This window comes from Pleurodeles waltl, chromosome 4_1 (assembly GCF_031143425.1).
Source record: "Pleurodeles waltl isolate 20211129_DDA chromosome 4_1, aPleWal1.hap1.20221129, whole genome shotgun sequence".
Classification (NCBI taxonomy): domain Eukaryota; kingdom Metazoa; phylum Chordata; class Amphibia; order Caudata; family Salamandridae; genus Pleurodeles; species Pleurodeles waltl.
In genome coordinates, this window is record NC_090442.1 from 833188165 (window position 1) to 833260253 (window position 72089).

Sequence of the window (72089 nt, forward strand, 5' to 3'; positions counted from 1 at the left end):
TTTGTGGATGGTAAGGTGTAGTGAATTTATAAGTCACTCCACACTCATTCCACATGTGTTTCAGGTATGCTGACATGAAGTTGGTACCTCTGTCAGACACCACCTCCTTAGGGAAACCCACTCTGGTAAAGATACCAATGAGGGCCTTGGCTACTGCAGGGGCAGTAGTCGACCTAAGGGGAATAGCTTCAGGATACCTGGTAGCATGATCCACTACTACCAGGATATACATATTTCCTGAGGCTGTGGGAGGTTCTAGTGGACCAACTATGTCCACACCCACTCTTTCAAAGGGAACCCCCACCACTGGAAGTGGAATGAGGGGGGCCTTTGGATGCCCACCTGTCTTACCACTGGCTTGACAGGTGGGGCAGGAGAGGCAAAACTCCTTAACCATGTTGGACATATTGGGCCAGTAGAAGTGGTTGACTAACCTCTCCCACGTCTTGGTTTGTCCCAAATGTCCAGCAAGGGGAATGTCATGGGCCAATGTTAGGATGAACTTCCTGAACAGCTGAGGCACTACCACTCTCCTAGTGGCACCAGGTTTGGGGTCTCTGGCCTCAGTGTACAGGAGTCCATCTTCCCAATAGACACTATGTGTTCCATTTTTCTTGCCTTTGGACTCTTCAGCAGCTTGCTGCCTAAGGCCTTCAAGAGAGGGACAGGTTTCTTGTCCCTTACACAGCTCCTCCCTTGAGGGTCCCCCTGGGCCTAAGAGCTCAACCTGGTAAGGTTCAAGCTCCAAAGGCTCAGTTCCCTCAGAGGGCAGAACTTCTTCCTGAGAAGAGAGGTTCCCTTTCTTTTGCTGTGTTGCAGTTGGTTTCCCAACTGACTTTCCTGTTCTCTTGGTAGGCTGGGCCATTCTTCCAGACTCCAGCTCTACTTGTTCACCCTGTGCCTTGCATTGTGCTCTTGTTTTCACACACACCAGTTCAGGGATACCCAGCATTGCTGCATGGGTTTTTAGTTCTACCTCAGCCCATGCTGAGGACTCCAGGTCATTTCCAAGCAGACAGTCCACTGGGATATTTGAGGAGACCACCACCTGTTTCAGGCCATTGACCCCTCCCCATTCTAAAGTAACCATTGCCATGGGATGTACTTTTCTCTGATTGTCACCGTTGGTGACTGTGTAAGTTTTTCCAGTCAGGTATTGGCCAGGGGAAACCAGTTTCTCTGTCACCATGGTGACACTGGCACCTGTATCCCTCAGGCCCTCTATTCTAGTCCCATTAATTAAGAGTTGCTGTCTGTATTTTTGCATGTTAGGCGGCCAGACAGCTAGTGTGGCTAAATCCACCCCACCCTCAGAAACTAGAGTAGCTTCAGTGTGGACCCTGATTTGCTCTGGGCACACTGTTGATCCCACTTGGAGACTAGCCATACCAGTGTTACCTGGATGGGAGTTTGGAGTGGAACCTTTCTTGGGACAGGCCTTGTCTCCAGTTTGGTGTCCATGCTGTTTACAGCTATGACACCAGGCCTTTTTGGGATCAAAGTTTTTACCCTTGTACCCATTGTTTTGTGAAGAGGCTCTGGGCCCACCCTCCTGTGCAGGTTTTTGGGGGCCTGTAGAAGACTCTTTACTATTTTTAGTTTTGGTTGTCTCATCACCCTTCCCCTGGGGAGTCTTTGTGACCCCTTTCTTTTGGTCACCCCCTGTTGAAGTCTTGGACACCCTTGTCTTGACCCAATGGTCCGCCTTCTTTCCCAATTCTTGGGGAGAAATTGGTCCTAGGTCTACCAGATGCTGATGCAGTTTATCATTGAAACAATTACTTAACAGGTGTTCTTTCACAAATAAATTGTACAGCCCATCATAATTACTTACACCACTGCCTTGAATCCAACCATCTAGTGTTTTCACTGAGTAGTCTACAAAGTCAACCCAGGTCTGGCTCGAGGATTTTTGAGCCCCCCTGAATCTAATCCTATACTCCTCAGTGGAGAATCCAAAGCCCTCAATCAGGGTACCCTTCATGAGGTCATAAGATTCTGCATCTTGTCCAGAGAGTGTGAGGAGTCTATCCCTACACTTTCCTGTGAACATTTCCCAAAGGAGAGCACCCCAGTGAGATCTGTTCACTTTTCTGGTTACACAAGCCCTCTCAAAAGCTGTGAACCATTTGGTGATGTCATCACCATCTTCATATTTAGTTATAATCCCTTTAGGGATTTTCAACATGTCAGGAGAATCTCTGACCCTATTTATGTTGCTGCCACCATTGATGGGTCCTAGGCCCATCTCTTGTCTTTCCCTCTCTATGGCTAGGATCTGTCTTTCCAAAGCCAATCTTTTGGCCATCCTGGCTAACTGGATGTCCTCTTCACTGGGGTTATCCTCAGTGATTTCAGAGGTGTTGGTCTCTCCTGTGAGGGAACCAGCATCTCTGACTATTATTTTTGGAGTCAGGGTTTGAGGGACCCTGTTCTCCCTAGATAGGACTGGTAGGGGGGAATTTTCCTCCAAGTCACTATCCTCTTCCTCTGAGTTGCCACCCTCAGAGGGGTTGGCCTTTTCAAACTCTGCCAAAAGCTCCTGGAGCTGTATTTTGGTAGGTTTGGGGCCCATTGTTATTTTCTTTATTTTACAGAGTGACCTTAGCTCCCTCATCTTAAGATGGAGGTAAGGTGTGGTGTCGAGTTCCACCACAGTCACATCTGTGCTAGACATTTTGCTTCTAAAAGTTGGAATACTTTTTAAGAATCTACAACTAGTTCTAGGTTCTAATTCAAACTTTTACAAACTTTTAAACTCTAAAAGAAATGCTAAACAGGATCTAACACAAGGCCCTAGCAGGTCTTTTAAGAATTTAGAAAACTTTTCAAATTGCAAAAATCAATTTCTAATGACAATTTTGGAATTTGTCGTGTGATCAGGTATTGGCTGAGTAGTCCAGCAAATGCAAAGTCTTGTACCCCACCGCTGATCCACCAATGTAGGAAGTTGGCTCTGTATGTGCTATTTCAAAGTAAGGAATAGCATGCACAGAGTCCAAGGGTTCCCCTTAGAGGTAAAATAGTGGTAAAAATAGATAATACTAATGCTCTATTTTGTGGTAGTGTGGTCGAGCAGTAGGCTTATCCAAGGAGTAGTGTTAAGCATTTGTTGTACATACACATAGGCAATAAATGAGGTACACACACTCAGAGACAAATCCAGCCAATAGGTTTTTGTATAGAAAAATATCTTTTCTTAGTTTATTTTAAGAACCACAGGTTCAAATTCTACATGTAATATCTCATTCGAAAGGTATTGCAGGTAAGTACTTTAGGAACTTTAAAGCATAAAAATTGCATGTATACTTTACAAGTTATTGACAAATAGCTGTTTTAAAAGTGGACACTTAGTGCAATTTTCACAGTTCCTAGGGGAGGTAAGTTTTTGTTAGTTTTACCAGGTAAGTAAGACACTTACAGGGTTCAGTTCTTGGTCCAAGGTAGCCCACCGTTGGGGGTTCAGAGCAACCCCAAAGTCACCACACCAGCAGCTCAGGGCCGGTCAGGTGCAGAGTTCAAAGTGGTGCCCAAAACACATAGGCTAGAATGGAGAGAAGGGGGTGCCCCGATTCCGGTCTGCTTGCAGGTAAGTACCCGCGTCTTCGGAGGGCAGACCAGAGGGGTTTTGTAGGGCACCGGGGGGGACACAAGCCCACACAGAAATTTCACCCTCAGCGGCGCGGGGGCGGCCGGGTGCAGTGTAGAAACAGGCGTCGGGTTCGCAATGTTAGTCTATGAGAGATCTCGGGATCTCTTCAGCGCTGCAGGCAGGCAAGGGGGGGGTTCCTCGGGGAAACCTCCACTTGGGCAAGGGAGAGGGACTCCTGGGGGTCACTTCTCCAGTGAAAGTCCGGTCCTTCAGGTCCTGGGGGCTGCGGGTGCAGGGTCTCTCCCAGGCGTCAGGACTTTGGATTCAAAGAGTCGCGGTCAGGGGAAGCCTCGGGATTCCCTCTGCAGGCGGCGCTGTGGGGGCTCAGGGGGGACAGGTTTTGGTACTCACAGTATCAGAGTAGTCCTGGGGTCCCTCCTGAGGTGTTGGATCTCCACCAGCCGAGTCGGGGTCGCCGGGTGCAGTGTTGCAAGTCTCACGCTTCTTGCGGGGAGCTTGCAGGGTTCTTTCAAGGCTGCTGGAAACAAAGTTGCAGCCTTTCTTGGAGCAGGTCCGCTGTCCTCGGGAGTTTCTTGTCTTTTCGAAGCAGGGGCAGTCCTCAGAGGATGTCGAGGTCGCTGGTCCCTTTGGAAGGCGTCGCTGGAGCAGGATCTTTGGAAGGCAGGAGACAGGCCGGTGAGTTTCTGGAGCCAAGGCAGTTGTCGTCTTCTGGTCTTCCGCTGCAGGGGTTTTCAGCTAGGCAGTCCTTCTTCTTGTAGTTGCAGGAATCTAATTTTCTAGGGTTCAGGGTAGCCCTTAAATACTAAATTTAAGGGCGTGTTTAGGTCTGGGGGGTTAGTAGCCAATGGCTACTAGCCCTGAGGGTGGGTACACCCTCTTTGTGCCTCCTCCCAAGGGGAGGGGGTCACAATCCTAACCCTATTGGGGGAATCCTCCATCTGCAAGATGGAGGATTTCTAAAAGTTAGAGTCACTTCAGCTCAGGACACCTTAGGGGCTGTCCTGACTGGCCAGTGACTCCTCCTTGTTTTTCTCATTATTTTCTCCGGCCTTGCCGCCGAAAGTGGGGCCTGGCCGGAGGGGGCGGGCAACTCCACTAGCTGGAGTGTCCTGCTGGGTTGGCACAAAGGAGGTGAGCCTTTGAGGCTCACCGCCAGGTGTGACAATTCCTGCCTGGGGGAGGTGTTAGCATCTCCACCCAGTGCAGGCTTTGTTACTGGCCTCAGAGTGACAAAGGCACTCTCCCCATGGGGCCAGCAACATGTCTCGGTTTGTGGCAGGCTGCTAAAACTAGTCAGCCTACACAGATAGTCGGTTAAGTTTCAGGGGGCACCTCTAAGGTGCCCTCTGGGGTGTATTTTACAATAAAATGTACACTGGCATCAGTGTGCATTTATTGTGCTGAGAAGTTTGGTACCAAACTTCCCAGTTTTCAGTGTAGCCATTATGGTGCTGTGGAGTTCGTGTTTGACAAACTCCCAGACCATATACTCTTATGGCTACCCTGCACTTACAATGTCTAAGGTTTTGTTTAGACACTGTAGGGGTACCATGCTCATGCACTGGTACCCTCACCTATGGTATAGTGCACCCTGCCTTAGGGCTGTAAGGCCTGCTAGAGGGGTGTCTTACCTATACTGCATAGGCAGTGAGAGGCTGGCATGGCACCCTGAGGGGAGTGCCATGTCGACTTACTCGTTTTGTCCTCACTAGCACACACAAGCTGGCAAGCAGGGTGTCTGTGCTGAGTGAGAGGTCTCCAGGGTGGCATAAGACATGCTGCAGCCCTTAGAGACCTTCCTTGGCATCAGGGCCCTTGGTACTAGAAGTACCAGTTACAAGGGACTTATCTGGATGCCAGGGTCTGCCAATTGTGGATACAAAAGTACAGGTTAGGGAAAGAACACTGGTGCTGGGGCCTGGTTAGCAGGCCTCAGCACACTTTCAATTGTAAACATAGCATCAGCAAAGGCAAAAAGTCAGGGGGCAACCATGCCAAGGAGGCATTTCCTTACAATCAACCTATATTGAGGAGTGCTGGTGAACACTGATTCTTTGAGAGGAATTAGATTTAACCGAGTTACCCTCTTTAAGACATGAGAAAGAAGGGCTTTGCCGAAAATCTTGTCAGTGTTGTCTATCAGGGCCAAAAGCCTATAGTTTCCTGAGTCTACTGCAGAATTCTTATAACTATGTAAAATAAGACTGCCATGCCAGGATATAGAAATTATTGGTGAGGAAAAACATTTATTGAAGAGATCCAGAATTACATCTAGCGCTGAAGAGTTATTCTGGAACACTTCAAACCACATGCCACCCTTCCTTGTGACTGGGATGATTTGCACATACAATTAGATTCCCTATTTTATTGACACTGGAAATCGTGGTCAAATCATATTTAAACTTGAAGTAAGCCTCACCTGTGGGGAAGTATGACACTTGAGCGTCAATGTTGACCTCATATAAAAATAAAAAAACACTTCCGTGTGGACTTGCCTCACAAATACAGATCATCTTTTTCTGTATTTTTCTCTCTATTGACTTGGCAAAAGGTACCCAGAAATCTATTAAATTGCCCCTACCTAGGGCTTCATGTATTTTACACCACTGCTGGATTTGGAAAGGACTGATAGTCGCACTCCCCACCACTCCTCCAAACCCCTGTGTATCCTGTATCTGTAGGGCTTTGTTATTAGCGTTTCTAGTGCTAAGGACGTTGAAGTCTCGTCATTGCAGAGCTATTTATGACTCTTTGGGGGCACCTCAGTAGGAAACGTGTGAGAAGTGAGAGCGGGGCGGGAGGGTACTCAAGCCTCGCCACTTCACTGTTGGAGCAGCATTCGGGACAGAGACTACGACACCCTTCTTTAGTGTAAAAGTGCCATTTATTAGGACAGGCTAGCTCAAATCTCGTAACATTTAGAATACAAACAACTTTCTAATAATTTGTATACCTTTACTTTAACATTGTAATTCCTTTTCGTCCATTCGCGTTTCAAACCTCCCACCTATCCTTCGCATCTCACCCAATCCACTCCTATTTCCACGCATCTCCCTTTCCCCTTTTACCCCTTGCCTGACTCTGACCCCCCCTCCGACTGTCATCCTTCCTCTGCTTCTTTCTCCCCCCCCGGAAGGGTGGACAAGCCCGCATCTGACTCTCCACCCTCCCCCATCCACTGCCCGTACCGAGCAAATCCTGCCCTCATCTGGCAAAAGAAATTGCCCCCTTACACCACCCCCCTCCTAATTCCCCTCCTTGTAAACTGTCAGTCAACCTTTCTTTCCTGCAGGGCGGGTGGGTGGCCAACCTCTGTGCAGCGTGCCGGATGCTGGCATCGAGAGAGGCCTGCCCCTCCCCACCTTCCCCTTTTAAACCTACCCTACGTCCATCCCCCGCCCAGCAAGCCCACTTATCCTCTCCCAGGCCGTCTACATCTGGCCCGAGAGCTCCCGTAGGGAGACTGGACTGCGTCCAGCTATCAACGGGGCCCTATCGGGACAGAGACTACGACACCCTTCTTTAGTGTAAAAGTGCCATTTATTAGGACAGGCTTGCTCAAATCTCGTAACAAGTAGAATACAAACAACTTTATAATAACTTTTATACCTTTACTTTAACATTGTAATTCCTTTTCGTCCATTCGCGTTTCAAACCTCCCACTTATCCTTCGCATCTCACCCAATCCACTCCTATTTCCACGCATCTCCCTTTCCCCTTCTACCCCTTGGCTGACTCTGACCTCCCCACCGACGGTCATCCTTCCTCTGCTTCTTTCTCCCCCCCTGGAAGGGTGGACAAGCCCGCATCTGACTCTCCACCCTCCCCCATCCACTGCCACCCAGCAAAACCCACTTGGCGTTTTGCTGCCCCACCAGCGAAACCCACTGCAACTCATGCCTCTCCCATTATGATTGCTTCCAAAAACTTTCACCCCACAAGTTTGTGAGTAGGAAGCCTAATTCCATCACATAGGGGGTCATTCTGACCCTGGCGGTAAATACCGCCATGGCGGAGGTTGGCGGTAGCACCGCCAACAGGCTGGCGGTGCTCCGCCGGGCATTCTGACGCGGCCAGAAGCGGAAAGCCGGCGGTGTACCGCCGACTTTCCGCTGCCCATGGGAATCCGCCATGGCGGCGCAGCTTGCTGCGCCGCCATGGGGATTCTGACACCCCATACCGCCATCCTGTTCCTGGCGGTTCGCCCGCCAGGAACAGGATGGCGGTATGGGGTGTCGTGGGGCCCCCGTAAGAGGGCCCCACAAAGAATTTCAGTGTCTGCTTTGCAGACACTGAAATTCGCGACGGGTGCAACTGCACCCGTCGCACCTTCCCACTCCGCCGGCTCCATTCTGAGCCGGCTTCCTCGTGGGAAGGGTGTTTCCCGCTGGGCTGGCGAGCGGACTTTCGGCGGTCGCCCGCCAGCCCAGTGGTAAACCCAGAATGACCGCTGCGGTCTTTTGACCGCGGTACGGTCTTCTGGCGGTTCCCGCTTGGCGGGCGGCTACCGCCGCCCGCCAAGCTTAGAATCAGGGCCATAGTGTGCGTTCCCCATCTCAGAAAGGTGCACACTGTCGTTCCTGAAAAGTACCTGCTCTTCTTCCTTCAAGCCTTCATGTCTCAGGACCTTAATGTCATGTTCTCCGCAAAAAACTTGCATTGCCCTATTTAGCTTCCTCCTAGCCCTTTCAATTGCCCCGTGCTTCTGTGCCCCTCGCCATATCCTTCTCGGAACAAATTCTGTCCACACTAAACAGGTTCCGTGCATGTTGTGCTTCATCATGCCCAAATCTCGCTGCATGTATTGCAGTAGGGTGAGCCCTGAAAGACGTACCAAATCATTTTCCCCAAGGTGCATGACCATCATATCCGGGAATCCCCAAGTCGGCAACAAAGAAGTGATAAATGGAAGCAGATTACCCCACCTCATGCCGCTGTTCCCCCACCACAGCACTTCATGCCGGCTACTTGGTAGTCCCAATGACCGTCCATAGATCTGTCTTTCCGCATATTTGGCCGCCCAGTGTAAGAAAGAATGTCCCACTAGCCACATGATTGACTTCATGAGTTCCGGACCCCTCACACAACCTGAAACGAGAAAAAGGATTAGCCTCTTGTACACAAATCCCTACTACCCATTTCCCTCCCCTTCCATTAGCTCCAAAATGCAAAAGAACACTCATCTCTGACAAACTATGTTCTGACATAGCGCTCGCAACACCTTGATCGCCATCGCCCAATGCACCTGATCTTATCCCAGTCCCAGCCCAACCTGGCTGCTTCCGTCGCCGCCCCTATTCTAAAAGAGTGTGTGCCAAAATTCCCCTCCAGCCTTCCCAGTCGCCTCAACGCCATCCTCAAGACACACAGCAACTGAAAAGCTGTAACTTTATTGCCGTTCTGGTGCCGAAAAACCCACTCACCTTGTAGCTCGCAGCCTGCAACAAACTTGTCCCATTCTCGCACCGGGCAGGCTTCCACCATTCCCCCTGATTCCAGCCAAATCCACTTACTCCTGCCCAGCTGGTCCGTTTTTGAGCGCCTCGGCCATATTCCCAATCTGTCTCCCGTGCGCCGCACCTCACTTTTCATCACTCCACACTTTGTGCCTACCCCCAACAATTCAGACACTCGGAAAGCCCCAAAAAACATCCAAATCATACATAACCTAAATAGAGACACTTCATGTGTATTGGAACAACATACCGGCAAAACGTGCAAAATGTCTGTCAGCAATTCGAAAGTAATAGCTTCCCGAACCGTAACTGAACTAGCTCGAACTCTCCCCCAACCTTTTAGCATTTTTCCCAAAATATCATTCTTAGCTGGATCTCAACCAAAAAACAACCTCCCATAGAAAGACACTCCTGCCAACTTGCCCCCAATCGTAGTGGGCGACAAATCTTTGTGAATCAAAAACAATACAAAACGCATGACTCGCGCCTCCAGTGCTCCCCGACCCTGGCTCCAAAATTGTCCCTTATACACTTTAAGGTCCTGAAACTCCAACCACGCCAGGCGGTAACTCCTAAGGGTGGATTATGCCAGTGACCTCTCCATCAGTCTCCTGATCATCACGCCCCCACTCCCAAATGTCCTTCGGGACCGCTGTCTTGAATTCGTCCGCGCCGGGTGCCAACTGTCGGAAAAGTTGCCACTGCAAACGAGACAAAGAATCTGCGATGGAGTTGTTTGCCCCAGGGATGTGTGCTGCCTTAAATATTATGTTCAAAGTCAAACAACGCAACATAAATATTCTCAATAACTTCAGTACCCTGACATCCCTAGCTTTCTGGTTGTTGACTAAGTCCACCACTGTCAAGTTATCCACATGAAAGATCACTGTCCTGTTTGCCAATTCCTTTCCCCAGACTGCCAACGTTACTAGCAACGGAAAGAATTCCAAGAAAGCAATGCTCCTACCCTGACCGAGCCATTGTGTGGGCCATAGCTCGCACACCAGCGCCCATCCCAAAAAATGCCAAGCCAACAGCCCCAGCAGCGTCTGAAAAGATCTGCACCTGCCACACTGTCTCTTCATTTCGGAAAGCCATGGAAACCCCATTGAACTGTGTCAAGAAGATGTCCCAATTTGTGATGTCCTCCTGTAGGCCAATTGTCAACCTTATCCTGTGATGCGGGAGCGATGCCCCTGACATTGCTAAACCCATGCGCCTGCAAAAGGTCCTTCCGCCACGCACCACGTGGCATGCAAAATTCAAGTATCCTAGTAGTTGTTGTGCCACTTTGAGTTCAATTTTGCGCCTCAACCTAACCTCCCTAAATAAGACAGCAGCTCCCCCACCTTTTCCACCGGTAACAGAGCCATGAAGGCTGTCGTGTCTAATTCAATCCCCAAGAATGTCAACACACAACTGGGTCCCTCCGTTTTCTCTGGTGCCAGAGGTACTCCGAAATCCTGGGCCAACTGTTCAAACATCCTAAGAGCACTGCCACACGAGCCTGACTGTGTTGTTCCCACAAAAAGAAAGTCATCCAGGTAGTGTGACACCGTCCGGTGACCACTCCGTTGCACAAAAACCCACTGCAAAAAAGTGATGAAAGCTTCAAAAAGGGCACACGAGATCGCACACCCCATAGGAAGGACTCTATCTACATATATCGCCCTCCCATTTGCATTCCTAACAAAGCGAAATCCTCCGGGTGGATCGGGAGTAAACAAAAAGCTGCTTTGATATCACACTTTGGTGTCCTCTGGTGCGATGAAATCATTCACTGATTCCCCTTCGGGCCAAGACAAATGGTGTATAAGCCTAAACTCTCCTTTGTTCTTTTTTGGCACAACTCCCAATGGTGAAATTATTAAGTTCTCCAATGGCCACCCGTGAAAGGGGCCCGCAATCCTCCCTTCCCCTACCTCCTTCCGCACTTTCTCCAACACTACCTCTGGCATGACTTTAGCTGACTGCAGGTTCTCCGCCCATCTCCTTCGCCTCGGACCCTGGTAACCTACTCGAAACCCTTCTCTAAACCCCCACTCCAATTTTAGCGATGTGTCCGTGTCAGGGTACACGTGCAGCCAGTGCAATAATGCCTCAAGTCTAATTGGAGTAGGTGCCCTTTGGTGTAGTAGCGCCTTGGCACCCTCTACCCCTTGCCGCTCTCCACTGTTCTGCAGGACTATTGAGCGCGAAACACTGCGTGACAGGATGTTTTCCACCACATTTGTAACACTCATGCTTGAACCTGCAAGGGTGCCGTAAGCAAAATCCCTTATTGAAATTCCAGCAAGCTCCCGATATGACTCCCTGTGTTTTCTGAGGTACGCCCGCCCCTCCCTGAGCGGGACGCTGCTGAAAAGGCTTGAACACTACAGGGAGACCACTTGCAGTATGTGTTGATGCCGCCGAGTGTGACGATGCCATCCATTGCATCCACAACTCGGAGTCCACATCTCCCCATGGTTTCTCTGGATTGATGCTAACTCTGACTCGGAACTCCTCGTCGTAATTTAACCAGGCAAACCCCCCAAAATGTAGCTGAGCTTTCCTAATCATATCCATGTATTTAAACATGGCAATTGCCTGTCAAGGAATCTCTCACAATATATGCTGGCATATATGAGAAAAGCCGAAGTCCAGTTATCCATCGTAATCGGAACTCTGGGCCTCCGTACCAGTTCCCATTCTTCCTCCTTGGAGCCCTCTTTAGCCTGTATATCCCTATGCAAAAGCTTGAACACATCGACATACTCGTGTCTCCAAATTCTCGCCTTTGTCTTTTCGGCCACGTGAGACCCTAACGGCATCGCGAGCCCCATGTAAGGCAACCTCTTCTTGTGTCCCGCCAAAGCTTTGTCCTCATCCGCCTTGCTACCTTCCCCCCGCTACCCTCCCCCTTCCTTTATTGCCTCCACTGTATCATTCCCTTTACCTGCTCCGCTCGCCACGTTGTTACCTGTTTCCAAACGAGTGTGCACTGAATCTTCCCCAACCCCAACTGACTTATACCTTCTTGGACTCCCATCATTCTCCTTTACCTTGGATCGCCCGAGCCGTCGCTCCAACGTCCGTTGCGGTCCTGCCTCTGCTGCCTCCTTTACGTGACTCCGCATGTCCTTGCCCCGCCGTAGGCACCTGTAATACAGAAACGGCAGAGGGGGTTGCGACGCTCTTGCGCCCTTTTCCCCTCCCTTGTACTCCGCTCACCTCTTTTTCCTGAATCTCGCCTTCCTCCCACTCATCCAGTTTGTCTTCATAATCCAGCTCAAGCTCAACTTCTTCATCCATTCCCATACCTTCATTTATTCCACACACTTCCTCCATGCCGTATTCGGCCCCCGCATTAGGCCTCCTCTGGCGCAAACCAGCCGTATCCTTCTTGCGTTCCCACTGGGTAGAGAAAGCAGCCGGGGACCCCTCTATCGCTTCTGACCAACGTCCAGGGGCCGTTGTGCGCCCCACTGGCTTCGCCACCTTTCTGCCCGCCTCTGCTGCAGGCATCGCCTCTCTCCGCCACGACTGGCCGTGTGTGCCAGGCGCCACCCGCTTGCTGCCAGACCCCCCGGCCGCACTGGCCTCCTGCTCTAATTCCTGTCCCTCCTGTGGTATCCATACCCAGCTGCCTTTCTCTGGCCAAGGGCCTTCATCTGGGCAACCTCCTGCCTCGCCAGCCTTTCTCTTCCCCTTCTTGGACCTGCCTTCCGCCTCACCTCTTGCCATACATAACTGTTCCCACCTACGCTCTGTCTCTTCCACTAACTGTCTTTGTTCCAATATGCGTGCCTCAATGTCTACCGTCGCCCAATCCGCAAATGTTTGGCGGCCTGGCCCCTTCTTGTGTTGTGATGGGCCCATGCTCCCATCATGGCCCTCTGGTCTCAACTTGCTTGAGGGGCCCGCTGTGCCAACTGCACTTCCTGTGGCTGCCCCTGCATTGTCTGTCTTCTGTGCCTGGGCTGCCCTGTCCCCCACACTATCTGGCGTGTCCTGGGTGGCCCCTGCCGTTACTTGCCTACACTTGCCTGCCTTCCCTGATTTCGCTAACCTCTGCACAGCGTGACGGATGCTGGCGCCGAGAGAGGCCTGCCCCTCCCCACCCTCCCCTTTTAAACCTACCATACGTCCCTCCCCGGCCCAGCAAGCCCACCCATCCTCTCCCAGGCCGTCTACATCCGGCCCGAGAGCTCCCGTAGATAGATTGGACTGCGTCCAGCTATCAACTGGGCCCTATTGTCACAATAATATACTGTGAGGAGAGGACATTGAGAGGGTTAAATCCCCAATTGATGGTTTTCTTGGCTGTTATCGTATAACTAACTGTAGGCAGGATTTGCTGCCAGTCAAGCAGTAAACATTCGAAGTTTTCAGAGAAAGCTGCTCTTTTCTCTGCACGCTCTCTTGAAAGCTAACAAAAATGTCTAATTGCGGTGTTAATCGCCGGGGTGCAGCAGTGTTGGGGCTGACAAACGCCTCAGCTGCGCATCCGCTTTGACTCCAGCCCGCCCGTCATCCACTTCACGTGCAGAGAGCTACCGCACACCCGCGTTTAACCCTTAATTATCTACACTCATGTCGGGCAATTATTCCGAATTAACCCCGCTTTCGTGCACTCGACATGGAGCAACATGCGCTTGAGTTTTAGTGCACTGCTGTGTACATATGTTCAAGCTCAGAGGAAGGCTGCGCGGTTCCAAAATACTATAACACGTTGGCATCCTGCCAGGGTTGCTGGATCTGCAATGTGTTTGCCCTCGACAGACGACTTTATGGTTGACAGATTTCGTTCTTGGCAATTGCCCCAGGGGAAACACGGTGTGCTTTGTTAGTGCTGAGACTGCTCAGCAGGCCTGTATGTTCCCTTTGTGCGAGGGAACATTGGTGAAGGGGTGGGCGAAGAGGGCACCTCTCCGTTTCTAAGTGCGCACGTTATTTATGAGTTCACATATTTGGGGCAAACTGGAGTTTGATAGCACGATACTCAATTTCAAACGAAATGGGTCAATGAGACTGGTCAAGGGTGAAACTGGTGCCCTCGGGTGAGAGAACCGCCCCACGTGAGGTGTGCAGTTGCAAGTAGGTGTCCTACAGCTGAAGAGAGAGAAGCACGGGTGGGAGCATGCGTGTGTATAGCATACACTCAATAGTGACATAACGGGGTGTGGATGTATGCAAGAGTGAGGCTTGCACGCATTGAGGCTTCGAGGAGATGTGCGGTTGGCGCAATATGTGAGTAAGACACCCAAAGGCAGTAGAATATGCGCTGTGTGGCGGCATGCAGGTGTGCAGCGCACCCCCAATGAGGCTGGCACGAGGTGTGCCTGCACGGAGGTGCGAAACCCATACTTGTGAGAGTGACACGTGATGTAGGTGGTTATATGTGGGTGTGAGACCCGCTCCCAAAGAGGGTGACACGAGGTGTGAGGTTTTTTTTTGCCGTTTTTTAATAGCGCAAACTCGACCCGAAGGTGTTGGAGGCTGTACACGAGCACATTTTACATTACCCAATGTCACATTCGTTTTTTAAGGGGGAGAGGGGTGTTAAATGATGTCCCAGACGCCATTTCGAATGAAATGGATCATTGAGACTGGTCGAAGATGAGAAGATGGTGCCCTCGGGTGAGAGACGCACACGAGGTGAGGTGTGTAGTTGCAAGTAGGTGTGCGTCATACACCTGCCGAGGGAGACGTACGGGGTGTGGGCGCATGCATGTGTATAGCACCCACAAAGTTGACGTAAGAGCGTGTTGGTGCATGCTAGTGTAAGACACACGCCCAATAAGGGTGGCACGAGGTTTGCTGTTGAAGTAATGTGTGACAAACACATCACAGGCAAGCGGTGTATGAGCTGTGCGATAGCACCCGGGTGTGAAACTCACACCCATAGAGGGTGGCACGGCAGGTGTGTGCTTGCATAGAGGTGTGGCATCCCCACTTGGAAGAGTCACACGTGAAGTGGGTGGTTCTATGTTGGTGCGAGATCCACCACTGTGAGGGTGGCACATGAGGTGCACGCAGGTGTGAGACTTGTGAAGGTGATACTGAAGGTGCGTAATGTAGGCAGCTCCAAAGAGAGCATATTCGTTCCAGGCGAAAGGAACGAGCAGAAAAAAAAGAGAAAAACCACCAGCTGCGCCCGACCCCACACCTTCCCCGTGCCCCCAGCACCTGCCCCGGAGTGGCGGGGAGCGAGCCCCGCACTCAGAAGCGAACTGCGGTTAATTGGGCACGTGGAGTGAATGGGCGCCTTATCCGGCTGGCCCCCGCCTCTGCCCGCACCGCCTCTCTCTGAGGTTGACATTTGCCACGTGTGTTGGCGTGGGCTCCGGGGCTGCAGCTGGCGGGGCCGCCTCCTTCCGCCGGGTGTCACTGCGGGGTGGGTGAGGGAGGGGTTTATAAAGCGAGAAGGAGGTGATGCGAGGCGATCCTGTCAGTGACTGGGCAGAGGGCTAGCCTGAGAGGAGGCGGCTGGAACTCCCCCGGGAGAGGCGAGGAGCAGGCTGTGCGGTGGCACAGGGCGGGCACCAGACGGTGGCACACAGCTGTGCGCTCTGCATCTTCTGCCCGACTCGGGGTGCTTGAGGGTGGTTTTCCCTCTGCTCTGGGCAGTGTGTCTGGTGGTCTCCGCCCAGGATTTATCATTGGCTCTCTGCTCTGGACAGTGTGTCTCCGGTGGTCTCTGCTCAGGGTTTGAGCCACCACTGTTCCGGGCAGTGCGCTTTGCTGGTCTCTGGTCAGTATTTGAGCCGCCACTCTCTGCTCCGGCAGGGTGTCTCTTGTGGTCTCTGCTCAGGGTTTGGGCCACCACTCTCTGCTCCGGGCAGGGTGTCTCTGCTCAGGGTTTGGGCCACCACTCTCAGCTCCGGGCAGGGCGCGTCTGGCTGGACCCGGGCACGGTTTCACCGCCGATGAAAGGATGCTGGAGGGGGGCTGCAAGGTAGTGAAGGAGGGACTGCTGGAGAAGCGCAGCGACGGCCTGCTGCAGCTGTGGAAGAAGAAGCGCTGCCTGCTGACCGAGGAAGGGCTGCTGCTGGTGCCACCCAAGCTGCCCGAGCCCCCGCCTCAAGGCGCCGAGCAGGCGCCGCCCCGCGTCAAACAGCTACACTTCTCGCACATGAAGACGGTGGACTGCGTGGAGCGCAAGGGCAAGTACGTGTACTTCACGGTGGTGATGTCCGGCGGCCGCGAGGTGGACTTCCGCGGGCCCCAGGACCAGGGCTGGAACGCCGAGATCACGCTGCAGATGGTGCAGTACAAGAACCGGCAGGCCATCCTGGCCGTCAGGTCCACCCGCCACAAGCAGCAGCACCTGGCCCAGCAGCAGCCGCCGGCGCCTGCGGGTCCGCCTCAGCAGCAGCCTCAGCAGCTCCCGCCGCCGCAGAGACCACTGCACCGCGCCCGCAGCGCCTCCAGCTCCGCGTAGCCCCCAGGGGGCGCCCGCCGAGCGCAGGTAAGAGGCTCACTCCAGACCGTGGCGCGCAGAGAGCAGCGGCATATAGCGCTAAAGAGCGTCTGGAGCGCTGTGCATGGAGAGAGAGAGGGTGGCAGGCGCACATAGTGCCAGCGTAGACAACCAAGCTGTCAGCTGTTCGCCAGTAGCGCTGTTCAGGAAGGGTGAGATGACACACACCGCCAGAAGGCACCTATAGCGCCGCAAGGGAGAGGGAAGGAGCATAGGCATTCCACGCCAGGGACCGTTCGCCTACTAATAGGGGAAGCTCACTACTGCGGTCACCAGTAATATTGTACAGGAAGAGGGGCACAGACACCCAACACTATACAGAGAAAGAAATAGGCGCATAGCGCTGGGGCGTGTCTGCTGGGGCCAGGACAGGGCCACGCTGCTACCTGCTTAGCGCTTAGAGGACCAATGACAAATAGGGCGCCTTAAGCGCTGGACACAGTTAGTGCCGCACAGGCACTTTGTGTCAACGGGTGAAAAGCGAGCTCACGACTGCTCGACTGTAACGCTGTGGAGAAAGGGTGCAATGTCATATACTGCTAGAAGCCCCCATAGCGCAGCCCGGGGATGGGGGGAGGGCAGAGACCTTTTGATGCCAGGGAATGCCCGCCCAGCTGCACAGGAAGAGGAGGCATAGAAACCAAGCACTGTACAGAGAGACAGGAGGTGCCCGCTGAGCACAGGACCGCGCAGCCGAGGGTTACGTAGGAGAATGTCACAAACTAACACGGTGGGCCGAGTCTGCTCTCACTATGAGCCCTGCACGAGTCCAATTTGAAAATATTTGGCATGTAAATCGTGCAACAGGCATAATGTTAGAAGATGACAGTGTGTTTACAAAATTAAGAAAAGTGCATTGCTTCAATACGAGGAGAGGAATCCCGTCACCTTAGTACAGCAGATTGATTGAGGAGGGAGAGTTTTTAAACATGAACCTAGAAACATTCATAACCCCTGACCTCTGGCCTGTGTTTCTGAGATTCTTATTATACTTGGAGGAACATTTGAATCTGTTAAATCAACCACACTAGAGGTTTTTGTACAGCGCGCGTCCTATAGTCGCATATCTGAAGCTGCTGCCATATGTGACAATGAACAAAAATTGAGGCCAGGCCATGTACAGTATTTGCCTAGAATTACACAATTTGGTCAAGAAGAGAAGCCTGGCTTGAGCCTAGATTTTCCATTTTCAAGCTGTGCAATTTGGTCACTAGATGGGTGTTTAATTTTGATATTAAAGGTTGATTAATGCTTCTCCCTTAACTCTTGGATAAAATTAAAGCGCAATGGTAGGCACATCTTGCCATTCAGAACAGACACAGACTATGTTACACTTTTTTCAGCATTCGAAGATTTGCTGGGAATCACAGGATACCGAACCAGGCCGAGACTGGAGTCTTGTTCCCTATGTTGCATGGGCAGCAGCTGCGGCCACCAGGCCACATGGCCTCCATTACATTTTGGCTCGTTTTCGGCTCGAGGTCGCAAGAGGACATCGAACTAGCAGTGCCAGGCATCTGTCTCAAAACTGGCGTGAGGTTTCCATGGCTCGCCCACCTATAATCTTACCGTAGCTTTCACCGAGCGCAGACGAGAGGCCGCCAGCCTGTAGCGCCGGGCACAGAGGGGCGAAGACCCATAGCCGCACAGGGCGTCTTTAGCGCCCTACGGAGAGATATGGGGTAAGATGCTCTTAGCACCAAGCTGGTTGGGAGCCGGGGGTCACGATACAAGTGCTATGAAGCGCTTTTATGTTGACACGAAGAGGGTCGAAGAAACATAGCGCCAGTGGGCAACTATACAAGTGTAGAGAGACAGGCACACACATTAAGCGCTTTGGCGCCCCGGCGAGGTCAGGAAAAGAGCCCTTTTCAAAGGGCATCACAAAGAGCAGACAGCGGGTAATGGCGGGGGCCTCACGTCCCCGGATGGCACACCGTGGTGCTCGTTAGAGCAGGGTATTGCAGAGCTGTCTCCTGGATGCTCACTTTGCCGTCTCAGCTTCTGCCGGTCCCCCGAGACCACCGTTGTCACGTGACTTGGGGTCTGACAGTTAAACCAGAAACGGACGTTATATCAGACGATGGCGATCCCAGAGGTGAGGGGCCCAGTGGAGCTTTTGAGGCTGGTGCAGCGGAACTGCTCCGAGCTGGGACCCTCGCAATAGCGAGACCAGACGTCCCGGATTTCCCCACACAGTCCCGGTTTTTAGAGGACTGTCCCGGTGTCCCGACGCTTCTCTTACTTTTTAACAAATGTCGGGGTTTTGGGGACAAAGGTTAAATTATTACATATATGTCGGGGTTTTGGGGACAAAGGTCAGATTATCTTGGGAAGCATACATTGAAGGTATGCTCTACTTTAACAGACGCCTACAGAGTATGCAATAATTAAAGTAATTTATCTGTCACTGTCAGGCAACACAGTCCCCTGTCTGCTCCAAGCAGAGAGAGGGGGGGGGGGCAGAGAGAAGTGGGTGGGGGTGGGTTGGGGGTGGAGGGTGGGAGGTCAAGCCATAGCTAATTTTATATGTATAGTCTTGTAAATGTATGTGTGTGTGTGTGTATATATATATATATACACACATGTATAGGCACACATTCACAATATATATATATATATATATATATATATATATAAAACACACATGTATAGGCACACATTCACAAAGCTACGCAAAAAAGGGACATGCCAGATATAAAAGTGTGTAAAGTCGTTAGTCCTTTTATGTCTCATCTATCCTGGCTTTTACTCCTCAAAATCTGGTCACCTTACCTCGCAACCAGGAGTGAGACTCGCATTCGGTAAAGGGGCCTATGCCCCCGTGTGTGAGAGACACTGCCAGTGAAGAAGTCTGATACACAGTGTGTGAAATTCATTTCCAGTGAAGAAGTCTGTGCCCCATTGTGAGACTCACTCACATTGAAGCAGTCTGTTCCCCAGAATGACCCTCGCAAACAGTGAAGGAGTGCATGTCCCAGTGTGGGAAACTGACTCCCAATGAAGGAGTTTGTGCCCCAATGTGTAAGACTCACTCCCAGTGAAGGAGTTTAGGGCCATGTGTACCAACACATTTTCCCATAGACATGGAACGGGTAAATCCCTTTGATACACCTGGCCCTTAGTCCCCAGCGTGAGACTCACTCCTAGTGAAGGAGTCTGGGAGCCAGCGTGAGACTCATTCTTCGTAGTGGAGCCTGATCCCCAGTGCCTGACTCTCACTGACAGTGAAGGGGTCTGAGGCACAGTGTTGTGACACTCGCTCCCTGTGAAGGAGTCTGTGCCCCAGTGTATGAGACTCACTGCCAGTGAAGGACTCTGAGACACAGTGTGTGTGACTCACTCCCAGTGAAGGACCTTGGGCCCCAGTGTGTGAGGCGCAGCCACAGTGAAGGGCTCCATGCCACAATGGGGGAGATTCGCTTCTGGTGAAGGGCCTTGGGCCTCAATGTGTAGGTCACACTCCAAAGAGTGGTCTGAATTGTGAAAACCTGGGGTGTGTGATTTTTTTCTTAGGATGAGCGTTGGCTATACTCTATACATGGACCCACTTGCGATGTTGCTGTGTTTACTTCTCTGGTGCGAAAACCAAACGGGGGCTTCTGTTCTCGTTGGCGTGTTTTCCGGTCCACTGGTGTTACCCCGCTTGCAAGGAGTGCGCTCCAGGCGGCCGAGGCTCGTTCTTAGGACATTTAAATGTTGTTATTGCCAGGTACACCCGACGACCATCCAGTGCTTAGAAAACCGGATAGTGCTACTGTCCATGTGCATACCCGGTCACTTACATGGTAAACATCATTATCCCTTCTTTCAGCCCCCATTTGTTACCTACACTAGAATAAATAAATAGAATGTGTCTCCCATAGATAAACTATTCACATTTCTACCATGGATGTGTTTATATCGAAGGAAGGTGCTCTTGAAGGGTGGTCTCATTACACTCACCGAACATGCACGTCTTCTTGGGAGGAGAACTGAAGGCTTGCTTGGGAGCGGAGTACCACCGAAGCGCAGGCGGTGAAGTGTGACTTGTTGGGAGGGTGCGAAGTAGTCCAGTGACGGTGACATTCTCCAAATGAGGTGAGTCCAGAGCTGTCGGGCGTTTTTTCCCCTCAGCTTGTGGATAAACATGAAAATAAATATGAAGCATGCCCCTCTTCTCGAAAACCAAAGAACAGCTAAAACGGTGCGCTTGAAAGTCTTTGACTTCGGCATTCACTTCCTCGGGCAAGAAATGGACCACATGGAGTCTGAGTTATTGAGCCTGTTGTCATGAACTGTGACCCCGGCCTAGGGCCGCGGTCCTTCCGGGACCCAGCCTCACTCGGTTTTTCCGGGGCCCAGCCTTCACGGTTTTCCCTAGACCCAGCCTCACACGGTTCTCCCAGGGCCCAGCCTTCGCGGTTCTCCCTAGGTCCAACGTCACACGGTTCTCCCGGGGTCCAACCTTCGTGGTTCTCCCGAGGGCCAGCCTCACACAGTAATCCTGGGGCTCAGCCTCACACGGTTCTCCCTAGGCCCAGCCCCACTCGGTTCTTCCGGGGCCCAGCCTCACACAGTTCTCCCTAGGCCCAGCCTAACTCGGTTCTTCTGGGGCCAAACCTCACACGGTTCTCCCTAGGCCCAGCCTAACTCGGTTCTTCCGGGGCCCAGCCTCACACGGTTCTTCCGGGGCCCAGCCTCCCTCTGTTCTTCCAGGGCCCATCCTCACACGGTTTTCCCTAGACCCATCCTCACACGGTTCTTTCAGGGCCCAGCCTTCGCGGTTCTCCCGAGGCCTAGCCTCAGACGGTTCTGCTGGAGCCCAGCCTTCATGGTTCTCCCTAGGTCCAATGTCACACGGTTCTCCCTAGACCCAGCCTCACACGGATCTCGCAGGGCCCAGCCTTCACTGTTCTCCCTAGGTCCAACGTCACACGGTTCTCCCCCGGGGTCCAGCCTTCGTGATTCTCCCGAGGGCCAGCCTCACACGGTTCTCCCTAGGTCCAGCCTCACTCAGTTCTCTTGGTGCCCAGCCTCACAGGGTTCTCCCTAGGCCCAGCCTCACTCAGTTCTCTTGGTGCCCAGCCTCACACGGTTCTCCCTAGGCCCAGCCTCGCTCGGTTCTTCTGGGGCCAAGCCTCACACGGTTCTTCCGGGGCCCATCCTCACACATTTCTCCCGGGGCCCAGCCTTCGCGGTTCTCTCTAGACCCAGCCTCACACGGTTCTCCCTGGGCCCAGCCTCACACATTTTTCCCGGGGCCCAGCCTTCGCGGTTCTCTCTAGACCCAGCCTCACACGGTTCTCCCAGGGCCAAGCCTCACACGGTTCTCCCGAGGTCCAGCCTCACGGGGTTCAGCCTAAACGCAACCAGCCTGACCCCGGGGTTGACCAGGTTTCCAGGAATAAAGGCAATTACAGGATATCATCTCTCCAGGAAGCAAGTACCGCTCGTTGGCTCCCCACTTGGCAGCACAGAGCTGCTCTTACTGGAATATTTTATTAATGGGATGAAGTAACAGCAGGCTTTGTTTCCCTGGGTAAAAACCTAGCTGCTCTTGTAAATTGTGCCAATTGTGCCCTGAAAACTGCTTCTCAAATGAGGCCTTTAACCATTCTGGGGACTTAATGTTTACATCTGTGAAGTTCACCAGTGCACACAACAACACCTAAACCTTCCGTGTGCTGTCCAGCCGTTCTGCTAAGGATGCAACAGCTCTCCTCGGCGTGCCGCGTGTCAGAAGGCAAGCAGGTTTTGTTTTTGACTTCTCGCGTTTGCTGTTTTTGACTCCTTTTGGAGCAATATTTTAACTTGCTGGCTTTCTGGAGGTTTGCGTTTCCTCCTCACTGCTGCCTGTCAATCAATCAATCAGAATTTATAAAACGCGGCTAATCACCGGATAGAGCATGGGTACTCACAAACATTTAATAAGGGACCAACAGGTTTGGTCTGTGATGTGAGCCATTCATGCAAGCAGGTTGGCAATCAGGGAGGGGATTGGAGAGGTGCTGGTAAGGTGGGTGTATGCAGGGCTTTGAAGCAAAGCATATACATCCAGTGTCAGAATTTCACAATGTGAAACCAGAACACCTGGTATTAACCCCAGCTTCCCCACTTTAAAAATTGTGTGATCCTAGGCAATTGTTTAATTTCACTTTCCCTTCCTTTTCTTCACTATCATTTATAAAAGGACATCACACTACATGACTTCTGGATGTGCATTGTACAAAAACTTTAAATGAATTATAATGTTTTACATGTATAGTTGAAACCCAGCCCAAAGAGTGTACTTAACAACTGACTTGCATTTTTGTTCACTATTGACATTGCTGTCTGGGTGGAGGAAAGAATGAATGTTTGTAAATTCATGTTTGACACTATTGCTTTAAAAAAATACTTCTCTGCAATGATGTAATGTGATGTACTAAGGTAAAAAGGTTCTGCGTGCTAATGAAATGCACTTTTTGAAGAACTCTTGTCACATTTTAACTCTTTTACTGCAGGATGTCTTACAGAATAAAGGTGCTTCTAAACTTAGGTGGTGCAGGATAACCTAGTAACTTCTGTTCCTTAACTTCAATTAACATTTAAGTAAAGGCTTGCCTGTTTATTTAACTTCTTTCTCAATGTTAGTGATGAATCGAGAAAACAGAGGCCCAGGACAGCTGTATCCAGGGCATGCAGGTTCTGGAGCAGGCCCGGCTCTAGGATTTTTTGTTTGAGTGGGCCGTAAAGAAGCATGGGCGAGCCATGAAAATGATTGGGTACTGACTAAATAAACAATCTATTTAATGAGCTGATATTTAAAGTATTGGCATCTTTCGGCTTTTGACTTTTTTAACACAATACTCATCATTCAAGGAGCTACATTTTTTACTTTCGCTGATGTGCTTTGGAAAAGGGGAGGGAAGCTGCTTGTCAGATCTTTAAGATGCTGAACGTTGACTGCAGCATGCTTCTCCTGCTCATGTGCAGCAGCAGACATGTTTCTGCTGCCGCACAGGGCCACTTTTCAGCTTTTCATGTTTTTAAAAATCTTTACCAGCATTTTACTTCGCAAAGCATTGAAGTTTAAAAATACGATCAGGTTAGATGAGAATCTTAATTCAGTTTCCAGAATATCCGTGCTGTCATTTGTGCATCATAGCAGCCTCTAAACTCTGCTGACTTCACACCTCTCCCCAGGCCTGAAAATGTCCAATCTCATTGTTGTTAATCATTGAAGTAAACGATAAGAGAGAGTCCATGGGGATGCACACCCCGCCGAAACACTAAGGCGAAAAACTTGTGTTTTTCAGTTCTAGATGGCCTTGGGTGGCACATCACAATGATTGGTTTTGAGCCCAATTGTACTTGACATCCAGGACCATAAGCTGACATTGGCAACTTTTTTCATTTGTGCCTTTAACCTTCACAAATTATGTGTAAATGTTCCTGCCAAGAACATTAGCATGTGAAAGCAGACTGCAGAAACATCTGGGAATACAAATATCATCATTTAGAATAAGTTGGCAGGGTGGTGGCTGCCATATCTGCTACCTTTCGCGTGCTCACCTCGTTTAGAGTGGTAGGGACGTTAGTTTTACCAAAGGCGGAACCACCACAGGCTCCACCCTTGGAAAAACTGTGGTACAGAGCTCTCATAGCTCCCAGCACTGGAAATGGCATTGGAGGTGGCCACTGTAATTTAGGGTAGGCACTCCAATGTCATCCCCTGTTTACTGATTTCAGTGCAATGTCTAAAACCGGGATCCCAGCCAAAGCAACTGAGATCAGAATAACACACTCATCTAAAACATAAGTCCGAATTGTTACTCTTGTTGCATTGTCCTAGCATTCCCTCCGCACAAACTAAACGGAAGACACCTAACCCTGAAACTAAACCGAATAAGTATCTGAACTGCATTTCTTCATTTAAATAAATGGCACGAGGAGGTCAAATACTTAATTTACATTTTGTACTGTGCTTCTACATTATTTTAGCTAAAATATTTTGAATGAATAGCTGGTTATAAAAGTGTTAAACTTTATTTCTAGCGATTTGCACCAGTTGTGAAATGTTAGAGGGCAAGATTCTTCTTTTTTAATGTGGGCTCTTTCTTTTCTCAGGTGGAATTGCAATTATGATCCCTCTTGATCGGTTGGGAATCCAACAAGTCCCTGTCTCCGGTGGATCAAAGCCCGGGAACTCTTGGATAGCACTGTGGCAAATGCATTTTAAAACACTTCAAAGCCAGCTTTTTGCTTGCGGACTCACGTCTCGCTGCCAAAAAGGAAGAGGCACGATTTCAAGTTTGGAAGACTTTTATGGTTACTTTCGGACCCGTTTAAAAATAAAAAGTATACGATAATTTGGCAACGTGACCCTGCTACAAGATGACATTCCATAACTTCTATTTTGTTGACTTGTAAGTCACACTCTACTTACTATTTTTGTTCCCTTTTGTGTTTTTTTTCCAAAGTAGGTAAAGCAATTTACAGAGGGAAGAAAGATACCGAAAATATTATGGACTCCCTTAAGTTGGAAAACTTTCAGAAATAACAACTTTTCCTCATGTGGACAAAAGGGTATAGCAAATCCCTCCTGTTTTAAGATAACCGCAGATATATGATTCCAATTTCATGGAGGCGTAGCTAATGCCGCTGCTGACATCAGAAGGACTAAAGAGGCCGCATTCAGTGTTGGCTGAGGCACATGACTCACACTGTTAAATCCATTTCCCCGCAGCATGTCTGATGCAAGAATGACCCAGTGTACTGTAACGCAATTTGCCACTTGCAAAAGAAGATGACAGACTGTGACAAATCTGATTTGGGTCTAAATTAGTTCAGCGTGTTGTCTCCTCATGTGAGGAGTACCAACATGGCATTGTTAAAGTGATGATGGATGTCCAACTATCGTCTTTTCCTTTTTTTTCCACTTCTAGACTCATTATTGTAGGCTTTTAAAAACTTTTTCCAAAATCTCCTGAAAGTTGATACTTGCAATGACATCTTGAGAAGGTTGGTTGCTTTTGAAAGAAAGTTGAAAGAAGAAGACATAGAACTTATCACTTTATGCTTTGAGGGTCATTTTTTTTTGGTGCATCTTATTTTTAACTTTGAGGGAAAAAACATAGCATTATATACGCCTGACATATGTTGTAATTGTGAACTTTCTGACAGCAAGTGAGTTGGAATGTTGTCTAAATGGCGAGATTTAGTCATGTTTGAGTTGGGTTCTATGAAACTGTGAAATCTTCAAAAATGATCCCTAGATTTTGAGGTTAGTGGAAGACCACCTGCCCCTTTGATTGTATCAATTGCAATCTGTACTCTTAATGCTCCAGGCTGTGCTTGGTTTGCGGTTTTGAAGGAATAAATCATAGCCCTGTTCATAATAAATCATATTTCTCACATGGCTACAGTCCAAAAGCTTTTGCATGAGGAGAGGGCTAACGTACAGTGTGGCGTTAGCTACTGCTAGGCACCTATTGAGAAAAAAATCCAGATAGGCCTCGGTGCCATTGCTGTCAAAGTTGTGTACATGTGATGCTATGACATTCACATGCTATGACTCAACACATTCACATGATCTACATATGTAGCATATGTAGTTCTACTCAGTGAAGAATTTACAAATATGTAATTAGTTAAGTATTATATAAGCCCAAAGATGAGTCGAAATGGCTGCTTCAGAACATTGTGTGGTTTTCACCGCAGCACATGCTTAACATTGAAGTGATCATATGATGTGATTATCTATGATTAATGATCTTCCTGTGTTTTGTACCCCATTAGTATAGGCTATAGAAAGCGGGGTAAAGGAAATGCACAAACCTGTGCTCTTTTATTTACGTTTTGGTGGCTTTAAAGTTCAGTTTTGCATAATTGTGAGGTGCCAGGTAAGCAGAGCCTGACATCATTACTTGCTCAGTGGGAATTGGTCCAAAATCTAGGCCTTGTAGGAGCACACAGTCCAAAGGTGAACCTGCCCTCCATGTCCTCTCTGGTGGTTTTTCACTGTCCAACAGTCTGAAGACAATATTATAAAAACTGCCCAACTGCTCGTCCCTAGTGTTACAACTTAAAGGAGGGTTAATGTAAATGCGTTATTTTCTGATCCATCACAGAGTGTCGGGCTGCGTATGAGTTTGTAATGGCCCGCACATGAAGAATGAAACCATTGATCAAAATAGTCTTAGTTGGTAAATAAACAAGAGAAGAGTCTTACAGTAGCCCCATTTCTACATTTGTTACTGGTGTAGTAGTACCTGCCTCTATCTTCATATAATGCGCCTCAAAGCACACTTGCAGTAAAAGAAATGACCCCGATGGCGGGCAGCTTTATTGTTCCAATCACTTTATTGAGACACAACACCCGTTTATCATTAAGGCGGTACATATTACCGTTGCACCCAACTTATAGCGCATATGAATCAATCTCATAGCTGCCGGTCAACTTTCCTCTGTTTAATAAGAGAGGATTAAAAACGTCTTGTAATTATTTTGCTGAAAACGTTAGGTCAAGCTATCGATATATTTGTTGCTTTTGGCCTTGCAATGCATTTGCTTGGTTAACTCTTGTTTTTTTGTCTCTGTCTTGACTTAGTGTTACAAAAGCGATTTTACAGATATTTTGCCTCCATGTCAAAATAATGTTTCTCAAAGAAATTTGTTTAGAAAATTCAAAATTGCATTCACAAAGGAGTCCCAGTGTTCTGGTGGAAGAAACTAATGTAAAGGTGGGATCCAATGTGGATGAAGGCCACCAGAGTCCACACTGACGTTCTCTGACTGGGACTGTTGTGTAGCATAGCTTATTGAATAACAAATGTTATATCTGTTACTTCTTAAAGAGGCTCTACCTCTTCAGGATCATTGTATGCAAATGCCGGCTTCAGAGAAGTATCAAATGCTTTCTGCCATACAATGTATTGTGAGCGACAATTATGTTGTTGTAATGTAAATAATTCCCATAAATGATTTCTGAGAGATGTGATTTATTTTTCATATTTTCAAAATGCAATCCATTTCAAATAAAGAGGCACCTAAAATACCTATGGTATTTAAAGAGAGTTTGGACAACCTGTCATCCTTTCTGTTTGTTCATTTTAGCCAGATTCACACTGTTTAAGAAGATTAATTAATCGCAAAAGTCAAATTCTAAGTTGATTTTTAGGTGAAACATCGAAAGCTTACAATACGGTTAAAAATCTAAGACATTTTAAAAAGAAAATTAACATGCACATTAAAGTTTACATCCTAAATTCACACATTCATGTTTGAATGACAATACTTTCTCAGAGCAACAGCCATTTACACAGATCTTATTTGTTCTAAAGAGGAGACTGCAGTACAGCAACCATATATTGTATTTTAGGAGCAATGGCTGCAAATATCCTTCTAGGATACAAAAAAGTGGCTAATTTAAGGCCGAGTGAAGTTTATGCAACTTCCACTATGTATAAATATACAATTGCTCCATTTACTTTTATCAATTCTAAAAACCGAAAATATTCTCCATTTCAGTAGCTCATACCTCATTTGCTGTCATGGAATTCTACCTCCTGCCACGATACATGGGGGTGCAACAGTTTCACAAGACCAGACAAGCACAATTACCACATGTCAAATCTGCCATTGAACCCATCTGCTGGTTGGTATCATTTTCTTTTTGTGCTGGTCACAAACAGACACATACATTTCCAATTTAAACTGCACACTTTTTCACACAAGACAATTGGTGGAAGATACCAATTCTGCCTAGAAAACCTTTTTTTTTTTACACAAAAGTGATGAATTTTCAAATATCCGCTGCTTTTCAATTGAGTGGCACCCGTTTGAGGCGACACCATCTGGAATAGCACAGGTAATGCAACACAAAATAAGTGACAATGGAAGAATATCTGAAATGGTCATACATGATTTTAGCAGAATTGTCAAAAGAAAATGGTTGAATTGTCATTTGATTAAAACGTCTTCATTAAAAAAAAGTAACCTGATCTCTACTCCGCTGCCAGCCCCTACGACTAGTTGAGGTGCTTTTGATTTAATGGGAGCAGAGTCTGGGCTGTTTGAGGCACATGCCGAATTATGTGTGGGCAGAGCCAGGAAAAATAGATAGAGGAAGGTACCATTGAAGATTTCCTTGGAACTTTATAGCAAAAAGACTACATCTTGCTTCTTTTTGTCTTCAGTGGTCCTAAGAAATCACAGTCCTGATGACAATCTGGACTTTTTTCCTCCTGCAAATCGCATAGAGAGACACTTCACTTTATAACATTTTATTCTCTTTCAAATCTGAAACACATACTCTTAGTCTCCTGGGCACGAGGTCATACAAATCCCCACTACTGGGTTTGGTGAAATCTTTATTTAGGAATCAATTGAAGCCAGTCACCAATTTAAGCAATGTCTTAGTTGCCATTTACCTGCATCCTTTAAAACTCCCACCTTTCTCTTATCCCAGGTGGTCTCATCATGTACATATCCATCGTCACATTTGGAGGGACTCACATATTAATATAATCATAGCTTTCTTTTGAATGTTTAACTTCTGTGTTTTTCCATCATTGTACTTTATTTATCCCTGTTCTCCACACTCTTCCGAGAAGCCTTCTGCTCAGCTGTTAGTAGGATGAACAGCAGAGTGATTGAAAAACTCTGTCTAACTGATGCTAATCTAAATCCTATGGTGGCCAACAGGGAGAGTGAAGAGGAGTTTTATAGTTCCCTCTAGGAGTTTTGCCTTCATCCAGGGACATAGATCCTTCACTAACAAATCAGGTGCCATCTGGTTTCAAGATCTGCTTTAAATATGCATGATAAAATGGGATGGCTTTTTGCACTGATACTTTGGGTTCCCCTCTACGAGGCCACACACGTTGTTTACCACTTGAATTTTTGATCTCCCCTGGTGTATTGTGCCACATTTAATAAAGATTTGTCCCATCTTCTCGATCTTGTGTCTGCTTTGATTACAAAAGTGGGTCCTCTTGGGGATTTTAGCAGCTGAAGGATGTTCTGATTGTTTCACACGTGGTACCCTCTGGCCATCGTCATGGGAAGATCTGTTCTACACATTGAATGCTTAGGAACATGCCTATTTTGAAGTTAATTTGACAGAGAGGCAACTCAGGCAGCACTGATCTGATGAAAAGTAGCTTCATGCCAATTTCATTCTGACATAATATTTTCTCAAGTGACACATTCATTCTTCTGACATTTAGATACCCATGTCACATGAACTACGGCACTTGGCCACATTTGGAAATGTATGCAGGCTAATAATTCAATAATTCAGGCATCTAGTACAATTGTAGCAGCACAAAGAAAGAAAAAATCTCCCTAATTGAGAAATTAGAAGGTCCATTTTAACAGTTTGGGTGCAAATGGGAATGATCAAAATTGGGCGTGGATCACATTGAAAGAAGGACAGCAGAAGGGTTTCAGGAAGGCTACTTTTGAGATAAAAAAAGACACTTCTTTAAGGACTAGATGAATTCGCAGACTAAACACACCTGTTTTTTTTTCTTCAAAATGTCCAATGGCCCAGAAATCTCTAGTTCAGACACACTCCACTCCAGAGCTGCCAAACCCACCTTCAAAATGGGGCTGTTGAGGATCTAGTCTTTTGGGAAGTGCAGACATTCATCAGATTCTTCTCCAAATTTAAGACATTTTCAACTAATGTGGTGCTTAAAAGCCCTATGCTCAATGAATTGTAATTCCTTTCATATAGCTCTTGCTACCCCTGATGAGGCGTTAAAATGCTTTATGTCCAGCAGCAAGCTACTCTAGAAGGTTAGTAGTTACTCTAGTTGTTACTGGTTAGTGTTAGTTATCAGGATTAGCATTGTGCTCTCAAGAAAATAATTCCACACATTTACTCCAGTTTCCTTATGGCGGATTAAATTAAAGATTTAGGTGTGTCATTTGCATGGCACGTACTATTCGAGGTGAGGCATTCACTAGGCAGCACACATCTCCATGGCAACAGTTACTGGTTAATCTAGTGGTTATTGGTGATTGAGACTAGTCATTTACTCTAAGAGAACAATTCCCTGCAGGCACTCCAGTTTCTTTGAGGAAAGTGAAATTAACAGGAGTTATGTGCGATCATTAGTCAGGGAGGGGTATGGGAGTTCAGGAAGATGGTTGGTGGGGTTAATAGGTGAGGTAGAGAATATTCAGTATTGTTCGGTTGTAGAGGTATGCCTTTCGAAGACATAGAGGTTGTGATATTTGAAATGATGGGAGATTTGAAGAAGCACAATAATAGAGATTAAGGCAAATATGCACGGGAGTTAAAGTATATTGTACTCAACAGAGGAGGCATGATGAGGAAGCAAAGTAGGGAGAGTGTAATTTGAAAAGAAGTAAAGGCAACCATAGGAAGTTTTAGGCCAATGTCGATTTTTCATGCCAGGTTTTAGGAAAACAGAAGATCATTTATGAAATAGCAAGCAACCTGAGGGTGCAAATCTGTAGAAAGAGCGACATTATATACATATGCATGGTGCTGTATTAGCTGGTGTATTGGAATTGTGCAGCAGGGAGGACCACATTATGTGACAGGATTGCATAAATTATGCAGCAAAAGAAGGCAAATTATATGGCTTAACGGGGCAAATTTTATATCACTTCATTATTTTGTCATTTGTTCACATGGTAACACTGTCCGGGAAAATATTCCACCTTATTAGTATCAGTTTAATACCCAAATACAGCAATAAGCAAATGAAAGGTGACCAGTCAACCTGTATGAAGGGCCTAACACTGCACAGGAACTCATGATGCTCACTTTTTTGTCACTTTTGATGTGTTTCAGTTAGAAGCATAGTTTGGTTAAATCTTCAGATTATGCAACAGCAGATGAAATATGTGGCAAATGCTGCAACTCCACAATTATGCGAACAACACAGCAGCTGCAGAATAGCATCATTCCAGTGGCTCTACATGTCAGACACTAGAATCAGGCAAACAGACTGTTCACTGATAAGCTACTACTAGAACATCAATTCAGCAATTAAAGCTGATCAGTTCATGGGCTGGAAGTGTAAAGGTAAATATTGAGATCTGTAGGTTGCACTAGAAGAATCAGTCACCTCATAATCATAGCTACATGAGACAATATACTGTGAAAATAATGCAAACATGTAAAGGAGATTCTGCAGATGCCGCCATGAATGTCATCTGATGTTCACCCTTAAAGTTAAGCTCACAGTAATAAATATAAAAGCAAAGCAGGATATTTTCTGGATGCCCCTGGTTAAGTATAGCCCAAGGCAGAGGCTGAGAATAGCTTCCCCAAACAGTGGAAGTGTATCGTCTGCATTTCTGTGGTTTGAGGGTGGAGATCCAGACACTGAAGTGAGGAGCATAGAGACAGGCAGGTGCGCCCCTCCCACCTTTTGCCCCTCGTGAAGTGTGACGGTCAGGCTGAACAAAGGTTAGCCTGACAGACACTCTTCATGTTCAGGCAGCCATGAGCACACATGCGCGAGTTGCGCAGACTCCTGGCTACCTGAGCTGAACTTGTGGGCGTGACCTTCTCGGCTCTGCAAAGGTGCCTCGAGGCCCTACCCCGGGTGACAAGGGAAGTCCTCCATTGACTTGGACCTGGGTGCTTCAGGTTTATTCCCTGAAGCGCCCAGGGCGAGTGTCAATCAATGACACCTTGTCACAAAGTGTGGTGGGATCAGCAGTCTCACTGACCCCATCCCAATCTGTGACGAAGTTGGGACTGCTGCCTTCCCTCATTGGCTGACCTAAGGACAGCCAGTGAAGGAAGGCAGCAGTCCCAACCCTCCTGGGGCCTCCGAGGCTAAAGGTAAGTGTGTGTGTGTTTGTGATCTTTTTAAATGAATGTTTGGTGCATGCGTGTATGTTTGAATGTTGATGAGTGTTGCTAATAGATGTGCATGTGTGTGTGAAAAAATGAGTGTGAGTGTGCTTCCAGCCTGCCCCCCTCCCTCCTAAAACTGCCATCCGCCACTGGAAACAGGACTCCATTTTGAATTTTCATGAAGTCCTTGTAAGCACAGCACTGAAGATTAGTTTTCCTGCACACTGGCATTTGGTGAAAGAACACCATAAAAGATAAGTATTGGTCTGGACGTTGTGTTATTGTATCTCTTTGTTGGTCATTGTGCTCCTAGCTCTTGCTCTCACACTCATTGGGAAGCCAGTGTTTGATTACCCTTGCTATCCTGGGAGATAAGTGTGGGGAGGGTGCACTTGGCTCAGTTTGCAGAGCTATGATACAAAACATCAGTGGAACACGGCCTCAACCACTATAGTTGAGGCCCAGTAGCACCTGTTTGTTCTGTGGCCTTCTGAAAGAGGTCTGAGAATGTCTCATTAATGGGGAAAATATTTCTCATTGTGGAGAACCTCTTCAAGGCTGTCCTATCCTCTTTTTCACCATGGGAAGAGATTTGTTCCAGTCCTTGCCAGGAGTAATTTTTCTTCTTTTTCCAGGGTAGCAAGGAGTCAGAGAGGAGTTTGCGAATGCCCATAAACATGAACATTGGTGGGTTTGCATAAACTCCCAGAAAATTCTATCACAAAACCTCTCTTTGCAGCCGATTTCCCACCCCTAGAAGTAGATTTACTCACACTAAAATACTTGTGTGAGTAGATTCTATTACGAATGTAGGCCAAATATTTGTGAACTCAAAAAGTAGTTTTGAAATCATAATAAAAGGTGTATAATTGTGCAAGTCAAACTTACAGGCACACATTACTTTGTGAATCAGACCTTAGGAGTTGGTAGCCATGGGCCACTGACCTGCTCATTTTATTGCTCATGGGAAAACAAAAGACTAAGATGAACCACTGGATTTGGAACCTGCGACCTTGGATTTGAGTACATATCTCTGCAGTACATGCATTAGCCCACTGAGCCACTCATAATAACTTCCTGGCCAGGAAATCGGTGCTTAGAACTAAGCCACAGCTGGTGAGTAGAGGACAGAAGGGTACAGTGAGGCTGAACACTTAAGGAGGTGCCCAGGACATGCGGGCTTCTCTTTCCTTTATTACACTGTAATTAAAATAATGAACCGTGGAGGAGTAGAAGCAGAAACATAAACATGAGACTGTCCAGACGCTGCTCATAAACTCCCACTAACTGTTTAGAGTAAACTCCCTTCGTACACGTAAATCACCTTTACTCACCTTGAATTCATATGGCGGTTACACTTATTTTTGAATGGCATGGAGTGCTGAACACAGGTCGTTTTATAATAATGGGAAAAAGCAAAAACATAAATAAAAGAGGAGAGACTGATGGTGACTGCTGGTCTGCCATGTAGCCTTGTGTTCAGCGTTTGTAGCGCTTCCTGGCACTGCCCTGCCTTCTCCGTGGCCATCGCGAGATGAAGAGTGGGGCCGAGCAGAAAACAGAGCGTCTTTGACAGGCTCCAGCTATGCTACAGTTTGTGACCTACAGTCTTAGCTGGGAAGGCAGGGCGAGCGGTGATCGCAAACAAAAGGATGTGTGTAATCCGAGAGCCACAGATGTTTAAAGAGGGATTTCTGAGTATTATACATGGATGAAGACAAAAGCTTTCAAACTGCTTTGTTATGGTTCAGCTTCCGCGGAAGAGGTCTGCTATTATCTAGAATTAGGGGAAAAAAGACATTATGCAGAAAATGTTTGAATTGTGTATCGTATGCATGAGGCATTTACATTCACACGGTTCAGAGCGTTGGAGTCGATTTCCAACAAAAAACTGAAAATGACTGAGGCTGCCTAAAAGGTGGTCCTTTGTGCCCTACTTAGATGTGAACAAGCCAGCAGGACTGGATTTAATGCTTGTAGTTTAAACACATTGAAGCCATTCACGAAATGAAAAGTACAATGTTGAAGGCGCCCTCGCCTTCGACCCAGTCTTGTTTTTGTTTCTATTTCAAATAAAGGTCGACTGTCAAGGAATTCTTCATTGTAATCCTTTTTTAATTTTTGCGGTAACATTCAAGCATAGGTCAATCCAATATGCCAAAGGGGCCTGGTTAAAGGGTATCATTAGCAACGATGGTTCACTGTGGACTGATTTCCATATTCTTTTTTTGATAACCATATTTTATTGATTTTAATAGAGAAAAAACAGCAATAGTACAGTTCAAACTCCCCTGTCACAGACATCACAGTGATGCACATGTACAACGTGATCATTCATCAGAACTCGGCCATGATATGCCCACCACATGCCCCATACGGTCCCATGTTTCAGTGTGCAGCCCCATGCGAGATAAATAGGCTGCTCTTGTTGCGCACTCCAATCCACCCCCGCCCTCCACGCGGCGGCTGAAAGGGGGTACTTGGAGGTCCAGCTCTGGGCAGTGCCTCGCTGGGAAATCATCACGATGACCCCCAGGAACGTACTCTTGAGCATCGGTTCACCTACCTCCTCCAGGAGGCCCAGCAGAGTGACTCCTGTGGCCGGCCCAGGACAGGTGAAAGTTCCCGTTCTAGCCGCTGCCAAGGCAGGGCAGGACTAAACCAAGTGAAAAAAGTCGGCATCTGGTGAAGAACATGTAAAGCAATCACCATGGGGAATCCTTCCTGCCCTTTGGAGGGGGGTCATGTAGGTAAGATGGAGATCATTAAATTGGACTAGTGTGTGGTGCGTGGACACAGTAAGATCCCAAGGGGCCTTCTTGGCTTCCTATCATGTTGGCCTCCACTCCCCATCATCAAGCTCCCCCAACCATACCTCGCATTGCTTCCTGAGGCGTTGGAGCTTGTGCAGTCCATTAATGACCACGTAGTGGTATACTTATTTGTGTCTCTTTGACAACAGTTAATAAACAAAATCCAGGAGGCAGTCACCAGTCCAGAGGAAGGTGGGGATGATTGACTCAAGGGTTTTGAACCATTCAGGTGAAATCGGGAAGGGGGGAAATTCTAGAATATGTAGAGGAAACAGGGCTGCACCATCACCTCAACGAGGGTGACTAGCCTGAGGATGTGGAGGGAGAGGTGTGCCTACCTCCGTAAGTCCTTTTCATTTTCATCACCAAGGATGTCAAATTGAGACTCCACGCCAAGCCTGGCAGAAATGGAATTCCAAATATTGGATGGATAAGTGTCTCACCGGAATCGCTGACTGTTAGGAGCAAACACTGGGGTCACCCATGACCAGGAACAGCAATGACTTTGCCTTGTTGACTAGAAGGCCATAGGCCTCTCCGTATATGTCCAGGGGCTCCCGCCAATTGGGGCCTGAGGACTGTGGGTTGGCTAGAAAGAGCAAGATGTAATTGGCATAAAGTGCAATTCTTTCCTCTAGTCCACCCTTCCAGGATTACCCTTGTACCTGGGTGTCACAGCTCATGATCCATGCCAGAGGCTAAACAGATAAGTGAAAGAGGAGAAGACAGAGGGGGCAGCCCTCTTGGGTGCCTCTGCGGATAGGTAAGGTTAAGGAAAGTGATCCCTTTATTTGGATCTGCACCCATGAGTGAGAGTACAAAAGTCTGGTGAGTTTGTAGAAGTAAGCCCCCTGCCCGTGCATTCTAGGTCCATGCCCAGGAAGGACCTGTCCACTGCATCAAAGGCTTTTTCGAAATCGGTTAAGAGTAGATCCGAGGGGTGACTAAGGTGGTGCACTTGAGAAAGGGCTAACTGAACTCTGCACATGCAATGTTGCATGCTGCAGGCTGGCATAAAACCACATTGGTCGGGGTGGACAAGTCAAGACTGGATCTGCCATAGCCAGTTGGCCAGGAATTTTGCGGATATTTTAATTTCAAAGTTGATAAGAGAGATGGCCCTACATGAAGCACAGCTGTCTGGGGGATAGCCCACTTTAGGAACAACCACATTTGTGGCGGTATCCATCTCAGAGGGAAACACTATTGTCTCAGCCACTTTGGCGTACATGGCCAGCAGATGGGAAACCAGCGTGCTGAGGAATTTGCTATAATACTCAACAGGGAAGCCATCAGGGCCTGGAGTTTTACCTGATGGCATATCCGACCGGGCTGCCTTAATTTCGTCCAACGTAATGAGCCAGTCCAATTGGCAGGTGCCTCCCACAAGGGTCTCGGCCTGTAGGCTTACAGTGCATGGCAGTCGTCAGTAATCACCTGCACAATGTTTTGGGTGCAGACACTAGGCTGCTCCAAGAGATCAGCAACTCAGGGGACTGCTGTGTGGGCCATATCCCTGGTGGCCAGGTATTTATCTCTGTGCTTGTACACCTGCTGGGTTGCCACCCTCCAGCACTGATGTGCCTCTTCCAGTAAGATTTGCCCAGTGATTCTCTCACTAATTTCCACTGGAAGGAAAGCTCAGCTGAGGCTTAAGTTAGGGCCTCATGTTCCAGAGTTAGGATACAGGCCTCAAGGACCATGATTTATGCCAATTTTTCTCTTTCTTCTCCTCAAATATATCCCTTCACAAGTCTTCTAATCATGTGTTTGCTGGCCACTTAGAGAGTGCTCACAGAGGTCACCAATCCCTGGTTACTTTCAAAGTTGGCCTGGAACTCAGATGTCATGTATTCTGCACAGTTTGGGTCAGCTATGTACCACACTTTCAAGCGCCACTTGGGTTGCTTATGTGTCTCTCAGAACTCCAGACACAGCATGAGAAGTGAGTGGTCAGATATCCCCCTCAGGAGGATGTCTGCCCCAGACAGCTTCAGGACAGATGTAGTCAGAAGGAACAGGAGTTTGATACGCAGTGCCGTCCGATGGGTCACAGAGGTGTGTGTGAGAGCAAGGTCCACGCATCACAGACACCCAGCAAGTCCATTCAGGTTTAGAGATTGTCGCCCTGCCTCAGGGAGACCAGATGAGTCAAGCTCTGGATTGGAGACTGCACTGAAGTCCCCATCGATTACAGTGTTACCCACTGGGAGGCTTAGAAGGGGTTTGGTCAGGAAAGTCAACATGAGGGAAGGAGAGCAGCAGATGTGGTGCATACACTGGCAGGAAGTTATATTGTCTGCCCTTAAGCAGGCCCTCGAATCCGACTAATCTCCAATGGGAGTTTATATGTGTGTTGGTCATCACCAGGGGGAACCTTCTTCACTGTAAAATGGCAAGACCTCAGGACCCTCACGTTAACCCCGAGTGGTAGACCCTATCATAACCATACCATTGTAGGAATGGGCAGCGCTCCCCACCAAGTGTGTTTCTTGGAGATTGAGAACAGGTGGCTGAACAAGTTTGGCGGGTACATCAAGCCGTTTACGTTCCAGAACTTGACCTGGACTTCAGACATGGGGGGAACAAATCTGATAAGTGGGGTCTAGCACTGGGAAAGTGTGCTAGGGATATGCCAGTGCGCTGGTGGTACCGGCTGTAAATGCCTGTAGGATCACAGAGTCTGGGTATGTGGTAGCAGTGTCTGTGTCTGTACAAATAAACAAATACAAACTAACATAACCTCCTACCCCCAACTGTCATCTCCCTTTACTTCTACCCTTGAAGTATCTGTTGCCCTAACCCAATGAATAGCAGAACACAGCATTTAACTATAAAATGTGATTAGGCCACCCTCTTCTAGCGGATTACATGTTAGCCACGCTTGTTTGTGGTACAGTCTAATCTAGTTCTCTCCCCAAGGAGGAACATTTTGCTTCCAAGTAGAAATGAAGGGGTATGTGGATCCTTAGCATTAGTCATGGGGGATCCCAACTGAAGTGTTGAACAGCTCTGGAGTGTCCGTGGGGCACCCAGCTCTGATGTCACCACCAACGGCTGTACCCTCTGTGTCCAAGCCGGAGGAGCCCGAGCAAGCATGCAAGTGGTTACACCATTTGCAGGATCGTGTTAGTTTCCTCTGCTTAGGCTGCTGGGTCAGCCCAAGGGTTCTCCCCAGAGACTTGGTCCCAAGTTCTTCAGTGTCTCCATTCAGACAAATCTGTCTCCTCTTGGCCGCCCACTCCCAGGCCAGTTCGGGCATCTTGGAGAAGAAGGTCTTAGAGTTAAAGATCACCTTCAGCTTCACAGGTAACATGACCATATACTGAAGACTGAGGGCTCAGAGTTTCTGTTTGACTCCTTCAGAAGAGCACTTACGTGGTCGGACTGCATGTCTACAATTAGAAAAGATCATGATACGTGAGTCCTGATCAGGTTGTCCCCATGTCTCCCAAAGAATTGCATTTCTGTCATGGTGGTTAAGGATCTGGGTGATCAGCAAGCATTGCAGGGCCCCAAGGGGGGTTGCTTTTGGGTCAAGGACTGGCGGGCGCTCTCCACCACCACAACAGTCTGCCCTCAGGATCGCAGACAATGCTCGAGAAAGAACTCCAGCAAAGACTTTGAGTTCTCAGGGAAACCAACAAATTGAAGATTGTTTCTACATGATCTGTTTTTGGCATCTTCAGTGTATTCTTCAAGGACTGTTATCATCGAGAGCAGTTTGGAGACCTGTTTTTTTAGGGTAGCCACGTTGTCTACCACTGAGGACACGCCACGTTCTGCCTCCATGAACCAGGTGGTGATGTTGCTAAGGTTTTGGCTTAGGTGCAGTGCCTGGATACCCTCACAGGTGAGGGTGCTTTACAAATCCATCTAGGTAGCCAGATAGCTAGCTAGATAGATAGATATATAGATAGAGAGATAGATAGAAGTGAGACGTCTATCTTGACTTCTGCCAGTTTGGTCTTCACGGCATCCTGTGCATCCTTGATGGCCTGGAGAAATGCAGTGAGGTTGAAGGGGTCAAGGCAACACTGTGACACCAAACGGCTACCAACGGCCCCGGCATTGCTTGGGGCAGAGGTCATACACTGGTCAATCTTTGTGATTGCCTGAACTGGTGGCAGGGATTTGTCTCTCCCCATAACTGCACCAGGGAGTGGCTCTGAAGGCTGGTGTTCTGTAGCCCACTTATCACCAGAGTGCAGCATGAACAGCTAGGACAAAGGCCTTCAGGTGGTGACTTCCAAATTCTTGATAACTTAATGGTCACTGCATTACTAACAGCTAGAATTTAGTTGAAAAAAATGATTGTCTGATAGAATATCAGAGCTAAAGATATCATGTGGTCACAATCGTGTCAAAAATATTAAGGACCAAAATTTCGAGGAGGTAAGTCTAAATAGATAAGCAGATTTACTATTCTTAACTCCCCTTCTCATACCTTGAAGATATAAATAGGTTTTCAAGGTATATATATGTAGAGTTAATTAAAGTAAACTTTGCTTACCTATAGAAACTTACCTTCACAATATTTTTGTCCTCAACATTCATGGCACAATATTTTGTCCACAATGTATTTTGTTTAATCAATATTTTGTCCAAACACCAAAAAATAACAGCTAGGCTAACAGAGTTGAAATACGTTTTAATTGGTTTGCTCACAGTATTCCAGATTATACTCAAAGTGGTCACACAGTGCAGAGAAAACATAAAAAGCACAGCATGTGTATGCACAGGAATGCAAATAGTGTGCAAAATTGTCAACAGTGTTTCAACCTCCCATTCTGCTTTTAAGGTTATCATCAGCACTTAATGATTAATTGAGCATGTGAGAGAGTTGCAAACTGGTGTTCTGCCTGGTGCAGTAGATAAAGATTATTTTTGTTAGCTGTAGAACTCTGTACACTTTATCCTTGCTAACCAGTGATAAAATGCCAGTGGGCCTCCTTTCAACATGGTGAAATTGTGGCATAGCCAAGTCGGCATCTGTAATGAACACTCAGCGATAGGAACCCCTCACGACACAGATTTCGGCTCCTTCTAGGTCATCCGTCACAATTGGAGAGATGCGGATGACCCCTGCTATCAACCCTAAACTGGATGGTCAAGCTTGTAGAGCAGTGTTTGTGGGGATCACATGGGGGACACATGCGACTGATGTCCTCGATTCCACTCTAGGAAGCCCTGTGGTGACAAGGTCCGTAGGTGAACCTGAGACTTAGGGTTACCCAGCCCTCCCGGGCTGTTTGCATCCCCCCTCCAACCTTGGTGATTCATTGTCTCCTCGCACACTGAGCACACCCCAGTTTCTGCCACCTGAGGGGCCTAGCGACATCTTAGCGGGCTGTGTGGCTTTCCGACTCCTTGTGGCAGCCTTGGGAGCTGCGACACAACTTTAGCCGCCAGACAGGGCTGCAGCATCATCAGCATCATCACTCCGCCGCCTAGAATGGGGATACGGCAGGGGAGTGCTCTGGGTAGCCTGATTCAAATGCCTGGTGCCCTGCGGACTCCTGCAAGCAGCCAGGACCTGGTCGGGTTATAGAGGGCAGCGCTCCTGCAAGTCTCCATTGTGTGTTGGTTCTCATATGCACAAAGGGTTGAGAAGGAGACCTGCTGCATTGTGCTGCACCATGTTGGGTGGATGCAGTGTTCCTGGGAACCTTGAATGAGTGGCCCATGAGGCCAGTTGTTTTTCAGAGTGGGACCCTTCTTGCTTTATTGCAAAGCAGGCACCTTCCCAGGGGGACTATTGTAAGGTGCACACAAGTACGGCATCAGATCCCCGGAATAACTAGGGTGCAGGAAGCACATTATCAGACAGCGCCCTCTGGGACAGCGGGTATCCCCCATCGTCTACACTATATTTGCCCCCCGGGTTCTGGCGCCTGCACCCCACATCACGCTGGCATGAGATCTTCCCCAACACACCACCCTCATTTGCCTGCCCTGATGAGAACTGAGTACACTGCCATATGAATCTTAATGTTTGGCCCATCGTCCATCAGTCAGTTGAGGGGGCAACAGATGACAATCCATGAGGGACACCTGAGAAAGCCCTGGATCACACCACTGTAGGCACCGCAATGAATAAATTAATGAATATTGAACTTATAAGTGGCGCTGCCACTTCCAAAGGAGTCTCCTGGAGCTGAGCAGCAGATGCTAAAGGGGTTGCAAAGAGGCGGAAGAAAACTGGCGCTGCATGGAGTGCAGTGCCACTTTTCTTAAATCAGGGCCTCAGTGTATAGATATGAGTCCTCTAGTGGGCTTTAATAGAAATTGTGCTGATCCCAGGCCCAATGTTGATTTCACTGCTATCCTAAAAAGCAGGAATCCCAAATTCAGTATGCAGTAAAGCACCACAATCAGTTATTCTTTCCTGCAGTGTTTCATACCAGAACCCATTTGGTATTTTAACACAATCCTTCACCATTCGCAATGATTTCATATGTTATATTTTCACTCTTTCACTGACGACTGGTCGTCTTCAAAACAATTAATTCCATCTTTTCAGTGGAAATCTTTAATTTGATTGAGACCCGCCAATTTATTGTTCACCAAATTCAGTGTCATTGAGGATTGTTTGATACATGGAGAACATTTAGAAATAAGGAATGCTCACTAATCCACAGATGCCTTCTGATAAACAGAAATATATTTTAAGTGCCTTCAATGTAATTGTAATTGAATCCTATGAATGAGGGAGAGTTGTCCAATTCATCCCACTATTCAGCACTACCTTGATTTTTCCGATTGCAGGCACTCCTTTGTGTTAGATAACACAAAATTGTGCCCCCCTCTTTCTTAGGAGCTCTCCTTAGTTTGTCCTAGAACATCTAGTGCGACATATTCTTTTAGACAAAATCATTTCGGACCTTTTGGGCTTTTGGTAGAACTTAATTTGAGGAATAAGCAAAAAAATGTTGACGAAAAAATTAAACATAAGCAATCTGCAAAATTACCCCTCTCCCCATGAAATAGGGAGTGGTATGCTAGACCATCATCTAATACCTTCATTTTATTTTCTAATTGTTTTTTTATCAGATTCTCGTATTCCTCTAAAGTCCCAATCCCTCGGTAGGCCGTTGACCTCTCTGTGACGATCGTGGATTTGTCTTCACTCCAGAACACAATTTATGGGTTGTATTAGCTATTTTATAACCTGCGATACTAACATGTTTGCTGACAAAATGATTAAGGCGCTCTCCAGTCTTTTGTAGGGAGTGTGGTATTTGGTAATTAACCATTGGAATATGCTGCTACCTTCAGGTCGAATCTACCGGACAGTGCAGCTATATGATTTCAAAAGACTTAGGCCCATATTTATACTTTTTGGCGCACAACTGCGCCAACGCAGTTGTGCGTCAAAAATTTTAACGCTGGCTAACGCCATTCCAAAGCGCCATGCGGGCGCCTTATTTATTGAATGACGTTAGCCGGCGCAGCTGACTGGTGTGCGTCAAAAAAAATTACTCACACCAGGCAGCGCCGGCGTAGGGGAAAATGGAGCTTGGGCGTCAAAAAATGGGGCAAGTCAGGTCTGAGGCAAAATTTTGGCCTCAACCCGATTTGCACCATTTTTTTTTACTCCCAAACCCCATTGAAATGACTCCTCTCTTAGTAAAGACAGGAGTCATGCCCCCTTGCCCAATGGCCATGCCCAGGGGACTTATGTCCCCTGGGCATGGTCATTGGGCATAGTGGCATGTAGGGGGGCACAAATCAGGCCCCCCTATGCCACAAAAAAATTACGAAAAAAATATTTACCTGAACTTACCTTTCCTTCCCTGGGATGGGTCCCTCCATCCTTGGGTGTCCTCCTGGGGTGGGCAAGGGTGGCAGGGGGTGTCCCTGGGGGCATGGGAGGGCACCTCTGGGCTCCTTCTGAGCCCACAGGTCCTTTAACGCCTGCCCTGACCCAGGCGTTTAAAAGTGGCGCCCATCAGGCTGGGCGCCGTTTTTTAAGGCCTGCCCCCTCCTGTGCGTCAAAATGATGTCACAGTATAAATAAGGCGCACAGGCCTTAAAGTCATTTTTTGGAAGGGAACGCCTACCTTGCATATAATTAACGCAAGGCTGGTTCCCCCTTCTAAAAAATGACGCACATGGTGGAACTTTGACGCCCGCGGGGTCGGACGTCAAAGTATAAATATGGGGCAGTGTTTGCGCCGATTGTGCGTCAAAAATTTTGACGCACATTCGGCGCAAAGAGAGTATAAATATGCCCCTTATTTTGGGCTTAACAAGACTTTACAGGGGCTTGCAGCCCGCTCATTGCTTACCATTGGTTGGCCTTATTGTCACACCCATTTGCGTGTTTTTTTAGTGAATTACTATTTCTTACCTTGTCACAGCTTGTCTATCTTATCTTTGACCTCCCCCTGGAGCTTAGCCACTTTACCATCTCTCTGATTTGCTGGTTTCTATCCTTCCAGTAAACTACTTTTTTTATTTTTGGCTAAGCACTACATAAGACAGCATGTGTTTTCCAGCTCTCCCTCTTGTACTTTTGCCACTCAAGTTCCCCCACCTGTGCCACTGTCTCTCTCATGTGCTGCAAGATCTGTTTTGTGTGCTTTTTTCCCTTGCCAAATTCCCCTGTACTCAAAGTTGCTTCCCACCCTCTCCTACTGCTCCCCATTGCCCCCCTAAACCCAACCCTCTTTTAAAGAAAAAAGGATTGCTTCCATATGGTTTGAATAAAACTGATTTCTACCCAATTTTAAACTTCTGTAGCATTCTCAACAAATGTTTTTAGCTCCAGCACCTATCACTCTCAGCAAAAATAATTGAAAGGGACAGCTAGTGATACAGAGGCCACCAAAAGATGGTGAGATCTTACAGTAATGTCTCATGGGCAAATTTTGTTTGGTCCAGATGCAATGCAACTGTAGAAAATTTGCCTTTTCTGTGATGTCACCCCTGATTTTTGTCACCCCTGATTACTTGCCCTTTGCTGGACCCATTATTCAATTTTTGTTAGCTGTAGAACTCTGTACACTTTACCCTTGCTAACCAGTGATAAAATGCCTGTGTGCCTCCTTTCAACATGGTGAAATTGTGGAGTAGCCAAGTCGGCATCTGTAATGAACACTCAGCAATAGGAACCCCTCACGACACAGATTTTGGCTCCTTCAAGGTCATCCGTCACAATTGGAGAGATGCGGATGACCCCTGCTATCAACCCTGAACTGGGTGTCAAGCCTGTAGAGCAGCGGTTGTGGGGATCACATGGGGCACACATGCGATTGACGTCCTCGATTCCACTCTCGGAAGCCCTGTGGTGACAAGGTCCGTGGGTGAGCCTGAGACTTAGGGTTACCCAGCCCTCCCAGGCTGTCTGCATCCCCCCCTCCAACATTGGTGATTCATTGCCTCCTCGCACACTGAGCACACACCTGTTTCTGCCACATGAGGGGCCTAGTGACATCTTAGCAGGCTGTGTGGCTTTCTGACTCCTTGTGAGCCTTGGGAGCTGCGACACAACTTTAATGGCCAGACAGGGCTGCAGCATCATCGCTCCGCCGCCTGGAGTGGGGATACGGCAGGAGAGTGCTGTGGGTGGCCTGATTCAAGTGGCTGGTGCCCCGTGGGGCTCCTGCAAGCATCCGGGACCTGGTCGGGGTATAGAGGGCAGCGCTACTGGAAGTCTCCATTGTGTGCTGGCCATCGTACACACAAAGGGTTGAGAAGGAGACCTGCTGCATTGTGCTGCACCACGTTGGGTAGATGCAGCGTTCCTGGGAGCCTTGAATGAGTGGCCCATGAGGCCAGTGGTTTTTCAGAGTGGGACCCTTCTAGCTTTATTACAAAGTAGGCACTGGCCCAGGGGGACTTTTGTAAGGTGCACACAAATACAGCATCAGATCCCCGGAATGACTAGGGTGCAGGGAGCACATTATCAGACAGCGCCCTCTGGGACAGCTGGTATCCCCCATCGTCTACACTATATTTGCCCCCCCGGGTTCTGGTGCCTGCACCCCACATCGCGCTGGCGTGAGATCTTCCCCAACACACCACCCTCGCCTACCTGCCCTGGTGAAAACTGAGGACATTGCCATTTGAATCTTAATGCTTGGCCCATCACCCATCAGTCAGATGAAGGGGCAACAGATGGCAATCCATGAAGGACACCTGAGAAAGCCCCGGATCACACCACTTTAGGCACCGCAATGAATACATGAATGAATGAATATTGAACTTATAAGTGGCGCTGCCACTCCTAAAGGAGTCTCCTGGAGCTGAGTGGCAGATGTGTGGCTGCATAAAACAGGGTAACAAGTAACACAATGCATCAGAAATCCAGAAAAGCCATGTCTTGAGATGTCGTCTACAGATGGCTTCTGATTCACTAAATTGCAGATGGCTCCGGAGATGGCTCCAGGCCTTTGTGCCCAAGACTGTAAAGGATTTTCCTCCATGTCTTTTAAGTCTAAACGTGGGATGTTTAAGGAAGTTGGCTTCTGAAGACCTGAGCGTCCGTAGAGTTGTGTGGTGGGTAAATCTTGAAATTAAGTATTTTCGTCCCAGTGCTCTATAAGCACTGAAAGCAAATGGGGGGATTTTAAAAAGGACCCTTTTGTGCACTGTCAGCCAGTGCAGAACTTCCAGGGCTGCTGATGCAGAGGAACGTCAGTGGAGTTTTAGAACCATTCTGGCTTCAGAGTGTTGAGCCACCTGTAATTTCCGAATAGTTTGTTTAGATTGCCTGTATACAGGCTGTTACCGTAGTCCGGCCTAGATGCTATCAATGCAAAGGCTACTGTCATTCTTGCCGCTAGAGGGAGGTAGTCAAAAAACGTTTTCAATGATTTTATAAAACTAAAACACATTTCTGGCACTGCTATTGCTTGTACATGAAATGACAGAAACACGTCAAATTTTACTTGACAGTAGCAGGTGGAGGGGGACAGTAGTTGGGCCACCGTAGAGCCAGATCAAAGGAATTAGACTTCCAGAGTAGCATAATCTCTGTTTTATCGGTGTTACACTTAAGGTGGTTTGCTTGCATCCACTGAATGACTTCAGTGGAACAATTTTTAAAGTTGATCTCAGAGCCATTAGAATATTTATCCAATCACAGAATTAGTTCTGTGTCCTCATCATAGGATGCAGTTTCAATACCAAAAGAGGTAATCAATGAGATCAGGGGGGCCATGTAAATGTTAAATAATGCCGGGCTAAGCGAAGAGCCCTGAGGTACCCCTGAAGTGACAGTCTTTTCAGGGGAGAAAAAAATAACCTAACATAACCATTTGTCTGTGATCTGAGAGGATGGACGTAATCCGTGTCAAAGCTAGATGTGAGATTCCACAGTCCTTGACACGTTACAATAGGATGTGATGGGAGATGGTATCTAAAGCAGCTGAAAGATCTAGTAAAATCTGAACTGCATTTTCTTCTTGCATCCAACATCAACTTTAACGTGTCTGCCACTTCCAACAGCGATGACACTGTGGAGTGTCTTGGAGTGTCTTGGGCGGAAACCAGGACGGGGTAGGGGTTTCATTTTTTCAGGGTTGGATTGTGATCAATTACTTTTTAGGAAAGAAGAACCCTATACATGCTTCACATGTCTTCACATCATTATCTGCTGACCTGACTGAACATGTCACGTGACACAGGGGTTATGTCACTTGACCTCTCCTTTTTATCCTGGAATATCAGGGGCATCAACCATCCTGAAATGGCAAGCAGGTACTTCAATACCTGTCCCACATGGCATCAAGATTGCCTTCTTGCAGGAGATGCATTTCCCCCTTGGAACCATCCCCACTTATGCCTCCTTCTGGGGCCTACATAATAATTTTTCCAACTACAGCACCTACTCTTGTGATACACAGGTCAGTCCTCTTTACGCCCAAGACTAACTTTGCTGACAAGGGAGGATGGTATGTGACAGTAACGGGCCTCCTAGTAGGCTACAGCGTACTACTGCTTGATGTCTATGCACCTAACACAGACACTGCAGATGTTTTTCAAGAATTATTATCCTTGGTGGGGCAGGTTGACACTGACCATATTACACTGGGGGACAACCTCAATAGGATCATGAACCCTCATTTAGACACTACCGCCTCAGCACTCAGCAGCAAGCCACACTCGCTACATGTCCTTTTTGACACATATCTCCTTCAGGATGCCTGGATACATGTTCAGACGGACACTCCAGGATACACATTTTACTCTGTTCCACACAACACATGGAACTGTGTTGAGTACAGGCTGCTCTCACCACTAACCCCCCTCTCCCGACTGGGCGTCACATCCCACTTTCCACGCACACTGTCTGACCATTCTGCGATCTAGATGGTTTTGTCACTACCTCTTAGCGTTAGACATGAATGCCACTGGCAATATTCGTAAAATGCTTTATTAGGTGAGGTCTTCCGAGAAGAGCTTTGTACATCTATTGTGGACTAGTTTGAACTTAGTGTGGGCTCAGTCGCTACACAGGCTACTCTGTGTGTAGCATTCAAGGCCTGCATATGGGAGGACTTTTTTTTCAAAACATGCTGACATCTTGGAGGATATAGAAAACTCTTTTACACAAATCACAATACAAGACATATATGATACAGCTGTTCAATGCAGACACAAAACACACAGCCCTGCTTGAAGAGTTCCATGTGCTTGCTGATTTGGAGGTGGTCCCCTTTAGAAAACATGCCCGTGCTAGGCGATAAAAGAGAAGGAAACTGCCCGGGCCATACCCTGGTGCGACTGCTCAGACCCTCACAGGGCACTGGTTAAATTCCAGATCTGCTTCTGCAGGATGGCTCCCACATGACCGATAATGCTGTCATTGTGGCAGAGCCTCAGTAATAGTATAGGCAACTCTATGCCACCCATAATACAGATGTGGGGGATGAAATGAAAAAAAATACCTTTCAGAGATTACCATGGCTTGACTCTCTCTCAGCGAACCTATCGCCCTGGAGGAGGAGATACAAGCAATAGATTCTCTATATGGCTCCAAAGCTCTAGGCCTTGACGGCCTCATGGGTGTGTTTTCCAAAAATCAGCTAACTACTGCCACATTTGCTGGACATGTAGGCTGAGCCCCTTGAGTCCAGCTTCCTCCCTCCTAATCCTCCAGAGACAATGGTGGTCCTGCTACTAAAGCCAGGTGAGGACACCTTGCAATGTTCATCATACCAACCCCAGTCTTCACTTAATTTTGACAACAAAATTCTTGCTAAAATTCTTGCTAAAATCCTTGCGGCTCGACTGACTCTTTTGCTCAATACAGTCATCTCACCCTTGGAATCCAGTTTTGTTCCACTTCGCTCCACCTCCCTCAATTTGTGCACGCTGTTCTTGGTGGTAGACAGAATTTCTCCAGAGATGCCTGCGGTGGTGGCCTTCCTAGACACAGAAGCTTTTGACTCGCTGGAGTAACCTTTTCTGCACCCCACGCTCCAAACTCTAGGCCTCCCCAAGAGGTTTACATCCATTATTATGTTACTGTATACTCCCAGTCAATGGTGCAGTTACATGATAATGGATTACTTACCACCCCTTTCAATATCACCAAAGGGACGAGACAGGTTTGCCCACTGTCACTGTTAGTATTTATTATCGCCATGGATTTCCCTAGTTCATCATCTGCAAGAATAACACCGCCTCCGTGGCCTTCAATTCAGGTCTGGCCCCTTATTAGTTTCCCTGTACGAAGATGAGATTCTGCTATTAGCGTGGCACCCTGTGGACAACTTGGCCACTATATTGCATGAGATTGTACTTTGCCTCAACATCAATTAGGGCAAGTCTGAACTGTTCCCACTTACGGATGCCACAGTCCCTTGGGTGGGAAACATCTCCCAATGTGGGGTATGAACTCAGTTAGGTATTTGGGAGTTCACATTCGCAGTGAAAAGGAGCAAATTCTCCATTTGAATTATGCCCCATCCATTGACTACCCTATCAGCGCAGATTGTGTGGTGCATTTGATTACTGCTTTCAATGACTGGCAGGATCACTATCATTAAGTTAGTAGTTTCCCGTCATTTTTTATATTTCTTTTTTAATATACCCATCCCTCTCACTAACTCTTTTTTTGCAACGCTGAGATCCCTGCTTCTCTGCTTGGTCTGGGCTGGTCGTAGGCCCTGAATTGGTTGATACACACTAATCCTTCCATAAGAACACGGATGCCTCAAGTACATTTTCATATTACTGGTATCATAAACATCTGGGTCTACCATATGACAAGCCCAAATGGGACTAAGTGGGAGCGCTGCCCTTACATGCTATATTACCACAGAGGATACCGTTAGACCCTGCTGATATCCAGACCCTCTCTATGACCAATTGGGCTTGGAATAAGCTCCTCCAGTTACTTGGCAGAGGGGTAGTGTACTCTCCCTCCTTACCTATCATGGATATCCACAGGTTAGCACCTGGTAGTGAACTACTGGCCAAGTGTTCACTATCCCGCAATGAACTACACACATTCGGAGATCTTTTTCTTGATGGGCACATAATATCACATGCAGGTGATACTCGCTTTGCAGAAGCCACCCGATGGACCACTTTGTGTTGCGCTGCCTACACAGAGCTTTGTGGGTGCAAGTCTCCACCTATCCCTTACCCCACCGAAGAGTTCAGACCACTAACAACACTGAAAACTGAGCCGAACGCCAGACACATGGGGGGTTATTCCAACTTTGGAGGAAGTGGTAATCCGTCCCAAAAGTGACGGATATACCACCAGCCGTATTACGAGTCCATTATATCCTATGGAACTCGTAATACGGCTGGTGGTAAATCCGTCACATTTGGGACGGATTACCACCTCCTCCAAAGTTGGAATAACCCCCATGGTGTCCAAACTATATCATACAAGTTTGACACAGCTATCGAAATGGGATGGAAATCTCAGAGAGACATGGGAACAAGAAGTGCAACGCCCGATGACGGAGAAAATCTGGTATCATTGTTGCCAGCAAACTCAGCTCATATCCAGGAATCATAGACACAAACTCATACATTTAAAATTTTAAGGCGTGCAGATACGACTCTGAGTACATTAGCCAGAATTGACCCCTCCAGGTCCTCGCATTGCCCAAAGTGCGGTGCAGAGGAGGCCTATTTTGCACACTTGATTTGGGCATGCACTAGCATAGGGGGACTGGAGGGATGTCTTCTATTTGCAATCCCGCATAATAGGAACCACTCTGGATCCAGATCCACTCATCGCCTTATTGGGATATATGTGGGATTTGCCAATGGGGATCTGCAGATTCACTGCACCAGCACTATTGCCGGCAAAGTAGGAAATTGCTTTATACTAGGGTAGCAGTAGTGCCCCAACCACTCAAACCTGGTTCAAAAGCATAACCCACTGTGATGCTAACAGTAAGATATGTGCTAAAGCATTACCACCTGCCTCCAGACACAAAAATATCTGGGGCCCAATCAGAAACTACCATATGTAGCAGGAATCCCAGGACCCAGTCTAAACCACACTGATTATGCTACACTAGTACTACATACCCCCTGACACTTCCCTGCTTGATGATGGAATGCATAATGGTCTACTGTGATACCTGTTGTTCTTTTGCACTATCTAATTTTACATGCACTGTCACTGATTCTGAACTATTTTTAAATGGTGGAGTAAATGTGCCTTGCTAATGTGGCAAAAAGGTCCTTTCTCTGTAATTATGTTATGTACTATGGTCATTCTTGTTTTTTTTTTCTTTCTTCTGTTGCTTGAGTTTACACCACCTGCGACTGACCATTGCAATGTGGTTATATTTGCTGCAAAACTAATAAATACAGGGGCATATTTATACTCTGTCTGCGCCGTTTGTGCGTCAAAGATTTTGACGCACAATCAGCGCAAACGTTGCCCCGTATTTAAACTTTGACGCCCGAGCCCACGGACGACAAAATTCCGCCGTGTGCGTAATTTTTTGGATGCGGCAACCCGCCTTGCGTTAATTATATGCAAGGTAGGCGTTCCTGTCCAAAAAATGGCTTAAAGGGCCGTGCGTCGTATTTATGCTTTTGGGCAAAAATGACGCACGGCCTGGAGGCGGAGCCAGAAAATGACGCACAGCCCGATTTGCATCAAAAATTAACTCCTGGGTCAGGGCAGGAGTTAAAATGGAGCAAACACACCTGTATTTAATCAGAACACACAGAACAAACAGCAGAGCAGCAGAGCAGCAACAGGGAGCCATGGAGGTGATACTAATCCAGTGTGCACGCAGACGCAGAGCCCAGCAGCAACAACAGCAGCTACAACAACACCAGCAGGGACCCCAAAGGCAGCGCAGAAGGCAGGAGAGGATATTCCGCCCAAGAACCACCCTTAAGGGTCTCAGGGAACACAATATCATACAGAGGTACCGGTTGAACTGGCAGGCCATTCAGCAGCTGCTGAGCAACATTGAACAGCAGTTGGCCCCCACTTTGGTGACACCCCGCACCATCCCAACAGAAACAAAGCTGCTTGCCGTACTTCAAATGCTGGCAAGTGGCTCTTTCCAAATAACTGGTGGCCTGGTTGGCAGAATATCACAACCATCATTCTCCGCTTTTTTGCCCAAAGTACTGGATGCCATCATTCGACATCCCACCACATCTGCTTCCCTAACACACTGCAGAAGCAGCAGGAAACAAAACAGGGGTTCTACCTCATCAGTGGCTTCCCACACGTCCTTGGTGCAATGGACTGCACACATGTACGCCTTGTGCCACCTGCTGCAACTGAACACCTCTACCGCAACAGGAAGCACACACATTCCATCAACGTGCAGGCCATAGTCGATCACCAGGGATTGATCACCAACATCGTGGCTAAATATCCTGGGAGTGTACATGACTCATACATCTTCCGTCACTGCACCATCAATGAACACTTCCAGGATGGACGGTATGGCAATGGACTACTTGTTGGTAAGTACAAAAACCTACTTATATACACACTGCACAGCAACCCTCTAGGTCACACAACACATACACCACAACAGCAACATGTGAACAGGAACATACTGAGGTCGTGACATCGCTAGCCATGTTTCTTAGCTCACCATTGAACCTGTCACACATCGGAAATTAATGTACAGCCTAATGTTAAGACGTCAAAGATCACAACGTGTGGAGTGGGTTGCACAAATGTCACCTTGCAAAATGTAAGTGTCCCAATGACCTTTACATTAATCCATTGCCTAAGTCTAAAGGTATGGGATGTCCAGGGTACATTGATATGAACGTGTTAACAACACTGTCAATTTTAACTGTGCATGGAACTATCATCTCACCCCCAGTGAAGACACACGTACACCTGTATCACAAGTCACAATGCTAGGAAGGGCACACTGTACTCCAAATCCCAAAACATACTGCTGACAAATGGTTAGCAGACAAACACTCGTTCAGCCAAGGAAACAACACAATGCAGATGGTACAGCCTACAAGCATAGGATGCCACATTAGTACACAAAAGAGTCACAGACAACACAAGACAACTACTGCCATGAAAGGTCTTTTCAATAGTGCCAGCTGCATCAACATGATCCCAATCATTTTCTCTTGCAGCTGATCAGGGGTATGGCATCCAGCCATGGATCATGACACCATTTGGCAACCCAAGTACTGCTGCAGAGCGTGCATACATCGACGCCCATAGGAGGACACGCAACATTGTCGAGCGGACCTTCGGCATCCTCAAGTCAAGGTTCCGCTGCCTCGATATCACTGGTGGTAGCCTCCTATATTCCCCCAAGATGGTCTGTAGGATCATCCTCACATGTGCAATATTGCACAACATTTGTATCAAAAGAAACATTCCCCTCCTGGAACCAGAGCCACACATGCTTGAAGAGGAGGATGCTGGCCTGCAACAGGAGGGGGAACTACAGAACACAGCCGCTGGTATTACCAGGCGGCAACAGACTGTAAATAATTTCTTCTGAATATGATCACCTTCACCACTTTAGTTAACGAATTGAAATAAACACCTATTCTAATCACCATATCATGGTCTGGCTCTTCCTTTTTGCACACCTTCATCTCTACTTATCAGAATAAGAGTGTTGCCTCATGGAGCGTTGCTGAGATACTGAGTAGGACACAGAACATCCCAGAGCTAATGTGATGCCTAACATACAATGGTCACATACACACACACTCTTAATGACATATATCATGTACATATCTCTTTGAAGGCCAATAGCAGAGGACCACAACTATTTCACACATACATGTTGAAAGCTAGGTCCAACGCAGCATATGGCACACAACTAAGACACCATCACTCAAGCCTCATACATGAGGCAGTCAATGTGCTTTGGCATCAGTAACAGGAATGCCTGACCAGACCCTTGACAGCAGTAAGTCCAACTGCATCCAATATTTGCAAGGAATATCTGTGACTAGAGTTCCCTAGAAGCAGAACATAGACAGCACAAGTGCCACACATATGACATGCATTGCGCACATGATATTCCATGTACATGTCAGCCCATTTCCTAACTCCTGACACACCCATGCACCTGGTCACAACCCACCTGTCGGAAGAGGTCCCTGGAATACTAAGATGTGTACCCTGATATTACCTCCTCTACACACACAGACCAACATTAGCAAACCAGTGTGCTACACCCTTTCCTATGGTATGCCATTGTCATAGAACATCTGACTGCAAGGACGTCAGGTCAATTTATACACTGTCTTCTAGTTTCAAAGCCCTGTTAGCACATGTAGATTGCTTCCCCTTGTGAAAATGTCTGTTGTCCCTTAGAATGCAAGTCTCACCTACAGGACTGGTGAGAAACAGATGCAGCCCACACCTGTGATCACCTCCATGCTCAACACCCATTTCGAAAAGCACTGCCCCTGCTGATGCCTGGAACAGCATAGGAGTTGCCATTATGTCAAATACACAGTCAAGCATTGATACTAATTAAGCCGTGTAACACAGCCCTTGGGTTCATTTGTCACCTTCAAAAACACAGGACGTACACAGTTTGACATGTCAACTGTCTAGTTTGTCCTCAAAACAGTCTCAGTCAGACCACTGATTACGTAACTTGTCAAGTAACTGGATCCTGAATCACCTTGCATTCTGTCAGCCTGACTGGCAACTGCCTGTGCGTCACACTAAAGTATCCCTGTGTCTACATATGTACCACACTTGCGTTAGCAAATCTCTCATTCATCAGGGGGCATTGGGCATGGGCTTCTTCCATGCATACCCAAATACATTGTATAGCATCATCTGCCTTTTAACTGTACCATTTGAGTTACATCCTCTTGGAAAAGCAAAATTCCTGGCCCATCCCTTGTCTGGGTTGCATTTATGTATGAATGACAAAGTGTGACAGTGTCCCAGGGCAGTAGGCAGGGATGGGGTACGGGGCTTTCAGCACAACCAGCAACCTCTGATAATGTCCATGAATAATACACAAATGTCAGGACCCTGACAGTTCACACGCAGCATCACAGTGCGCACAACATAGTGATGGGCCGCGTGTGGTGAATAGCTGTGAGAATAATCAGCACAGAGGCTATGATGTTCCCAGATGCAGTGGGAAGTGCAGAGGCCAACCTGTGTACAAATGTTCTAATGACACCTGCCGGAACATGACACCTGAGACATTATCTCACTCAGCACACCAAGGTTGCCCTGTTGACTGTCTCATTACACGTCCTTAGTGACAGGGTGGGACCATCCACATGTTGGTTCACATGTCCACATCTACTTTACTCACATTGATCAACCAAGGCTACTCAGTAGATACAGGAATAGCTGCCACTGACTCATGATGAGTCCTGGACCCAACTGTGACAAATTACACCCCTAACAATCTACAGGATCATCATTGGACCACACACATGAACAAGACACCTATGTGCAATTGATCACTGGAAATAAGTGGATACGTGCTGTCTTGTATGCTGGTCCACCACAGCCACTTGATAGTTGGGGCTCACTTCTATGGCCTCAACTGTGGTGTCATCATACATATGAGATTCACCCTTGTCTGTCTGTGCAAACAACATGGTACCCACTTCCTCAATGCATGTGTATGACTCACTGTGGGATTCTCCAAGTAGTGCCTAGTAAGCTCTTACCAATACTATAGGACATAGGATGTAGAAAATGTGGACCATTGACATGAACAAGCGTCTGCCATCCATCTGATGCATGCTATGTCACATGTGGTGTCTACGTGACCCTAAAACTTGGAAGTACACTTTACCGGTGTTGTTACATGTATGACTAACACATGCCCTCGCTCATTTTCAATTTGACTTGCATCTAAGGATTGGACACATGGACGTCACATTCATACAACCATAAGTACAATTATGCTTCATGTGATACACACACTTGGTCAACGAACACATTAGTTGTCAAAGCACACACTTTGAGCCAAAGGCATTTGGGTATTGTACATATGTCAGTCACATTGCTATCCTCTCCTTATGCCAAACATGCACAATTTGTGCAACACATATATGTAGGCCACACTTATGACCATCTATTGCGTCAGCCAACTGTAAAAATACTGTGAAGGGTGTAGTGGATCATGTTCCGCTGCAGTATGATGTCACACATGTGAACATACACCATCAACACCATACTGTCTTCAATGAGCCAATCTCTGATGTGTTCCAAATGTAAAATAACCAAAAAACAAGTAAAAATGCCCCAAACCAGTTAATGCACTGTAATTTTGACATCCCTAGCGTTGTGCGTAATTTTTTGACAACCAAAACTGTATTTGCGTCATTTTGTTTGACGCACAGGAGTGAAATTTAGCCCGCATCCAGATATTTGTACAGTCCATGTATCATTATGTGGATGCGGTTAATATTCACGTCTGTGCGTCAAAAAAAATGACGCAAATACAGTTTTGGAAAACAAAAAATTACGCATAACGTGAAAAAGGCGGGACTTTTCATACAGGTAGTGATGTAATAGGATATTCTGTCTACAGATCATGTACAGTGGGTGTACTTTCACTTTCACTTTGCAGTCTATGATCCTTCTAGACTGTGTGGCTGTGTAGAGAGTGTTGTCCTGAGATTTTGTGCTGTTTTTGTCCTGTGTGCTATCTGTAAAGTCCATTTGTGAAATAAATATTGTTTGTGTATACTACAGAACTGTGTTTTATCTACATTTGTCCATTTATCTTGTGTTTTTCTCGTTTGTGGGAGTCTGCTGTGGGTAGTGTTAGTTTGGGGATAGTTGGGCTCTTTTAGTGTTTAGGTTAACTTTTTTTCTGTCTTTTTACCCCTACCTTCCCCCTTTTCCCCTTTCTATTTCTTTTACCCCTATTCCATATCATCACTTATAAGTATGTCTGGTAGGCCACGTCTTGGCATGATGGGGGAAGAGGAGCTGGGGGGCTTCATCTGGCTGGTGCCGCATTTCTTGCCGCTCATGATCCAGGCAGGGGGCAGGGTCATACAGGGGTATCCGACAGAGGCGCGCAGAATCCGGTGGGGAAAGGTGCTGCATCACCTGCAGCGTGTGTATGCCAGCCAGAGGAGTGACCACCAGCTGAAGCACCGGTGGGCTGATCTCATCACCAGGGAGCAGGATCTCTTGGACCACCTGGGAATCATGATTGGTGGTACTGTTGGTGAGTACGAATTATGTTAATGTGCATGATTAAATGCTCTGTTGTGACATCAGGGGATTAGTGCAATGTCTGCCAGCTAACTTGCTGACTGTGTGTAATGCTGGGGTAATATAAGGGGATCATTGATGCACTATGGCAAGGATCACAATTGCTAGCTGTCAGGTAGCACGAGCTCAGCTAACTTACAGGTTACTTTTCCATGAAGGAAATTGGTGCGGCCTTTTTGTTAGAACAGCTAACAAAATATGAGCCAATCATGCCTATATAGGGTACTATTGACAGAGAAGTACAGATGTACCAACATTTAGGCCAACTATGTTGACGCAATTGCTAGACTGACTTTAGAATCACTACATGATGCTGAAAATGAGTGCTGCCTTCACGTAAATTGATAATAGCAAAGTGGCTCAGACATATGTCTCATGTGAGTCTGGTGAGTGTGGAAGGAAAGCGTTCACAAAAGTACTATGAATGTGTGGGATTATTGTGTTCCTTGATCTTTTTGGATACATGTCAGTTCTTGATTTGAAAACATCATGAAAAGGTGTAAGGTGCCCTCAGCTAACATCTTAAGATGTTTTTTTGAATTAGTTGAGCCACAATCCAAATATGGATGGCAGTCCAAGTGTATGCACATGGCGTCACATCTCCATGGTTGGTGCAAATCACCATAGCTGGGCCACATCAATTGACTATACTGTAACAACAGGATGGCTTACAAAAGTACCTGCCCCTCCCTCTGAACATTGGGCCTATGCGCAATAAATGTGTCATGGCCACAAGGCATGTTTGACTGTTAATGCAGTCCTCAAGTAACCAGACTTTGGATGTCTCTCTTGGATGCACAGGATGAGACGATTACACTTCATATTTTTTAGTGCTCACCTATTATGTATGTGTGCAGATATGTGTGTAACTGTCACAGGAGACCCATGCTATGTACAAGTTGGCCGTGATATATCAGATCCAGTACCATCATGTCTGAATGGCTGCCATTTCATTATTAAGCCTACACATTGTAAATGTTTATGAAATTGTTGCACTGTGCACAGATTTTGAGCACATTTCTTCCTTCCATACCTTACAGGTGGACCTGCACCCTACACTGTGGGAGAGGTGGTGACATTTGAGGACCCCGACCACTCCAGTGAGTGTTGATATGTCTGTTATGTGTTATGTTTGCTGGTTATGGACTCGTGTGAGTTGGACGCATAGCAAGGTGTGATGCGTTGGGCAAGCTTTTCTCTTGTTCCATGAGTGGGAATGCAGTTCTCACATGTTTTGAGTTTGCCAATGCGTATCCAATGGTATCATGTAGGGATTGTAGGACATCCCTGTAGGCCCCACTGTGAGTACAGGGGATAGTCATGTGTATGACACTTGTATCACCAAGAGTCGCAATGGAAGTCAGCCCCAATTTAGTCAGCTTGTTAGACCCACATTCTCTAAGATTGGTAGAGCTAATAGCTTTCCAATAGACATCTGCTTCCCTATTTACCTACGTTATTTTGAAACAGTAGGTAGAACCTCCTAGCAGCATGCACTTCCACATGTAGTGCAACAAGTCTGTGGAACCTGAGTGCAATGGCCTAGGTGTGCATGCAATTCATGATCATGGGTGTTCTAGCAACTCTGTGTCTGATGTAAGTCAGGCCTCACTGGAAGTATATGTTGTGTTCTAAGTTCTGCATTTCCTTACATGTCTGACCCTATGAGTGCTCTAGGGTTTGCTGACTCCTAGTTGTAGATAGACCTTACCTGTGGTGTGTCTGTAGAGACAAACATGTGTGAAGTTTCCTATACACTCCTCGGTGTACATGTTGTTGGCAAATTATAGTTGTTTATCCACCGCCCCCCCTCAAACACGGCCATGGGTTTGTGAATGGGGTACCTAGTACTGATGCTGCCAGTATGTTACACATACATGTGAATAAGTGACGGTTTGGTTGCATACTAGTATACACACTCAGGTTTGGCACTTGGTACTATACTGGCAAGTCCAGTTACAACTTGCAGACCATGTGGCTTTAGTTTTGCTTTCCGTACACTGACATTTGTAGCCCAGGTCTTGGCGGAGGATATGCAGCATGATTCTTAGATGATAACTGTCAGAACTCAGATTGCAAGTCAAAGCCAGTTATTACCCATCTTGTAGGTTATGGATGTGCTTTGTGTGATGTGACCTTTGTAGTCTGGCCTGCCATATACTTCCTCAGGGACATTCAATGCTCTGTATTTTGATATGAGCTGTTACAAGTACAGTAGATGTAATGTCTGATTAACTTGCTGTGCCATTTCACACAATGCAGTTCCTAATGTAGAATATCTGCATTTGTATTCACAGCTGCTAACATGACTCCAGACCAGGTTTGTGAATTTCAGCGCCGGGCCATGCGGTATCAGCACATCCTGCTGGTGGAGTCGGGGTTCCGGAGGATGGCCCGGCGATATCGCCATGAACGGGCCTCCGGGGCATGGCGAGCCTTCCCACAGGGTGGGCCTACTTTGCCCACCACAGCCATCACCAGCACAACCACCAATCAGAGCCAGGTGGCCCCACCCACAGCTGCCACTGTTGGTCCAACATCTGCTGGACTTCCTGGCCCCAGCATTACCACCGGTGCAGGACAGCCCACACAGGCCTCCTCCACCGGTACCCAGACTGCCACCGCTCCATCTGTTGACCCTGCAGCCTTCAACAGAATGGAACATAAGATGGACAAAGTGCTGCGCAAGTTGAGCCACCTGAGCTGGGACGTGCGGCACATTAACCGGCGGGTCAAGGACATTAAGAGGACCCTCCTGAGGGCCAACCTCTAGACACTTTTTTTGATGGACATGATTCCCTCCCCTCCCTCCTCTTTCCTTGTTCTTATAGTTAGTGGGCTTAGGGGGCTTAGTGTTAGGTTAGTATAGGCTGTTAGTTTAGTTAGTATTAGTGGGTGGGGAATGCTCATTCTTTATATTTTTACTTATTAAGTGTGTTTGGCTATGTTGGGGTTCTTGTGTGTTAAAAAAAAAAAGAAAACAATAAAAATAAAAATACCAAAAATATATATATTTGTTTAGGATAGTATAGTATGTGTTTAGGTTAGTATGTGTTGTCCTCCATGTGTCCCGTCTCATAAGGCGGGTGGGGGGTAGATGTTTAGAACGTTTTGTTACATGTGATAAGTAAGTGTAGCTTAGGTTAGTTAGGGACAGTTGTGGGTAATGAGTAGTCAGGGTAGATTAGGGTAGGTAAGATTTTTCCCTCAGTTTCCTCATCTGTGGTTAGCATTTAATAAATATTTGGTTACCCCTTAATAGTATGTGTTGAATGGTACTTGATCGTGGGTTTGGATTCAGTGTACATCAATTTGGTACTATAACATCTGTGTCCTATGCTACAAATAAATCCCAACTGAGCTGTACGATTGGCAGCTAGCCCAGAGCTACCTTGCAAAGTGTCGACCCTTTGTTGCAACCACCAATCACAGTTAATATGGATCCCAATGTGTTTCTGTTGATAAGTGTGTTTTCAAAGTCAATAACAGTGCTTCCAGACTTGATATTGGGGAAACAATTTTAGGTCTGACTGCAGTGTGATGATCATGCACACCCTTATAAGATGAGTTCTCATTGGCAATCTTGTATTCTTGTCTTCAGGACCCTCATACATCGTTTGTGACACAGTTCCGCATGATTACCTATTTGTATGTTAACTCAGACACCTTCATTTGTGCAGTTTTTGTAGTGTTTACTCAGATTAGTGTGTCATGTTTATTGTGTTATTTTTGCATGTTTACAACATTTTGCGACCACTATTTGATGACTTAGTTATCCCCTGAGGAAGCATTCTTCTGTCCAACACAGCATGGTGGTATTAGGTTTCTCACTTCATCCGATTTGTCCCTCAGGAAGGTCAGAGTATGATGCAATCATGGGCACTGTGCAGAATTCTCTGACTATATATTATCAGGACAGTTGTATTGACAAGCTACATAATTTGACAGTAGGCACATTTCAGTTATCTACTTCACAGTTGATATGTCACATTACCCAGAGACAGATGTGTTGTGTAAGTACTATTTATTGAAAAGTGCTGTAGTGCTATCTGTACATTGTCCATGATTGTGAGTCCATTATAGTGACATTTTAAATTAGGATCCAACACAAGGGGTTACAGAAATGCTTTTGACATGCTGGGGTTGATGTTTCAGACTGTGCAGAGGGACAGGATTTGGCAATGAGTAGGAGAGAGACAATCACTGGGCTGGGTGACAAGATATACAGTGGTTTGCAGAACAGTGCTCGAGTAAAGTTGTTGCAAGACTGGCAAGTTACAATGCGCAGGACCTTGGTAAATGTGGGCCAGGTGGCAGGGACTAATGCTTCCGGGTCATTTTCCTTGTGAATGTGATCTGTTCCGTGTCTTCTTCTGATGTGTGTGTTGCCTGCTTTGTCCTTGTTGTTATTGGTTGTGAAGGGGCAACACACACCTCAGTGTTAGAAGACGTGGAGTCAGACATCCCGGTCACTGCTCCCTGTGAAGGTCTTAAGGGCAGTACTGCAGCAAGGAGGGTCTGCTGGTTCTTGAGAATAGCAGCCACATCACGATGGTAGGCAGCCAGGTCGGCCCTGAGGGAATCATGATTGTATTCGTGCATGCAGTGGAAGGTTTGGGGTGCGAGGTGTTGTGGCAACTCCCTTACTGCAGTGGTGAATTCCTTGACAGTTTCGTGTAGTCCTTGCAGTATGGATGTTAGGGCTTGCGTAGCTGCTGCCTGATCTGCAGATGACATCATGCATGAACGCACCCCCTCAAGGCTGGCTGCCATATTTTGCATCCCCACCGCACCTCCTTGGCGAGCTCCCGCTGTACTCCAACTACAGTTCTCTCAAAGCTGGTGCCAGTGTCGTCTGAGTCGTCAGCTATATTGGAGCTGGCAGGTCTTACAATTGAGGTGGTGGGTGGATCCTCTGCGATGGCTGCTTGTTCTGTGCTCCTCCTTGTGACTGAAGGTGGGGTCTGGAGGGTTTCAAGGACCTTTTGGATAGTCTCCTGGGGAATGTTTATCAGCTCGTCATCCATGTCATCAGGGAAATCTGGGACAGGCATATCGGCAGGAGATCCATCTTCCTCTGCAATGAAACAGGGTACAATTAGTGTGTCTGTGTTATGGCAATTTTGATGTGACGTGCCTGCCTTTTGATGAATTCACTTTGTGATCTTGTTTTGTGTTAATTTCTCCAGTCCTTCAGATGGGCATTCTTCCAGGCCTATGTCCCACCTGTGTGTCACATGTATGTTATTGAGTTATCAGACTTGTCAGCCTCATCGCCTCTAGGTGTTGATTTATGCCAAATAGAGAATTGCCACCTTCTTTTCCCACTCGACCCTCCGTGTACATCCATTCTCATGGTGAGACCTTTCACTGGCTGTGGGTGTACTGATGGCCCTGGCAGCACACTTAACAATCTGGACCTGCCCCAATCTCTGATCGTTCACATCCACTTAAATGTAATTGACATGTGGCATATCCTATGCATGGCAATGTTATGATCCAATATGGATGTTGACATTGTTAATGTGTCCTGCTGATGTCGGGGAATGTGTGTTACATTGGATTGCCCTGTTAGTCGTATCAGTGTCCTATTTCATCCTCTGACTGTGCAGGTGTATTTCAGTGACCAGTTACATGTGTCCCCCCCTCAATACTGTTGTCTGAGCACTATGACATTTGGGATGTTGCCTTGTTACCCAGGCACAGGATGGACCCTGACATATGCAGCATGGGTGTGTCCTTAGTGCTGTGTAGCTCTTATTGTTGTTTACATTGGCTGATGTTTGCGACAACTATGGGCATTGACATTTGAGAGTACTGGGGCCTTTGTCTTGTTTCTGGGGATTGTTGCAGTTGTCATCCTCACCCCCTAATTTAGGTGTGTATGATCCATGGGGAGGTTACTGCCATTGGCTACTTGAGCTTCACACAGAGCAGAGCTGGTAGTGGCAACTGTTGTCGCAGTTACATTCCAGTTGTCGGTATGGCTAGAGGATTGCTAATAGGGCCCTAGTTAATGTAGGGGGTATGTTGGCTGACGTGTGCCAGGATGTCAGTTTGACGTAGTGGCCTTCCCTCCTGTCGTGGCTTTCCCTTAGCTCCATCGTTGGCATGACAGCTGCCCCCATGGGACTGTTGTTGGTGTTGTGTAATGGTGTGCCCCAGATCTTCTCAGAACGGGCCATGCCCCCCTGCCGTGCCCCTTTACCCATGCCACTCCATGTATATGATGACTTCTATGCATTTAGTGGTCGGTATCCCCCCCCGGTTGTGGATGACATTATTGCATTTTAATTCCCCATGCGACTTACCCTGCATGTGCGTTGTCTCCTGGTAGTCTGTGCTGTCCTGTCCTTGAATCTCTGCGACCATCTCCTCCATGTGGTCCAGGACCTCCTGGTGTGCTGGACTCCCACCTCCAGTCTGCACAGCTGCCTTCCTGTTCCTGGCCATCTTTTCCTTGGTCCTGCGCTTGCAGTCATGCCAGCGTTTCTTGCACTCGATGACTGTTCTGCGTACTTCAGCCACACTGTTAATCTTGTCAACAATTTGTTGCCATATGGCCTCTCTCCTACTGATTGGCAACTTTGATGTGACAAACAGTTGGTGCTGGTATTCCGTCACCTCTTTAACCAGAATTTCCTGCTCCTCTGCACTAAAGCGGCACTTTCTTTTCTTCTTAAAAGTGTCCTGGTTCTTGTGTGGGTCCTCCTGGCTAGTTCCTGGTCTGCTGTCATCTTCCTGGGGTCTGTAGTGGCATCTGGGATCCATTTTGGCTCTCCTCTGGTGAAATGGCTGTGTTCGCTGTTTTTTTTTTACGCTATTGCATCAAAAAAACGGCGCATATCCTTTTTGCGGTGTCGTAAATCGACCCACAGTCATTTCCGCTGCGTTAACGTCGTTTTCCTTTACCACTTGACGCCACGGTGTGCGTCAAAAATTATGACTCCCACCTGTTGTTTGTGCCGCTGTGCGTCAAAGTATAAATATGACGCTCACACAGCGCACCATAATGGCGTTAGCCAGCGGTAATATTTTTGATGCAAAACTGCGCCGGCGCAGTTTTGCGTCAAAAAGTATAAATATGGCCCACAGTTCTTAAAAACCTGGTGGTGAAATGTGCATACTCCTGATCAGCATATTTATTTACCTGTAAATCCCTAGTATATGGTGGAATGTGTACCCAGGGATGGTAAATTAAATGTCACAGGTGGACGATAGTCCCATTGTGCCATCCACTACAGTGAGAGTGCAAACCCTACTGCAAGCTGCTATTTGTTGCCTGGTTGTTGAAGTTTTAAACTGCTAATTCAACTTGTCAAAATAACCCCATTTGGCAGGTTAAAACCTTCACTTTTACATATTTATTAGCCTCCCCTAGGTGGCTCTTATTGCCTTTAAGGCACGGTGTGTGGTGTTTAAAAGAAGAACACATTGGAATTTAATTTTAAGCATGTCCTTACAGTGAAACAGCCCCAAAAGCTATTTTAACTGTATCAAGGTTGACTGTTCTACTAGGAAACAATGGGTTACATTATTACATTTAACAATGTTAATTGTGGTTAGGATAGGGATATAAAAATAATTATGCAACTATTTTCAATTGTTATTAAAACTCCAATTCAATGGTGAAGCTGGATGTTTAAAAAATAGTAAAAACAAAATAATTTTAGGAAAGTAACTTTTTTTGCCTAAAACCTCTCTAGCTCCATTTAAATGTTCTCTTCTGTCAGGCATTACTGGTCATTTAAATAGGTGTGAATGGGTTTTAAGTGCCCCCAAAGGCAAACACTAGGCTGACCTGAATGGCCTGAGATGACCCCTCTGAACCTGACAGAAAATGAAGGGTGTGCTGTGAGCATCCTTTTTGGCATTACAGTGTCAAATCATGTTTGGATGCAAATCCTGCTTGACGGGTATGCTGTGGTTTACATATAACACAGGGGAGGACTTGAAAGGACGTGAAACGAGATTACAAAACAATTCTTGTGCATCCACTGTTTGGTTCTGGAAACCCCTGCTTTGTTCTACCAAACATCTGTCTCTGGTATTGTACATGTAACAGTAGGCATGCGCCTTAAAGGAAGGGAAAACAAAACAATTATTGTGTATCCACTGCCTGGTTGCTGGAAATCCCTGCTTTGTTCTACCAGACTTTGTCTCTGGGTCACTGGGGGTACAATGACTGCTCAAACTGGGGCTTCATGTTAGATGTTAGAGGACACTTGGATTGCCAAAGCACATTCTCCATCAGCCTTCACAGCTCACATTTAGTGTGGCCAATGCTTTTGTCATCTTGAAAATGCCTAAAGTGGATAGGGATGCACACAGTAACTTTTAACCCATTGGTTAGAGTATGCCCTGGAGCCATTCCTACCCACTAGCTTGTGCCATGCATAAATCTGGCACCTCCAGGCACTCCCTTTAGAAGACTCTTGGACATATGGATGATCAGAAGAAGAAGGACCCTGCTGTCTGTGGCATCAAAAGATCCCTGAAAGGACTGGACCTGTCCTCTCTGGTACTCAGGACAATGAAGTGGATTCCAATGGTCATAAAGCAGACCTCCTGTAAAGATACAAGGATACAGCAAGCTACAAGAGGCCTTCTGCTACACTGTCCCACAGACCAGTGACAACTGGACATCTGGACTGGACCCAGCTGTTTGGCCTTGGCCTGACACTGGGTGAGTTTCTAAGTGCCTCACCTGAGGTCCTGGGGACTTTAGAATCGTACTCCTGTAAAGAATTGGGACCTAAAGGAATACAGTCAGAAGGTAAAATCTTTGAATAGGATGAACCTGGTTTGTATGTCCGATCTGTACTCCATCGGGTCAGTGTCAGTTTGCACCTTGAATCCAGTCTATCGTGACTGTTTTTTGTTATTACGGTGTGTTTTTGTTGATCACATTTCACTTTATTTTTTTAATTAAATTAGTTTTTTTTACTGTTTTGTATTTTGACTTTATTACAGTTTTGTCACTGTATAAATACTTTACAGATTGTCCTAAGTTAAGCCTGTCTGCTCTGTGTCAGGGGGGTTGAGGTCAGGTTAATTTAGTGGCTTTAAGGGTTCAACCTTTCAGGGGTTGTGATTATTCCTAGATGTGGGTTGTCACTCAACCAATTAATAATCCAATTTCTCACAGGAACCATATTACCACCAAACACTTTCAGAGTGCGTTATAGATTATGCTTAAAATGCCATACTTCAAGAGTAAAATTGTTGCATTATCACACTTTGTATGTCTTTTGATGTGTGCACGTTCTTGAAATTGTCTGGTAATGTTAGAGACATTACACTCTAAACTGAATGATTCAGTTCCATAAAATCTGTCAAAGTGCTTGCGAGTTCCTCAAATCCATGCAAGCATTTTGTCCAGGTTTTATCTTTGAGTTCACTTTCTTACACACAAAAGGTGTCAGGGAGTGCATGGTGAGTTCATGGCAATTGATTGTTCCTAGGGAATAGCCACCAGCCTCATTGGCATTATTACACCCTGTCCCTCCTGTTGATCCATCAGTGTTGACTGACTTGGCTCCTACCCACAATTTCTCTCTCACATTGTATGTGGTGACCTATGTCTTCCCCTCCTCAGACACCCCTTCCTCTGTACTGGCCCTAACGACAAAACGTTCAACTAAGTCAAAGGTGGTCTCTTCATTGGCTTCCTGTAGTTCCGTATGTTGAGTATAAGATGCTTAGACAGGCACACAATGCCTTCTGTGACATTGGCTATAATATATTTCGGAACAGACTGGTCAGATATGTCTCCAAAAGGGCTCTGCAGTGAGGTTCTATATGTCAACTGTAAGTACAGAGACTGAAATGACCCAGGTAACGATGATGAGTCTTGGTTGCCCAATTATGTGCCAGTCTGTGTGAAGCTTTGTCCCATTAGGAACCACTTAACTTTTCACAAAACTCTTAAGAGACAACTATTTTGGTAACTTATCTCTGTTCGACCCTATGGTCAGTCTGAGCTGGGGAAGATGGTCCTAACACCAAGAAGTCTTTTGGCTTATGTTGCACTCCAGTAATACCTTTTCACCACACTTCACTTCATTTTGTGTCACTTCTCTGGGAGCCAGTCAATCTCTGAGCTGCCTTTCCTTTTCTGTACTATACTTCAATATTTGTGGCATCACACTTGCACATTTGAGATTGTTCACTTGAGTAGTCTGCCTTGTTAATTTGAACGTTATTGCAAATTCCGCTGTAAACATGTTCATAGATACACTGCATTATTCACCCGAAAACAATACTTCAAAGACAGTGCTTCTACTGTGATACAAATGTGTTATCATTACCCAACTTATTGACTTTATTGACATCAGATGGAGGTATAGTGAGCAGACTCCGAAGCATTTCATCCTTGTGGCATTTTGTCACACATATATCTCAACAGTAGGTTTTAGTGACTGAGCTCAGTCCAGCACAGTGATAGGTCTGGGCTACAGGGGGTGATTGCTCTCTATATATTCTGACACCACTAGATGCTCTGGGCCTATCGAATCCACCAATGGATGTAAAGGAGGTGGTTTACCTATATCAAGAGTTAACAATCTCTAGAGATCAGTGTTAGAGGTACGGTTCTGTCGGAAAATACACAGCGTGGAACTAGCAGAGGCACCAACCTTCTCCCTCCGTGCTGTTGCGCGCTTACAAGACAACATGGCAGGGTCTCTTGGACATACCAGGTACACGTTGTTCTATTCTTTCTCTCACCTGCATCGTAGCCCCTCTTACTCTCTTCTTCACCCAGACTACCAGGTCCACTCTCATGGTTCAATTCTTAGGAGGGATGCAGCTGGCCAAATCAGGCACCAGTTTGTTGCATTGTCACATCCATACAACACTCTAATTGCACAAAAGCTCCATGCTTTCAGTTTGGCCCAAATAACATAGATGTTGGCATGCCTGGAAATTCATAGAAGGAGGCAAGCCAGAGCCGAGCCAAGGTTCTAGCTTGGCTCTAAAAGCTAAAATAAGAGCTGAGCCATCAAAAGATTCATCATGTTAATGATAATGTAAATGTTCACTAAACAACATTAAAGACTCTTTCAGAACACCCGTGTTTAGAGGACGGAGAGCATGAGCATTCAAAACAAGATGTCCACCTCCCGCTGGCCCTCCATGAGGCCCGCATCATCAACAATGTTTAAACACATTTGAGGCTAGTTTTACCTTCGTTCAGTGACATAAAGGTATTTGGGATACGGAGTGCTTCATTTGGACACCTTTGTTTTGGCTTTTCATGATGTTTTGAAGGCATTTCCCTTCCTGAGCCTTCCACCGGTCTCTCATCTGCATTGCTGCTGGAGGTTCATGGCAGGGAGATGGAGTCACATCCAGGAAAGAGCGTGTTTGAGGCATAAACCACTCCAACAGCTGGTTATAGCTACCTGTTTTTAGCTTTCATTTTAAATAAGCATTACATTATTTCAGGAGTTGTTCATAATTTATATTGATAAAGAAGGTTAAAATATGCATTCTGTGAATAACAATCGTACACAAACCACTTCTCCACCAGTCAAGTAAAAAATTGTCAGTACTACTGAGCCATCTTTATTCACTTTATTGGAGGAATTACAAGCAGTACACTCTAAAACTGATGATATTGTGTCAGAAATAAAAAATATTTGCAAAGATATGAAAATCTCTGGTAATACAATTAAAATTCAGGATAACAAATCAAAAATTGATAGTATGACACCTATCACTGCAAACATTGTACTGCAAATATACTGCTTTATTTGGAAAACTGCAGTTGACAGTATAACCTGCATGTCTTTAATTTACCAGAAGATGTTGAAGGCTAAGACTGTAGGCAATATTTAGAAACATTGAAACCTAGTCTTTTACCTTTAAAATTCCCAAAAAGATTTAAAATAGACAAGGCACATAGGGTTCCTTCACATCATAATCCAAGCACCATTAAACCTCGTCAAGTGATCTTTAAAGTTTTTTAAATATTTTTTTAAATCTACCAAAGTTGAAGATACTTGGTGTTTACATTACCCAACGGAGAAACATTTTCCATTTTTTCCAATCTTCATAATTCCTCTTCATTAATAGATTATTTATTAATATCCTATCAATTAATCCAGTTATTTTCTGATCCTATGATTCATAATATCAATATTTCTGATCATGCAATCATTTCAGGTGTTTTACAACTTAACTCTGCTCAACAATCCCAATCTTGATGGTCTATGAATACAAATATGGTCCTTAATGAAACAAATAAATTAAAAGTTTTATCAGCAATACATGGTTATTTTTCTCTTAATACAGAAGGATCTACTTTACTTGTAAATCATTGGGATGCATTTAAGGCTTATATTAGAGGGGTAACCACATCTATTATGGCACATAATAACAAACCATTTAACTCCAAACTCAGGGATTTGGATAAACAAGTAGCAAAATATGAATGTCTCTTTATAACATCTAATGATATCAAATAGAAAATACACTTACAGAAACTCAGCTGTAAATTAAATTCCCTGTTAAACCAAAGGGCTGGCATACAAATTTCTAATAATAAGGCTAAATTCAGTTTCAATTCTAATAGATCTGGAAGACTTATGGCAAATTATCTCCATATAAAAAAATATATCATTCAAATTAATGCAATTCATGGTTCAAATGGAAAAATCACATTATCTCACAAAGAAATTGTCAATGAATTTTTTAATCATTATTCAACCGTATACAATAACCCTCCATCTTCTGATAGTTTCGATATTGATAATTTCTTGGAGTTATGTGGACTACCTAGACATTCCCCATCAGTTAGAGATCAATTAGATATCCCAATTTGTTTGGAAGAAATAAAATCTGCTATTAAATTTCTTAAACCACTTAAATCTCCTGGTGTGGATGGTATACATGCCGAAGTTTATAAATAATTTTGTCCTCACCTTCTACATCATTTACTTCAGTATTTCAGAATCACCTTTTGGCTTTGCTTATAGTTCTACTGAAACCTAACAAAGATCCCACCATTGTTTCAAATTACCACCCTATTTTTTTAATCAATCAAGATTGTAAACTCTATGCAAAAATTCTTGCAACCAAGTTGGCTTCTGTGATCGATACCATATTGATCAATCTGATTTCATGAAACATAGACATTCTGTAAATAACACCAGATCATTATTCCATGTGATAGAAGCTGGACCATCTTTACCGCTTCCATCTGGAGTCCTGGCATTAAATGCTGAAAAAAGCTTTTGAAAAGGTGGAAGTATCTATTCTGTACTGTATTTGCTTTTAATTGAGGAACTTCAATTATTCACCTGGCTTCAGTATGTTATGTTATGTTATGCAGATTTATAAAGCGCATGGCTACCCGAAGGCCTCCCAGCGCTGATAGCAGGACACTTGGAGTCAACAGAAAATTAATCTTTAAACAGACAGGTTTTAAGAGCCTTCCGGAAGAATAGTTCATGGTTGATCATGCATAGGCTAGGTGGCAATGAGTTCCATAACTTGACCCCTTGGTATGCCAGAGAGCTTCCACCCCATCTAGACTTCTTTACTGTGGGAACCACGGCTAGGAATGCCATAAGGTGTCTTGTAGGTGTGTAAAAATAGGCCAATGTTCTGAGCAAGAGGGGGCCTCTCCTGTGCAAAGCTCTGTGCATATTGCACAGGGACTTAGGGCCAGATGTATGAAAAGTTTTTGCACTCGCAAACGGTGCAAATCGCAAAAATCGGCCGTTTGCGAGTGCAAAAACGTGGTCTGCGATGCATGAAAGCCATTCGCAGACCAAAAACAAGAAATCACAAAAAATGCATTTTTTTGCGTTGCGACCTGGTTTTGCGAGTCGCATTTTTTGCGATTCGGTATTTCCAGTAGGAAATTGCGAGGAGCAAAATGCGAATTGCAAAATCCGATTCACAAAGAGATGCATCAAAAAATCGCAATTAGCGATTTTTCGCAGAATGGGATTTTGCACAGGCAAAATACCACTAAGTGAAAGCAGGTGGTAACCAGGTGCAACCTATATAAAGAGGCCCAGAATGCCTCAGACGCCCTACCACAATGGCTGCACTCTACGTCATGGCGAGGAGGATGAGGATCCAGGCAGGTTTGAGGAGAGGGAGGAGGAGACAGGAGCGCATTTTCAGAGTGCGCATAACACTGTTTGACCTGACAGAGGAGGAAATATATGAGAGGTATAGGTTGAACTCAGCCATGATTCTTGATCTGATAGCTGAGCTACAACCCATACTGCAGCGCAGAACACTAAGGACACATAGCATACCCACCCATGTGCAGGTATTATGCTCCTTACACCTACTCGCCTCAGGGAGCTATCAAGGGGTTATAGCAGCGGCTGGGGGGGTCACACAGAGCACCCTCTCCAGATTTTTCATTGCATTTATCAACGCCATACTAAGCAAACTCCAACATTACATCAGATTCCCCCACACCCCACAGGAAATACAGCAGACAAAAATTGACTTTTATCAGATAGCACAGTTCCCCCACGTCCTAGGTGCCATAGATGGCACACATGTGGCAATATATCCACCATCAGTCACAGAGTATGTGTACCGAAACCGTAAACATTAACATTCCATGAATATACAGGTGATATGCAATGCCACCTACATCATAACTGATCTCGTGGGCAGGTACCCAGGGAGCACACATGATTCATACATCTTTCGTCACAGCGGCATTCACACAAGACTGCTAGCTGGGGAGTTTGGTGAAGGATATCTACTAGGTAATGTCACTCTTTACACTGGCACATAGGTAACAAACCCATGTCAGATGGCTGAGGTACTCAACAAACCTTCTGTTCCTTTCAGGAGACAGTGCCTATGCAGTGCACACCTACATGATGACGCCCTACCTCAATCCCACCACACCGGCAGAACGGAGATACAATGCAGCACACAGGGCAACACGCAACGTGGTGGAGCGCACATTTGGCACATTTGGCCTCCTGAAGAGTCGCTTCGTTGCCTCCACAAGAGTGGAGGGGCACTACAGTAGAGTCCAGAAACCACATGTAGAATAGTGGCTACTTGTGCAATCTTGCACAATATAGCTACAACCAGGGGCATACCTATAGAAATCAGTGACACTGAATCAGATGAGGATGACGATCCCATACCACCTCTACAGCCAGCAGACAGGACCAGTGCAGCAGAGGAACGGCAAAGGCGTGCTGACATCACACACAACCATTTCAGATGTGAGTATGTACAATCAAACTCTACTGACTACTGTAGCTATAGTGAGAAAAA

General features: G+C 46.6%; 1 protein-coding gene across 1 annotated transcript; it reads left to right on the forward strand.

The window, feature by feature from the left end:
* Positions 1–15472: 15472 nt before the first annotated feature.
* On the forward strand, positions 15473–27573 carry PHLDA1 (pleckstrin homology like domain family A member 1). The gene is made up of 2 exons (XM_069229581.1): positions 15473–16522; positions 24626–27573. The coding sequence occupies exon 1, from the start codon at positions 15989–15991 to the stop codon at positions 16493–16495; it is 507 nt and encodes a 168-aa protein (XP_069085682.1). The 5' UTR covers positions 15473–15988; the 3' UTR covers positions 16496–16522; positions 24626–27573.
* The last annotated feature ends 44516 nt before the right edge of the window (positions 27574–72089 follow it).

Excerpts from the sequence above, each read along its gene's own strand:
- PHLDA1 (XM_069229581.1), top strand. The coding sequence starts at position 15,989 with ATGCTGGAGGGGGGCTGCAAGGTAGTGAAGGAGGGACTGCTGGAGAAG.